The 72,089-nt window shown below is 35.8% G+C and overlaps 2 protein-coding genes across 3 annotated transcripts; one reads left to right on the forward strand and one right to left on the reverse strand.

Moving 5' to 3' along the window:
* The first annotated feature begins 11,958 nt into the window (after window positions 1-11,958).
* NEIL3 (nei like DNA glycosylase 3) lies at window positions 11,959-28,154 on the forward strand. Of its 2 annotated transcripts, none has more exons than XM_052682322.1 (10): window positions 11,959-12,149; window positions 13,213-13,328; window positions 14,430-14,564; window positions 15,677-15,890; window positions 16,777-16,851; window positions 19,044-19,210; window positions 22,314-22,483; window positions 23,414-23,825; window positions 25,961-26,135; window positions 26,979-28,154. In XM_052682322.1, the coding sequence occupies exons 1-10, from the start codon at window positions 12,033-12,035 to the stop codon at window positions 27,153-27,155; spliced, it is 1,758 nt and encodes a 585-aa protein (XP_052538282.1). In that variant the 5' UTR covers window positions 11,959-12,032; the 3' UTR covers window positions 27,156-28,154. The 2 variants fall into 2 exon arrangements, with proteins under 2 accessions (XP_052538282.1, XP_052538284.1); XM_052682324.1 differs by lacking the exon at window positions 11,959-12,149 and adding an exon at window positions 13,039-13,146.
* Window positions 28,155-37,840: 9,686 nt separating this feature from the next.
* AGA (aspartylglucosaminidase) lies at window positions 37,841-49,636 on the reverse strand. The gene is made up of 9 exons (XM_052682330.1): window positions 49,473-49,636; window positions 47,504-47,657; window positions 46,761-46,873; window positions 45,032-45,144; window positions 44,065-44,176; window positions 43,283-43,358; window positions 42,423-42,530; window positions 40,083-40,216; window positions 37,841-39,300 (listed from the first exon to the last, which is right to left on the reverse strand). Exons 1-9 carry the CDS (start codon window positions 49,594-49,596, stop codon window positions 39,200-39,202), a joined length of 1,035 nt encoding a protein of 344 aa, XP_052538290.1. The 5' UTR covers window positions 49,597-49,636; the 3' UTR covers window positions 37,841-39,199.
* Window positions 49,637-72,089: the final 22,453 nt, after the last annotated feature.

A 72,089-nucleotide genomic window follows, 5' to 3' on the forward strand; every position in this document is an offset into this window, starting at 1 on the left:
ATCCCATTTAGTCTGGATCACCACTGACAGCAAATCACTGAAAAACTGGGTAAGTCCAGCAATGCAGATTTCCTTTTTTTTTTTTTTAATTACAGTGTTTATCCTGGACAGCAGTGAAATTGCATATATGAACTCAGCTTAGCAGCTAAATACATACATTTTAAAAAAATATCACCTTGCCTGCCTCTTGCACATAAATCATGAAGTGCCACCTTGCCTTTGCAACCCTTACCTTCTCAACTGCTAAAAATTGCTGGCATCATTAACTCACTTCATATTATGCTATTTCTCTTTCTGTCCAACCTGTCACCTCCTCATTTTCTCCTGCATCCTATGGTTTGACAGATGCACTTGTAGGAATGCTTCTCTATTTCTTGCCTTATTCAGATTCTGCTATGTTGCCAGCTTCCTCCTGAGAGCGCTGCTGTATCATAAGCTGCTTTCTCTGCTTATAAATAGAACTACAGAACACTTTCAAGCACCACAAGAGCTGTAATACTGTGTCCTACAGATACTCAACTTATTTCCACCATAACTTACGCTGTGTGGGTTTATTCCCAATTCACAAAATCAACTGACTTTTCCAAACAAGAAGCATACAGCCCAGATCACTGTGGCCTGGGCAGTTCTGTCTCTCTGACACAAGCAGGGAATACACTCTATGTATACACAGTCCATACAGAATATTATACAAGAAGTACATTCACAAATTCTTAAAAACCAAGCAGATTTGTATTCTACATTGTTTGATTTTAAATGCACAGATTGCTGCTGATAGCTATACTTCTGTGTACCTTAAATGGTTTTACATAAAAACTGGCATATAACAAATAAGTTTCATTTTACTTTTCAAAATAAATGTAAAAGGGAAATTAGACTATATTGGTGATTGGATGGACTGATACGAAACTTTATCAAAATCATGAAACCGGTGATACAACACTAGATCAGAAAGGAATTAAAGTATAATTAATGAGAACAAGAAAAAAAAAAAAAAAATTCCAGCAAATCTTATAGCTAAGCAAGTTTGATGATCAGGTAAGAAACCAAAACACGCAGCTAAAGGCAAGGAAACCCTATCTTGTGAAATTGTTACTTCTCTCAAAATGATGTTTACTGAAAATCAAACAGCTTGAACATGCAGGTGATAAAAAGCTCACGATTCAGATGCCACTCCAAGCAAAAAGAAACTGGTATTTCCCCAAATTATTTTCTTATTAGCAGCCTTTACTTTTAGTCTGCATATCTTCTAGTCCAGGTAGGATCTTAAAACTATTTCTGCGTAATTTCTGACAGTTTAATTAATGGTCTGCTTAGTCCCTCTTCCAGATCATTAGTGAAGATGTTAACTAAGACCAGCTCAAACAGTAATCCCATGGTGCCTTGGCAGACACATCTCCTCACAACATAATTCATCATATATTTTGTTTGGAAATTGTTTGGAAGTTACAGCTGACACAAAAGGACGCTGCCCACCTGCTTAGCTGTGTTAACCACAGGGAGCACATTACATCAATTATAAGAAAACTTCACTGACTTTATTTGCTATTCACCGCAAGTCAGAAAACAGAATATATTGATAAGGTTTTAAAGAAAGGCTCTAAATCTTTTAGTTCTCAGCACTTAAGAGATAGTTCAGCAATCAGACTTTGCTAAATGCTTTGGATTATAATTCACAGAACCAGATCCCCACCTTCTGAAAAGAAGCAGTGCTGAGTTACCTGAGATACAAACTCTAAGTAAAAAAAGACTTAAAAAAACATCAACTACCAGAGGAAAGTAAGCTATGTTTCTTTAAGTGCTCCCAAACAACTACACATTAGACTGGAAGTGACTTATGAGAGGTCAGATTTCTCTGCATTTCTAAGGGCAAAAATCAGCAGTAGCTTAACTACTCTGTACAGTCTTCTACAGATGGAAGATTCTCAAGATAATTTTTTCCCCAAATAAAGACACAGGTAATGTTCTTACCTATATGGTGTATTTGATTCTTTTTTTCTTCCACTGGTTGTTTTCAACTCTTCATATAATCCCCAGTCATCATTTGATGATAGAGGTTTCCTCTATGGTAAATCAACCTCCAGATGGTAAAAGCAAGATCCTTCACACTTTGGGGAGGAAAAAAAAGAAAGCTATAAAATAAGACTCCTTAGGTTTATTTTACAGAGTTCTGTAGCAGAAATGCTAAGTCACAGCTTGAACCAGTGATTGACCACCTGGTAAGAAGGCAGAGCCAAGCCAGCAGAGCTCAGGTACATGCAATGTACCTGAGTGATTGGGAGGTGTGGACCCAGAATCCACCCCTGCCCTCATTGAAGGGCTGGCAGTGGGGGGCAAAGGTGTCTTTCTGGAGATCTTTGCCTTGAGGCCTTCTGAAGGGAAGTAGTTTCTTTTGTTTCTGCACCTATGGCTGTTGCATTTGAGCAAGTCTTCATTTGCTGTGTTCTAGGACCTTGCTGCTCTGCTGTTATTGCTATACTTTTTCCATAGCATTGCAAGTTCTCTTTCTTACTGGATTCTACTTAATAATAGCAAATATTAATATTTTCCTAATACGCTATTCTCCAAAGCCTTTTATAATGCTTATCCTTTTATTCACTCTCTTACGTGGCTTATTTTTTCCTTAGATGTAACTCCTCCTAAACCTGAAATAGGCCATGCTCATTAAATTTGTATTTATTAATACAAAATTCTAACCATTTATGAAGTCAACATGAGGTATCTCAAAACAGAAGCTGCCAAAGCAACACTCTCTCCACTTCACAAATTGTGAGAAATTTCTATTACACAGAAGCCCACCTTTTACTGCCACAGCATTTGAATCAGCAACCTTATGTTGATAGTTATCTGCCAGCGCTTCTTAAAATAAAATGAGCTTCAGCACACCTCAGCTTGCACTATAGAATTTGAAACTAAATAGATACAGTTTCACATCTACCAATGGAGGAGTAATTATTTGCCTTGATAATGGTTATCTTCTCTTTAATGCAACACCAAATGCAGTTGGCAGTCTTTGCCACAAGGGCATGAAGCTGGCTCACTTTCTACGATCAACCACACTCCTCTGGATTCTGTCCTGCAGAGCTGTGGTCCAAAATGACCAAAAATTCAGGTACTGGGCTTGCTTTGAAAAGAAAAAAAAAAGCTTCTTTACAAGCCCAGACTTTCCTGTTTCTGAGTTTTCTCAATGCTACAAAATACATTATAAAAATACTCCACAACCTTTTGCTCTTGAAACCCAGCAAGCCATCTACTCTTTTAACAGTGACATTTGTTTTCTTTCTTTCTGCTTCCTACTACTTCTTAGCCCTAAAGGAAAAAGAAAGTAACTCCTGGCTGATCCTTCTCCTCTTTCCAAGCCAGGAATAATATGAGAACCTGAGCTGTAGCTCTGATACACTGCTTCTTTCAGGCCAGAAGGAGAAGCCTGTTTTTCTCTCCACAAAGAAAGGAAGAAATTAATTTAGAGCTAAAGCTTTTTGTCACATTTCAAATCTGTCTCTAGCCTTTATCAAACTCATTCTTCTCTGCTACCCTTGACTGATGGTTCAAGATTTAAGTAGCAAGCGTAAGGTTTTTGAACAAGGACTTGTACAGCTTCATCGAGGAATCTTACGCCACTTCTGAGCACAATGAAACAAAAAGTATTTCAATAAACAGAAATAGAAATGCAGTTCACAAGAAGGAACATCCACGTCACTTTCATGAGCTAACTTGAATTCTGTTATTCTGTTCTTACCTAGCTTGCTGATGGGGTGAAAGATGATAAGTAAATGCAGGTATGGAAGGCATCTAGTTTGTTTAATTTATAGGCATTGTTTGAGAATCTATGAATCATGTCAGAGATTTAAAGGGATTACTGATACAGAAGAGGTAACCTTTCTTCCAGTGCAAAAGCTGTTATGAAAAATTTCCATAATAACAGTTGTGTTTAATTATATAAAGATCTGCAAAGCCTTTTTAGCTTCATATCAATAATGCAGCTGTGATTCAAAGGTTGCTAAAGAGATAATCCCCTGGTTGTTTTTTTTCCCTCAGTCAAGGCCAGTTTGTGAATGCCCATGTTTTAAATCACTGTTTCTATTTGTTTTTCCCTTAAATTGGAACAGAAAAAAATAATGTTTACCAAGCATTATTTATCCCAAGAGTCCTTTAAGAAATGCTACCAATGCTTCAAAAAATATATATTTATAATAAAAATATTCAAAATACTGCACAGGCATGAGGGAGAAAAAAATCGTAAAATATCTAGTCTGATATTACTGATAAACCCCCAATATCTAAAATTCATGTCTTTTATTAAAGAAGGATTGCTTTAGTAATTTTGAAAACCCAGGAAAGTCAGTGAAAATTGCACTTCTTCACCTTCTGCTCTTCCTTCTTCTCTCTGGATTTGAACACTGGCTTCTGACTACTTAATGCCTACTTATTTCTCATTCTCTCAGCAGATGACTAGTTTGTGAAGATAATGAGAGACCTCTGCTATTCCTTGTAAGTCTCAAATCTTGAGACTAATCAAAATAGAGCATTGCATGTACACAGGCAGCAGATAAAGGCTTGCATCAAAGTAAAAAAATTATAGTACAGAAAAATTGTTCTTTCTGTAAGAAAAGAAGAAGAAGAAAAAACAGAAGCAAAAGAAAAAGTGCATGCCTTTTGGACAGTTTCTGTTAACACCTCACTACATTTTTCACTACAAACCTCTCTTGCTTAGTTCTGTTTTTAGAGCTTCAGGAACCTTGTAATACTGTCTAAGTTTTTAAACAAATATTCTCCCAATGTTTTAAAGATAGTATTAAAGTTCAACCTCTAAACCTGAAGTAAAGATGGCAAGCTCTTCATCCCATGATCGTTTTCTCATATCTCACCTTTCTTGTGGTGTTACTTTTAAAAGTAAACATCCCCTGTATGAGAATACACCTCAGAGCACTGTGTGTATAAATGCAGTGCAAGAAAGCTATAAAGAATGTTTCTGTCTCTCTCCGAGCACCAATTTTCTCTTTTTCCTACTGTCTGTTTTAGTATGTAGATAGCCTACAGGCACTGCTGGGCTTTTCCTTAAATATCTTCAAGGATTTACTCTTTGAATAAAGTACTGCAAATCTTAAATATTTTCTTTTCTCCTCCAGATAAATACAGTAACTTTCACTTTATTTGGCAGGAGCCAGTATTTGTCAACAACAACAAAAGTCCAGCTGGCACCAAACAGTATCTTGAGATGCAGTAGTTACGAGTGCTGTTCTTAAGCTGCTGGGTAAGTTGTCTGTATGTATTCCAAGAATATCCAGCTTCAATGAGATCTACTGTTCATATCCTAAGGCAATTCCACACTGCTGTCAAACTTCTCCAAACGTTTCTCCAAATGAAGTTAAACTATGACAATAAATCAGATTATGCTATTCTGAATGGGCAGAGGTACCTATGCTGATAGACCTGACTACCTGAAAGAAACCAGAGGATTTAATTGGAATGAACTATAGCCTTGGAGGAATTTATAGTTTTCAAAACAAACTTAGAAAACTTTCTGCTTTTTAAGTGAAATTTCTTAGCATTTTATTTCTGAATTTAGGTAGGGTCCCTTCTTCTCCAATATTCCTCTTTTCATGAACTACAAAATATGTTTTGCCCTGTTGGGCAAAATATTTTGGAAAGAAATATTCAGGAAAGAGACTGGATACTGTTTTGTATGGTTACAGAGCTCTGAAATGCTAGAGCTCATACACAACACCAAACACTTTTGAAGGAATACATATATTTTCAGATCGATCTTTTTCTTGAGATCTAGTTTCTCACACCACAGAAAGACAATAGATAGTCTGCTGTCTGATACCTAGGCATAACTGGTCCAGAAACAGGACTTCCCACACTCAACTTTGACGGAACCTAAGCCTAAAGATAACCTATGTTCCCAGGAAGCTAAATTTCTGCTGTGGCCAGATTTTTTTCCTTTAGGTCTTACACAAGCATCAAGACTTGAGAACAAAAGTTTATTTTTACCTCCTGTGTAGATGGAATTTGCCAATTCATTTCTACATGTCTTGCTTGCGGAGTTGCTCCAAAATTAAGTTTATTGCACCATTTACCAGGTAAACTCACCAACAGAAATATAGTGAAAAGAGTATTACAGCAACCTCTGCAACTCTTTATGACTTAAAAACTAGCATAAGAAACAACATATGCAAATTCAAAGCACTCAATCTTTTTTGGAACAGCATATGGACAGCTGGTCTCCTGCCATCAATTTAACTGCTGTTATCACTGGGTTATTAAATTTTTTGGTGGACAGAGAAAATGGGATCTCTCTAGCAGTAAAACATTTTCCTTCAACGCAAAAAGATACTGTATAATCAAAGAATATCAGGATGTTATAATCACAAAATAAATGAGAGTTAGGCAAAGTAGACTACGATAAAAAAAAAGAGAATAAATAGAAGGCTTACGCCTATCCTGGGCTCACCCACAAAATGCCAGCAGAGGCAATCTCCAGAAGAAACCCTTCCCCACTGGTAGCCAGCTCTTAAATAGGTCTAGGAGGGGTGGAGCCAGGCTTCCGGCAGCACAGGTGAATTGCCTTCACTGTGCTCCTCTGGCTGACTCATGGCTCGCCTCAGGTGATCAAACAGAGGTTCAGGCTGTGACTCAGCAGTTCCCATACAGACATATATATGGTTATAGACTGATACTGCATGCTTAATAACATAATAACTACATCATTAGAACTTAGATTTACTCCCTGTGTGCCAGAATTAAATTCGGACTCAAAAGCTCGTATTACAGTTAACAGCAAGATCACAGAGTAAAACAAGAATATCCTTCCAGAGTTATTTATATTGTGAAAGATGAAGTTGGAGGTGGTTATGTATAGCAAAATAGCCGAAAAATAGATTTGATAATTCAGATAATAATCTAAACGGCCTTGATTCCTATCACTTCTCTAGTTAAAAACTAAGTGTGCTATGCAAAACAAAAGCACTTTGACAAGGGAGACTAAGTTAGCCTCAGTTTGGAACACTATACATTCTGTTTCCTGCATGTTTCCTCAGAAGTTTGAAACTCTAGGATCAACTTCTCCCAAGTTCCCAGGAAAGGATGCTCCACTAGTTTACCCAGGTATCAAGAGATTGCTTTAATAGCTTGAATAAAGAGAGAAGCTGACATATTCTCTTTTTTGGTAATTTTGTTTGTTTGAGTATCTAAACAAAGAAATGCTTTACTGCTATGAATGCAGAGTGCTGAGGAGCAACCATGCAATTCTCTGGTGTGTTCAGTTGTTTTGCTCAGTAAACGTGTGAATCGTGCTTGTAGGCACAGCTATCTCCTTAGACTGCATAAGGAAATATCCAACTGCGTAATGTAATGCAGCAGGGTGTACAGCAGCAGGAGCAAGCACCACTTCCTGCATAGCTAAGACCCAACGAGGCCTCTGCCCTAAATCACTGCCTGGTGAGGTGCCCACCTTTGGCCATTGATTACACGGGGAGTTCAGGGTTTGCATTACTTTACAAATATAACAGGCAATGAACTGATTATTGAACTTTCAGCAAAGTGAATAGCTTGTTTCTCTCTCTTTAAGCCCATGTCTACTTGTGGATGTAACTCTTTGATTTACTCAATTATTTTTTTTTTTTTCAAATGAAGGCCGGAAGTTTGATACAGTACTTGCAAGAAATACTTACCAATTTTCGTATTTAAAAATCAATCCACACATAATTTTCTATTTTTGAAAAAAGGCAAAATTACTCTGCTGAAAACTAGCATATAAAACTAGTCAATGCTTTCAAAGATTATTAATATTTGATCATCTGTAGGGAAATCAAGAAGTGATGTGGAGATAAGATATTTTTGCCAAGTGACTTCCTTACAGTCACTCATTTACAGATGACTCTGTTAAATATTAGTCAAGGAAGTCCTTGCACTGTTGTGAACAATATTTTTGTGAACAAATCTACGTATGATTTGCATTCTCTGTCTATCTCATGTTCTGTTTTGGCCACTTAAATTACAATATGTTAAATGTATAAATTAGAAAATGACTTTCTTATGTAGCATATGCATTGGAATTTTAAGAATACATTTCTGTGTGTCCATTTTTCAGCTAGAATAAACTGGAATGTTTCTACAAAGACTCAGCTGTCCCTCTTACTTGTAATCCATTAAACAAAAACATTCTCAGCCCACAGTCCTTGTTTAGGGAGAACAGTACACAAGCTCTAGCATTTTCCTGTGACTGCAGATAAATAATATGTAACAGCATAAATGTAGGAAATTCCCAGACTGAAACAGTCATTGACAGCTTAATAATCTTATTTTTATATTTTAATACAATTTTGAAAGCTCCTCCTAGTATATATCTTAAGTTTACTATACATGGAGCTGTTAAAAGTTACTGTAATATGTTTTCTCTAATGGAGGTACAAAATCCTATCTTACAAAAGGACCTCACCAGTCAAGACATTATTTATTTTTAGGTAACTACCAAAAATCAAATTAACCATGTCTCCATATCAAAACTGCATGACCTTCAGAATACCCTGGCAGACCAGGAAACCATAGCACTCCCTGCACAACACACCAATTCAGATTAATTGTATTAACAAACTTAATTTAGAAGGATTTGGGAATGTTTTTACAGGGTTTAGGAAGGATTTCACTAGGATTACATGATGAGTAACTTTAAACGTGTTTAACCGTTCACAATAACTCTCTAGGCATGAAACAGGTAAACTATCCACTATTCATTGCTTACTAGTTCTCATACCAAATTTTGCTATCATAAATGGAATGTCTTTGCAGTTCACTGTACAATTTAACTAGCCAGGAAAGAAACAAAAACAAACAAACAAACAAAAAAACCTTGTCCTTCTGCTTAGAGAAGAGACTGTTTCTCTTCTGCATATTTCTGTTCTCTTGTGTTTCATTCAGAGAAACTGAATTTTAGTATGGCTTAAAATTACATTCCATTTGAATTAAATTATTTTGCCATACAATAATATTCCTTGCCACCATCTTTTTTTTTTTTTTTTTTTTCCCCCCACCCCATATGTATTTAAACCGTGTACCAGTGCTCTAGAGAGAATACCTTAGTCCTAGGGAGTAAATGCACATAAAACACAAAGTTGGAGCATTTGGATGCTTGGAGCTCTACTCTTGCAAACTCATCACATCAATTTTATATCAAATGTCCTGCAACACAAATTAGTACAGCAAGGCAGTGAATCAGCACTTGCATGCAAGTTCTGGAAAATGGAAACAAACAAATGAAAGGATATATGCTCTTTTCATAATTCTAGGAAATCTGAAATTTTTAAAACAAATGTACCTTTTTATTTTCTAATGGGATCATAACAGCAATAATGTCTCAACTATGGAAGTAACAATAAGAGCGTCCAGTTCTGAGCACATTGTTCTACAGTATGCTAATGTATGAATGTAAATACTGCAAACACATAAATAAATCAAGAAATGGTGCCTGAGAATGCCATTGGGAAATGCAACATGGGCAGCTGTGCAAACAACTATAATATTGGGACAAATTTATGAGCATATGTAGATACACTCATTTTCTGCTTCAAAAGAAAGTTTTACCTTTCACTGCAGGTGATTTGACATTATTTGCCATATCCATCATCACAGTACAGTAGAATGATGGGATTTCATTGTTGGAACAGAAGACGGGAAGTAAAAAATAGCCAAATATTAAACTTATACTCTAGTGGAATTTATTTGCTAGTTTGTTCTTGAAATCTGCACATTTAATTACCTGTGGGAGAGATTATTTCTTGTGGCCATTGGATTTTTCAAAGTCAAAATAACGTGTAAACAACTGCTGATGAAATTACCTGCCACAAAATGTTATATTCTAGCAAAGAACTCTGACATAAATTAAACAAAAAACTTTTATATTGTATACAGTCCTTCAGCCACCTTTTAAAACTTGCCTCTTAGAAAACACCTTCCCCTTGGTCTAAGTAACTTGTAACTAAAGTATCGAAACTGAATGGCAGCAATTGATACTTCCTGACTTGAGAAACTACTGCTGCAATGCAGCTAAAATTACTGTAGTTAGAACTCTGTAAAACATAAGTTGTTATGTATTTCTATCTTGACTGTACTACTACTTTATTTAAAATCTTTATTAGCAGTAATTTTGCTCAAATACTGTTGCTCATTCAGCTGCTATTCTGGAGGTCCTTCACACTGGGACAAAAGCACTGATTGTTGCTCATTGTTGATTGTTTGAAACCATTAAACAGTCAGACTGGTATTTGTTACTGTGCTGCCTCCTTCTGTTTCAAATGCATTCCTAAATTCTTTTCTTAAAGTAAAGAAAGTCCCAAATCTTTATCAACCACCACTGGACACTTTAATACATTTTGTACAAAGCTTGAGCTCAACTTCCAGTGCATGCAATAGTTGAGTTATTGCAGATTCTCTAAAATTCATTTGTATACATGAGCAGGAAAGGGGGTAAAACCTCATTAAATTGTTAGTATTAGAATGTCTAATTGGAAATTAGATGTGAAATTAAAAGCCCAACCTGCAGCAACACATTGCAGAAGACATCCACAGAAAAATATCCTGTTATGAACTCCCAGATCACAAAATACAATATATTTAATAACAAAATAATAGGAGTTGTTGGTATACTTTTAAGGTGTTTACATGTGAATATAGAAAATTATGTTAACCACCAATTTCTAGCTGCCTAGGAAAAACAGTAAGGTAGGAAGAGCGTGGGAACAGCAGAAGAATCAGTTTAAGTTTCTCCACATCTTGGATGTTTGCTCTCTGACTAGTGAGTTTGATTCACTCATAGTTATTGTTCAAAATTATAATGATAACTATAAAATAAAATTAAAAAAAAAAAAAGTGGAAAGGGATTACATTTATTAGTATATCCTAATTTTATAGTAGTGTATACTAAATTCATTCAGTAGCATATCTGAATTCATATTTTTGTTTTGGTAAACTTCTATTAGTTATACCCCCTAAGGGAAATAACAGTCATCCTTTCAGGAATAGCACACATTGTAATCAAGGCCTGAGCCTTGATGGAAGACTGAGTACAAACTGTTTATACAAGAAATAATCATTACAGAGATGCTTGAGTACACCCCATGAGGTGCATGTTAGGAAATAGCATCCAATCCTCTATCTTTGATCCTAAGATCCTTCAGTATTTTGTTAATCTTGTGGAGTTCATTGTATCCATTTTTACCTAAACAGCAGCAGGAAAAAGAACATTTTCCATGTGTACACAGGCTTGAACTGGCTGCAAAAGCCTGTTAAATATTGATTCCTTTAAGGGCTGAAATTAGTTTCCAGTTGTGCATTAAGTTAGTCCTACAAAAAGATGCACTTGCAAGATTGTTTTGGGGAACAAAAGGAAGACTGCAATCACTAATCAGGCATTTTATAAGCGCATGCAGCTCTAGGATGAGGGGAAATGGCTTTAAACTGGAAGAGGGCAAATTTATACTGGATATTAGAAAGAAATTCTTTACTGTGAGGATGGTGAGACACCAGAACAGGTTGCCCAGTGAGGCTGTGGATACCTCCTCCCTGGAAGCATTCAAGGCCAGGCTGCATGGGGCTGTGAGCAACCTGTTCTATGGGAGGTGTCTCTGCCTACAGAAGGGGGTTGGAACGAGATGATCTTAAGGGTCCCTTCCAGCCCAAACTATTCTACGACATGAAGGCATTAGAACTGCATTCCGGAGAACAAAAATAAATAAGATATACCGTGTTTTCTCTGAAGGGTCTCGCAGAACAAAGCTTAACGTTCATACAGCTTTTGTTCCCAGCCGTTAAAACGGTTCCAGATTCAAACCACACCGCGTGCCGAGCGGAGCGGAGCTGCAAGCAACGCGTGACGTGCAAACAACGAGTGCAAACAACGCGGTGACGTGCCCGACCCGCCCATCGGGGCCCTTTAGGGATACGCTGGGATATTCATAGCTAACGCAGTCATATCCTCCCTCGGCAGCTCCACCCCACAGCAAGCGGGAGATTTGAAGGGAAGAGGCGGCGACATGGTGGAGGGCCCGTGCTGCGCGCTGTTTGCGGAGCGGCTGCGGGCGCGAGTGCGTCGGGGTCAGGCGGTGCGCAGCGCGCGGGGCAGCGCTCTGCCGGCTGGGGCTCGCGCTGCGGTGAGGAACTGGGCGTCAGCTCGAATTCTTGGGTGTGCGTGGTGCTGGGTCCCGCCAGGATGTGGAGAGCTTTCAGAGACGCTCTCGTTTGCTGCGGTTCAGACCTTGCTGGGGCTTGTGAACCCTTGCGGTGGGGAAACGGGTTGGGATATAGTCTGGCTCTCATTAGGGGTGTGGTTGGGGTTGTTTGCAACACCTGTTTGCACTTTGCTGCGAGGGGCTGTGTGTACTTTCATAGTAAGTGTGCTGGGTATCCCCGAATAGATGGCTGGGGAGCCCCCCGGCATGTATACATCTCTTTTGGTGTAGATAAGGCAGGGTATGAGAACTTGTGATTAAGGTTCAGAAAGGTAATGCCTAAACAGACTTAAGAAAGAGTGCAGTTCTAGATAAATCTGTTTAAGTTACGCCATCAACAGGTTAGTCTGGAGCTTTGTGTCCCTTAGGACTAAGCCATTTAAAAGTAAGGAGTTACTCTTCTAATTTCATAGAGAAACTTAATTCTATTCAGTGCTCATTATGAACTGCAGCAGAGGTCACCTCCGGTTGCCTTTATTTGTCAGGAAATGGCCATCGTAGGCTGTAAACCATAGCTGAGGCTTTGGTCACTGCTGAAAGAGTACTAAGGGGACCCACGCTGTGCTATTAGTGCTGAAGTTGCAAGGGTTTAACTTGGAATATTTTGCATGTCAAGTTCATTTTTCATGCCTGTCACTTCTTACTCTGGTTTGCTTTAAACAAACCTGAACAGAATAAAGTAAAAAGAAATCTTGCTGTGTAGTATCTTACTCAAATACCTTTATTAGAAGGGATTAACAGTTGATGTAAGGGTGAAATGAGAGTGCTTTCTTATTTCTGTAACAGGTGAAGTAAATGGTGTTCATGTCATGCAAAAAAAAAAAAAAAAAAAAAAAAATTGTTGTTTTTCTACTCAATTAATAACTGCAGAAAGGGACCTTCAGAGCCCCTGAGTTCACACTCAGAGGGACCTTGACAGGTGAGGAAAATAAACTGTCAGAAACTTGTTCACTCTGTTTTAATCTTTTTGTGTGCTCATTTTCAGACTGCTGCAAGTGAGGAGAGAACCTCTAGTCATGATTTCCTTACTGGACAAGTTTTCAAGGGTGTGGAAACACTGGGAAAGGAATTTTTTATGTATTTTGATCAAAAAGCTTTGAGGTAAGAGATAAAAAAATTACTATGCATTTTCAGGGGATCTTTTTGTTCTTGTCCAGAGATCTGGAAAGTTAGTGTTATGGAGAAACTTCTGTACAGCCTCACTTTAAATGCTTGAAACTCTCTGTAACTCTCCATAGCAATTTGTATTGGAGTCATTAATCTATAATGCTACTTTCAGTACAGTAGTTAACACAGTATATCAAAAGGCTCATCACTCAAAGTTCATTCTAGAGTATTATTGATGATTTAAGAAGGTCCTGATGGTTTAAGAACCCATTCATGTTGTGTAGAAGATTTAACTAACTGCAGCTTTAAGATGGTCATATTCTCCAGGCTTTCATAAGATGATGTTTTTGAGGGGGAATGCATTGCTAGTGAACCCTTAGGCAAAAAGTAGATCGAATTAAAGCAGTCTTCCAATGCTGTATGGCACTAATTCCAAAAATTTATCTTTTTACTTTAAAACAACAAAAAAAATCACCATCTTACTACTAGCTATAATTGAATAATAGATCCTAAGTTTAATTAGTGTTTTTTTTTTTTTTGTATTTGTAATTAAAAAAAGAATTCTGTTTTACTTGATTTCAGCACATCAAAGGTAATGAAACACAATGGAGTGAAATCTTATAACCTTAAGGCCTTCTAACATAAACATAGCAATGATCATGAATTATTTTTCTCATCATGGCTGACTGTGACTTTAACGTTTCTTTTAAACAGTGTAGTGAAGCTTGGCTAATGAAATGATCAGCTATTACAGTGAATGTAGTCTTTTAAAAAAGGAACTTTCTGGAAGTTTTAGTGCAATATTTTGGTCTATACTTTTCTTGACTGGTTAATGGCACTTCAGAACTGTAAATAGGTAACAGAAGCAGATGCAGCTGGAATAACTAAACTAACTGAACTGATTTGTAAGAAGAAAGCCTTGGTCGTGGGCCTTTGAAAACTAATGAATAATGTTTCTCTTAATGACTAGAATTTATGTACATGCATACTGTCTTGGTTAGGTGAGAACAGCTTCTAACTATAAAAACTAGACTAGCAAATGCTTGAAAACATTGTTAAGATTAAATACCCATAAGAATTTTCTTTCTTTCCAAGGATTCACTTTGGTATGAACGGTTCCATGCGCATTAATCCTGATGGAAGTAAAGACAGAAATGGAGCATTACCAGTTTTGGAGATACAACTTATAGAAGATACTATTTGTTTCTTTGAGGTGACAGTAGAGTATAGGTAAGGCAGAAACTAACCAACTTTAAATGACAACAGAAAACAACAAAAGAGAAAAAAAACACAGCTTGGTTTATAACATTCTTCTAAGAATGAAATAAAACATAAAAATCAGACAGTGTTAATTGTTTGGCTGAAAGCCATCATAGATAAAAGAAATAAATAAAAACTTACTATAATGTTTATTGATATGGAAATTAATTTTGTCACTTTTGTATCGCAGTTTGCAAGGAGCTAAAGCAGTTCTATACCATAGCCTCATTAGATATTGTCGAGTCTGGGAATGAAACTTGGATTTAATTCAGTCCTTCGATCTGAAAGCTAAAACCCATTACTTCTTTAATTTTAAATGTAACTTTCTTAGCAAGAATAAGTATCTGTAGCAATTACTGTTTTCAAACTTTTGTGGCCCCAAGGTTATGTTTGTTGGAGTTTTGTGACAGCAATTTGGTATGGTTTTACTAATTAATGTTATGCAGCTATATTTGTTCTTTAGCACTGTACTTCCTGCTGGTAATAAAACTAATGTAGCAAGCTTAATTTTAAAGCATTTTAAACTGTTGGGTGAAAAGGAACATGTAAAATCAAGTAATATATCTATACCATATGTAAGTTTAATACGGTGGAACAGATACGTTTCTGCAAGACTGAGATAGCTTCTACTGTATTTTCTTGCAACTATATGTTCTTCAGTTTGATTGTAGTTAGCCTAAAAAATAATCAAGAATTAAGACAAAATATTTTCTTGTCATGTTGAAAACCTGCTGAAGCCATGTACCCGTATCTTATGGTTGATGATCCAAACGCATGATTCTTATATTGCAAATAGATTTAACTAGTTTTCAAGCTAATTTGAGCCAAATTAGGATGATTACTTGTATGTTGGACAGATACTTGTATGTTCTACATATGTATCATCGAACTGTCTTGTAAGGGGGGAGTAGCGGGGGTATATAATTTCTGTGCCTCTTCCCATGAGTGGTATTTTCACGTTTTGTGTTATCTGCAAATAATAACCTGTTACACTTTCATATACTGTTTTGTTTTTTTTTAAAGTTGCTAAATTGCAAGTAAGATTAAAAATATATACATTTTTGTTGGTTTTTCTCTTCCAGAAATGTAGCAGAGTGTGAGCAGAAAGTAAGAATGATGGAAAGCTTGGATGTCTGCTCTCCAAAGTTTAGCTTCTTAAGAGCAGAAAGTGAAGTAAAGCAGCAGAAAACCCAGATGTTATGTGATGTGTTACTGGATCAAACAGTATTACCTGGAGTTGGAAATATCATAAAAAATGAAGCACTATTTGACAGCGGTCTCCATCCAGCTGCTAAAGTAGGTGGATTGCATCAAGATTGTTTTCAATTATCCCAAAGTATTAGGAGAATAAATATATATTTATATAAAAGTTTGTTATCTTCTAATCTTCCTTTGTTTTCTCATCTATCATTACCTAATAGTTTCATCATTCTGATTAGAAGAACTTGATATAGCTTTCCTTGAAACCTGTTACTGTTGTTCCTGTTTCCCACGTTAGACACTTATTGCGCCAAGCCTGTCTTCCAGCTTGGAACTTCTTTTCTAGGGAATTAATTTAAAGTCCTGACTTTGTCCAGCATGGTGTTGTGCTGCCTTTAAATTGTCAGCCTATAAATAAAATTAAGAATGCCTGGGATTTCTTTGCTCTTGTGTTTTTCTGTACCTAATTCTGTAGAATTAGCAAAGGAAACTGAGATTACATAAATTGTAGAGGAAAGCAGGTGAAAATAGTAGGAGTTATTGTTAAACATAATATTTCTGGAAGCTCTTCATAGAATCAGTCTGAATTTTAACCCTAATTAGAGCTGTATGATTATATTCATGGATATAATGACTATCCATTTGAAGCGAGTTCTAGGTTCAAGAGGAGTCCTCTCTATATTCCCAGCAGAGTGAATTCAGAGTTGCTGGCTCATATGATTTCTATGATCAGGAACTCTTAGGTCAATAAAGAGGTAGACCACTGAAGTTTTCAGCTAATATTTTGCATGATTGAAGCAAAGTACATTATTTGTTACTCACATAATGAGTTTGTGTGGTGTATGATGTGAAAGTGTACTATTTTTCCCTTGTTAGGAGAACTCACTGGAAGGTGTTTGGAGTGCCTGTGTCTATACAGATCTCTTTACTGATGTCAATTAATATAGCAATATTGTAAAAATCATACTTGTTTCATTTGCAGGTTTGCCAATTGACAGATGAGCATATACGTCACTTGGTGAAAATGACACGTGACTTTACCCTGCTTTTTTATAAGGTATGGACAGATTTCTAAGAAACCTCCAAAACTTAATTTACAGCATCACAGCTGTATTTGATCAGCCAGGGGAAAGAGGAAAAGAAATGAAACAAAAGTGTTTCAGTGAATAGGAGTCTTGCTTTGCATTTTATTGTGAACTGTCAAGAGATGGAAGAGTAGGGAAATACAGATTGTAAGAATGTGCAGAACTATGGCCCAGTTGCAGCAGGAAGAGTGACACGTGGGCCAATTCAGTACAGTTTTGCTGTACATATAAAGTCACTCTGAATGTGTCAGAATTAATATAGGTTAGGCACATGCATGTAAGGTGACAACTCTTCAAACTAGGAACTAGAGATTGCCCCTGGGAATTTTTATAGGAATTCAATTAATGCAGCTTTATGAAACTTGAAATAAATACATTTATATGAATGCATTGTAAATCCTAACAACAATTTCTTCCTAACTGTGACAATTTCCTTGGTTGATAAAGCAAAATAAACTCAAGCTGTTCCTTACTGCCATTCAATAGGATTTTATTTCTTCTCTTGTCAACCCTGTAATTCCTGGTGGCTCTTCCTCTTTGCAAAACAGAATGAAAGAACTGGACCTAATTCTTGTACGTTGCTGCTTTTTTGTTTGTATGTTTTTCTTTAAGCTGCACGTGGAGGAATGAAATGCTTGTCTGTTTCTCAAAGTTCTTCAAAGACAAGGAGCTAATGTTGCTAGAAGTTGGTAAGATAGGAGAAAAAGATTTAACATTTCTTACCATTCTTACAATGGTAGTGGTTATAAATGTAATTCATTTTAGTCTATTTAAATCTCTGCTTTCTGTTAACCTGTCAAAGAGTAGAGATTTAATCTAGCTAGATTTGGAATCGTTTCATCATCCAAACTTCATAGAGAAGCCTAGTAATAGAGAGCAAGTGGTTCTGCATCAGCATATAATACTAAAGGTAGGCATTGTCACAAGCATTTAGACTAACAATAAACAATTTACATTTTCTGTAGCTAAGTTTACTTATCTTAAATTTTTATAACTAAACCTACCAAGTATTCATCAGCTAAGTACGTTTTAAGGATGAGCTTGCCCCTGAAGCCTCTTGAAGATAAAAACATAACAAAAACAGATTAATATGTGGTAGTGATGATCACTGTTTATAGAATGTTAGTATATACTGTAATTCTTGTAGTAATCATTCTACACTTTCATTTTTAGTTTAATATCTTACAGATACAAATATGTGGGAGCTAGTTCATGTAGTAAGCTGCTGTTTTTTCTGGTTTTAATAACCAATAAAAAATAATAAAAAATCGACTTGTAATGGAGAAATTTACAAAAAAAAAAAAAAAAAAAAAAAAAAAAAGCTTGTGAATATTCATACAAACACTTTATCAGTAATTCCTTCTGACTGAATTACTGGCTGTATCTCTACTGGCCTCTTCCTGATTTTACTTTTTTTCCTTCTATCAGTTTTAGCTGAGGTACGCCTGTGTTGACTTTGCATGAACTGTCTCATGAAATATTCTTGCTTTTCAGCTCTTTGGGGTCTCATTAGGTCACTGTGCCCTTTGAGTTTGTTCTGTTCTTACTTTAACATGACTTTCTGCCAGCTCTTGGGGTTGGGGATCTTGCCATTGTGCCAACTAGCATTTCACAAGCCAGCCTGTCTGGTGTGATGAGCACTAGGATGAAACTGATGATCTTGCAGGTCGTTTCCAACCTTGCGATTTTGCGATTCTGTTGTTGAAATTTACTAAGCTGACTCCTACTCATTTTCTCTGCTGTGTAGACTGGAGCTCATGAGCTCTCCCAGTTTATTTTTGCAGCTGACAGGTCAAAGAAGACTGGTGTTAAATCAAAGCTAGATGGTCCATCTAAACACAAGGGATCCCTAGCATATGTCTGCTGATGCCATGCTAGTATGTCTTTTTGTGTCTTTCTTTCTTTATTCCAATATTCAGGAAAATTTTGATATAATATTGATATACAATGATATACCAGATTTAATGTCAATTTTTGAAATAAAAGAAGATGAAATACAGGATGTAGCCCTCATGGACGTGCCTCTAATTTCTTTGTTTAGTCATTAAGCTTTAGTCTGCACAGCTATTTTTTTTAGTTTAGTTTAGTTTCAGATGAGCTGTGGAAAACCTACCATAATTTATATAGTATCTGTAACTTCGGTTTTAAACATGCTCTGTTTTAGTGCCGCAAAACTGGGTCTCCACTCTACAAACACTACAAAGTATACAGGCGCCAAACCTGCGGTCAGTGCAATGAGAAAATCACTGTGTGTCGTTTAGGAGAGAATAACAGGATGACTTACTTCTGCTCTCGATGTCAAAAGGCTGATCCCCAGCTTGTCAATGTTAGGTATGATGATATCTTTATAACACTGAAGTGCTGGTGTCCTGAAAGTGCTGTTATTGTTAACAATAGAAAGCAAATAGAATGGCTGCATGCAAACCAGTATGTGTTTTGTATCTAAGCTCAGTTGTACTTATTAAAAATGGTTAAAAGCTTTGATTGGAATACTTGTCTTAAAGATCCCTTCTGTTGTAAACTAGCTAATCAAATGTGAAAATCATAAAAACAACAGAAAGTACTCAGAATTATACACTGCTATTAGAAAAGTTGTTCTCTCTTCTCAGTTAGAAACATAATAGGCTTGGATGCTTACATGTCAGTGAGTTGAACGGCATGAGGAAGATAAGAATCTGTGTCTCTCTTTCTTGTAGGAAGGCCCTCAGGAATATCTAAGCAACTACATTCACATAATTTTGTTCTAGATGTAGAGAGATGCTGAGGAATACTAAGGAAAGTAAATTCAGAATGCAGAAAGTACTGTAGAACTCCAGACTTTTTTTTTTTTCTACTTAACAGTTCTGGAAAGCTTTTACTATGAGTGTGCCACAGAGACTTTCAGTTCCATATAATTTATGCTAGCAGCAGCCTTCCTTTTATTTCAAAAAAAGCACAAAATGCGTTTGATATCACAGAAGGGTTTGATATCACAAAAGGTAAAAGTTTCAAAAGTACCTTACGCAGAGATTCTTCCACACCTAAGTTATTCTAGAAAAATTTTCATCTGAGGCCTCAATCTTGCTTTTTTTTTTTTTGTATTGAGCTCTGTCAGTCTGATGAAAGACACAATTTCCATTTTAAAAACTTCGTTTTCATTAATGTATGTTTGTGTGTGTGTATGGATATATATGTACACAGAGAGGTTTTTTTTAATAAGATTTACAGAAAAATATAGAAGTTTTACACCGAATTATTTTACTCTGCCACCCTCACTTCCAACTTTCTTTTAGGAATCAGATGGCAAAAGGGATTTTGCTTAAAGCTTAAAAATCACTTCTCAGTGCAGATCAACATAGAAAATTCCAGTGTAGAAGATAAATATTTCACATGCTGATAAAACCAATCTCCTGTGTTGTTTTTTTTTCCTCTGAAAGTTATGAGAAGTACTTTGAAAAACAGTAGGGAGGTGGAAATGTTCCACTGAGTCACACAACCACAAAATTATGCAAGGGGAAGAAATGACTTTCTCTCCATTCTAGAAAAATCACTGTCTTTCTGAAAACAAACAATTAAGCAGTGATATATTTTAGTTAAAGTTGTGGTAATTGTAGCGATAGAAACATGAAGGCCGCTCTGGAAGTATTTTCTCTTATTTTCAGCACTGGCAACAGTGAAGTGAAAGACAAGCCATGTTCTGACAGCCATGCAAATTTTTGCATGAGTGGTAAGCGGGCTCTCATTCATCAGTGATGAAAACAGGTAGCTACTGGTAGTGACTTTGAAAAATAGTGTTTTGTAGCTGAAAATCTGCTCTATCAAGTAGTGCTACTGTGTTCTTTGAATCTGTGGAAGTTCCTCAGAAATAAATAGGAGGCATGCTTTCAGAGTGACCTCCCTGCAAGGCTGTTTTGGGTACTGTCTTCATCTTTATGGTCAGACTGCTTCATTATACTGCTCTTTCTGCTACACAGTAACTTTTACTACTTTAAAGTGTCCCTATCTCTCAGGTGGCTTTTCTGCAAGTCTAAACTTCTCATGTTTGAAGGTAAACAGGAGCCTGTGTAATCAAACTGACGTACTATAGATCATGAACTGTAGAATTTAACTCAGTGATTCCTGGGTTAAGTCCAGTAGCTTATGTTTTTGCTCAAATGACAAAATAAAGACAGGACCTATTATAAGCAACTTCATAAAATTCAAGAGTACCTTGAATCTTTAAAATACATTTTTAGATAGTGAAATATGGGAAAAATGTTAATGGGGAGGAGTATCACACTTGTAAAGAAGACAGCTGAATAATTTCAGTCTGACAATGTTCATGTGATGGCTGAGTAGTAGAAATTATTAGACAGTATTAAAAATGGATATTTTTAAATTACTAGTTAGGCTATTTTGTTATCTACCCCAGTAAATTGGGAATGATACTGTAATATCTACTATAACTCCTCTTTATCATTTTGTGAAAGAGCTGTGGTAGATTTCTCAACTATTGGTGGCGGAAAATAAGAAAACCTTTTTAGATACCTAGTCTGTTAAGAAGAATGATAATTATAGAGTAAGTATAAGTCTAAGGAGTGTCACAACAGTTCACCAACTACAGAGACAAATGTTTGATGACTTAGCAAGCGCAGTACCTAAAACTTTGCATGTCACTGAACTGATAGTTTCATTTTGCATGCAAATAATTTTTGAATAGTACGACAAAACTAGTCCTTCATAGCATGCAGTAACTAAAACAGTAACTATGGTTCTACATAAATGTACCAACATATGAATACAGTAATTTAAAGGAAAAATAACTACAGAAAAACTCTATAGAAACATTTCCAGTACAGCTTTGTCTTACCAGTTATAACTGAACAAGCACCTAAAAGTTTAAAAATAAAAATAAAAAAAATCAGGAAATGGAGAGACAAAAGAAAGATTTTATAACTTGAACGTTTTCAATTATGTTGGCTTTTATGACAACAAAGTGGTCTAATGGATGCCATTTACAAGAGAGAACAAACATTGTTGAAATTTTTTAGGTTGTGTGACTGTAGCAACTTCCAATTAGTTCTTCATTCAGTAATCATCTGTTTGTAAATATTCAAATATTCTGTACAATGGATGGGAGGAAATGTACAGAAGTGGTTGTCCTTTATTGCCAAGTTTCTTGCTACTCTATTCAAGAACAGTAGGGAATGTGAGAGATGCTGGAGCACTGTGTTGCAGAGTGTCTCTGTTGATTGTTAACTTTTTGTCAGTGTTAGTTTGAATATTTGTATTGCTTGGGAAAGATCTGCCCTTTAGGTAAAGAAGAAAATCAAACTCTTATAGTGACATGTTGTTAGGCAGGTATAGCATGCTGTTCTGCTTTTTCTCTAGGTTCTTGCCTTCCTGAACATAGTGATGTAGGGTAATTTGTGGAGGAAACGTCACAAAAGACTAACATCATTCTTCTGTTTCACAGCAAACTGCCAACTAGAAATAGCCTAATTGGCTGGGCATGTGGCAGGGGGTCATGTTCTAATGAACATGTAGCTCAGAAATGTGAAGAAGAGTGGACGTGTATGCGCTGTACCCTAATAAACAAGCCTTCTGCTGAAACTTGTGATGCCTGTTTGACTTCAAGGCCTGAAGGTATTGAAAGGTTGCCTGGAGCCCATACTGGGGAAAGGAGGGTTGTGGTTTTGGTGCAGTTTTTAGAATTATAGAACTGTAGAAATGACTTACTGTGAATTGTATTTATGTAACTTTAGCAGACTTAAAGTCAGGTTTGGAGGAAATCTTACACAGATGATCATAGAAACTGTCTCGTCTTAAACCCTAGATGTGTCTTGCCTTCCAGCTTTACTTGCAGATGGGGATTCTATAGACAAGTCTCTGTGGTGATCGCTTATTTTTGCTGGAGCAAGGAGTGAAACAAAATACCATACTTCAAACTCTGATTAAAATTGTTAGATGTTTGCAGCAAAAGCCTGGAAGAGAAATCATCAGTGGTACAGAAAAGTAACTCACATTCCTTCACATGAACAAAACCAGAAGGGGAGTAGATATTTTGGTACCCTTTCCAAAGCACTGCTAGATTTCTCAGGAGCTAGTGTTTTGTTTTGTTTTCCTCCGAGTTCAGATTAAGGAGGATTTTGGACTAAATTTGTTGATATCTCCTACTGGAGTTTTAATGCTCCTATCTAGACCTCTGCGGGCAGAAAGCAGATGTGAATGAGACTTATAAAGGGACACAAAGATTGCTACCTTCTGTGCAGATTCCTGTATTTAGATATTAAGAAGAGATAAAAGAGGTAGTGGACAGACCCCACTGAGACCTGTTTTCTCTCTGAAGAGCAACTTTGTATTCTCCTTCACCTTTTATAGAAAAGTGATTAAAATGTTCAGTGAAGGGATTTACAGCAAGTTATTTGAGTCAATAGTCTTGTAGGAACAAAAAAGGAACAAAGTTTAGAGTTATGCGTGTGTGATGTTAGGGGTAAAGCTAATCCTATAATCATTCCATACTTAAACTTTTCTACCTCAAGAACTAATGCTGTACTTATTTCACATTTTGTATAGTGAGTTCTTCATTGAAGACAGAGGATGTTGAAGATTCCACAGACTTTAACATAAATCTCATTAAATACCCTTGTAATGACTTCAGAAAACCAAGCAGAGAAATAAAAATCAACAGGAAGGCTGCATTTGGAACTACCACTCTTGTCTTAACAGATCTTGGTAATAAAGCAGAATTGAAAGGTGATATCCAATTACCTGATGGATGCTCTGAGTATGTTACTCCAAAAGGCAATCTCAGCCAGAATCAAAATAATGTCTACCACTCAGGAATAAGCATAGACAAGTATTGCTCAACAAATGTAACTTCTCTGGCTTCATCTTCTGGTCAGGAGCCTCCCTCTTTCAAGCCCACAAAGAAGAAGCAGAAAACTCATCACGTATCTTCTGTTCACCAATATAATGTAACAATTGGGTATGTATTCTAAAATACAAACAAGTTTTGTTATTTTGTAATTACATAAACCATCTTTATCCTTGAAGATTAATGGAATGTTGTGTTGCAGAGTTCATGCAGTGTTGTCTTTGCATTTCTGCTGAAGGTAATTTCCTCTCGAGTAACTGAAACTACACTGAGACCTCAAAAGCACTGAAGGACCTAGGCTATTGCTGGAAAAGTCTTGAGTTTGGCATCTGGCCAGTACTGCTGTTAATTGAACAGCTGTTCATAGTGCAGGTATTCCCTTGAATAGGAAAGATTTGCTCAAATAGGTAAACAGTTCTACCAAAGGAGTTGTCTGATTGCTGCTTGCCTTCACTGTTTGTTTGGAGAAACCTTGAAATCATCGTGGAAGATAACAAGCATATAAACTGAAGTGCTTATTAGGCAGGTGATTTTTTTTTCTCTACTGTCTTGATTATTAACTTGTTTTCCTTGTGTAAACACAGGATCTTTAGTCTTTTGCTTTCTTTCATTATTTGCAAAAGAATGTATTCTCAACATGTTTCTTAATTATAACCTAAAGAGAAACAGGTAGATAATGGAACACTCTTAAAATGTGGTAAGTATCTAAAAATAAGTTAGAGGTGCTAGAGATGGATTTACTATTTCACTTAATGTGTAAATTCTCATACCAAAAGGAAAGTAACTGAATTGCTTGTGTATTTTAGTTGAAAGTATTTGTCAGCTAGCAATTTTCAACTTTTCTCCATGATACAAACTTCTGTTCAAGTTAACTTAATGAACCTACTGTCACTATTTTCTCTTAACTTCCCTCCCTATCCTATATGCAATTACTTCAATGCTCCAATGCTCCACCCATCCTGAATTTTAAGTTACACAGCCTCTACAGACATACCCACTCCCAGTGAAATGTGAGAACATGATAGGATTGTTAAGGAAAACTTGGGCAGACATATACAGCAGTAATGGGAGTGCACAGTAGATTTCACTGATGGTGGTAAATTACACAGGGGGAATGTGAAAGAAGTTTGTGATACACTGCAGAATTCTTGGTCCTGTCTGTTCTGAAATACAGAAGTTATTTAATGCACTGTTGAAGCATCAATTTTGAAACTGGCCCTCACTAGCAAGTTGGTGCTCTGTGAAAAAGCATTCTACTTGCTTTCTCAGTAGAAGACTACAGAGGAAAGATGTAGATGTGATGAGAATAAGAGAACACAAAGAATAAATTGGATATCAATAACAATATCAGGTAGTTATCTAAGGCCACCAACTTAGATATTACAGAAAATAAACTTTGAACCACAAAGTACATGAAGTGTGGAAGTTTTGTGGGATTTTGGTTTTGTTTTTTCCTGATGAGGCATAGGGAGAATGTTTTAATGAGGTATTGGAATAAAACTTTACCTACAAGACTATAGTCTTCCAGACAAATTTCCTAAGCTGAAAACTTCACAAGAAAGGAAATAGCTAATTGATCTTTTCAGCTTTCCCCGTGGCTTCATCACTGCTATTCTGCTCTGTAAATTGGATTTATAAATATATTAGAAATATTTCAAAGAGCATAAGTATTCTTCTTCGTGTTACCATTTCTAAATAAAACCTCATGTATTGCATTCACATAATCCATACCTCAATCAAGAGAGAGAAACCAGACAGCACTGTTCCCTTCCCTTAGCCAGATTACTTGTCAGAATACAAGCATTACAGTAATTTTTTTAGTAAAGAGAATAGGAGAATTCTGGAATGCATACAACTACCTTCAACTTCGACTAATTACTTAGTATTGATCTTTCTCCTACCAAAAGCAGAATATTCTTTTAATATTGGGTGGGATTTAGGGTGGGCAGTATAACAGGTAGTATGATTTTTGTGTTGTAGCTGAAGTTAGGAATACATTGAAATAGCTTAAAACCAATGCTGGGCAAAGCTGATATGATACCTTCTAGATTAGTTTATTCACTCCCCATTATCATTCAGCTTTAAAGGAGCAATAAGCTGTATTAGAGAATCAAGTTCTTTGTCTGTCATTACATGCAAATGTGCACTGAGCATGTTATAACAACAATAGGAGAGACTTCCTTGGCTGTGGTGTTGGTAATCCCTTTAACAATATGCACAAGTCATTTTGTTACCTGTCATTACAGCAAACCTCAAGTTAATTCAACAGATGATATTCATACACTGCACACAGGCCCTCCTCATTGCAGTAAACACGGTCACCTCTGCAAACTCAGAATTGTGAGGAAGGATGGGGAAAACAAGGGCAGGATGTTTTATAGCTGTCCTCTACCCACAGAAACTCGGTGCAACTATTTTCAAGTAAGTATACGACTTCACAGCCTGTAATGTTTCCCATTTTTTCCTTAATTCAATCACTTTTTCATGCAGCCACCTTACCCCAACCATCTATAACTGTGCACAAGTGTTTAAAATTATCTCTTGCTTTTAATGAATCATATCTGTTCACACTGAGTTGATGCATAATCATGACTGTAAGCTTATTGTTTCAGTTACTTCTCTTACATCTGAGAACATACCTTTAGTGCAAATGCTCTTGATCTGCTTCAGCATAATGTAAGGCAGATGCATAATAGAATTATCGATTTGGAGAGACTTGTACAGCTCAGTTATCTTCAGCCTCTGGGTTGAAGGAGTGCTGCAAAACTTAGATCTGGACATCAGCTATGTCTCTGTCAAGACAAAATCTTGAAAACCTCTGAGGGCACACATTAGACAGACTACACACACTGTAGTCTGTCTGGACTGTTCCTTTCACAGCTGCACTGCTGTGCAACCCAGCCTTCATGGCTGCAACCTGTGGTCTCAGCGTCTCGCTGCATGAATGTACATGAAAGGGAAGAGCTTAGGTCACCTACCAACAGAAAGAATATATGAATTTAAGTCAATAATGACTATGATGCCTTAATTTGTAGAAAACTGTGCATTAACATCAATTAAACTTACAAAGCCTAGTTATAATATTTAACACCAATTAAAATGTATACAGTGCACTGATCACTGGAGAGATCAGACTATACTTAGTAGCAAGAATTTCTGTTAAGGCCTCTCTTGTAGATCCATCTCCATTTTCAATTTTAAAATAATGAGCTCAGAGCCAACATATATGATAAAACCATATCTAAAAATTGTTTCTTTTGACAGTGGGCTGATTTGAATTTTCCATTTTGTCACCATGGCAAGCGATGCGTTATGAGGATGGTGCTGAAGCTTGGTCCCAATAATGGAAAGAATTTCTTTGTGTGCCCATTAGGAAAGGAAAAACAGTGTGGCTTTTTTCAGTGGGCAGAAAATAAGCCAATTACACAGTCTACTCCTTGATGATATCGTTATCTAAGACATCCTAAGAAATAGATAAGTACAGCTCTCATTGGTCATTTCTGTTTTGTTGTCACCTGTTTTTCCTGTTCACTGATTGATTAGTCAAATTGCTCCCATAACTAAGTAAAAACTACAGATTACTCTATCCCAATTTTAAAAAGTCCTATAACATTAAACACTGCTTGTATGCTGCATACTAACTTGCAGTATATTGTGACACACAATATTTCATATTCATATAACAATAGTTATATTTCCAGTCAAATAATTGAACTGCTTTCTATTTTTCATGTAAATATCACTGCACTGTCAGCACTGCACATTTTCAAGCTGATATGCATTATGGAATGGATCTTAATCTGAATTTGTACTTCAAATTGGTAGTCTTATAAACAGGTATTTAATGAATAAAATTTACTGCCCTCTTCAATATAGCTTCGTGCTTTATTTCTTCAGAGCTTGAAAAGAAACAACAGACTGTACATTTTAAATTTTACTACAGCTGGATGTTTGACCTTCCTAGATTTGGAAAACAGACACACGCTGCCCCACAGTTAATAATATGACTCTGCATTTTTCTTAATTATATGTTTTAAATCTGGATCTTAACATTTGATTCTGGTTGCTATTCAATTTCTTCCCTAATCTGTGTTAAATGTGTAATAAAACCATTCCAGACCATTCCACTTGGGTGGTTAAAACACAACTGAAAACTTGTAAATGGTTTACAATTGCTCAATATTGCTTTTTTTGAGTATTTTTGGTTGGAAGGACTTGCAGGGAAGATGGTACTTGGAATTAAAGAAAACTCAATTTTCCTGAGAAATCTGTGGAACTAGAGTCCAGTTTAAAGCCTCAATGCCATGCTGTGAGTGAAACCAATTAATTTTTGTCCTTGCCATCAACTTCAGAGGAGACTTTCTTCTTTCTCTTTTCAGTAGCCTATGCCATATTTCAAGACCTTTAAATGTTTCCTTATGTGATGGTAATCTTCCTTTTTTTTAAAAAAAAAAAAAAAAAAAAAAAAAAAATCAGGCTGTAGAAAGTATAATTTTATGTTGCTTGGTGGATTCTTTCCAACTTATATGTATCTTTCATGAAGCCTGTTTAAAGTGGGGTACTGAACCCTATCTGAGAACAAAACAAGCTACTTCACATGGTGAAGACTTTTATATAAAAGACACCAATGATACTTATTGCTATGATGGTACATCACTGTTCTAAGCTAATTTGGGTTATATATCTAAATCTTTAGAACTGTCTTATTTTTACAATTCATTATTATGAGAAGGTGATTATTTTTTACATGTGGTTGGGTGTCTTGCACAGGGATAAATCTTCAATGGTTCAGCTAAACATGAAAAATACAACTACTTTTGATCATTTGCCTTTAACAAATGCAAAGCTAGAACTTGAATGACTTTTTCAGACTTTGACACTTCAAAGATAACAGGCTGTCTCTTTTTAAATCTTACCCGTGAGACAAGAAGTAAATGAATATTTGTTTACATATAACACATACTAGCTTTAAAGGATTAACTGCTTTTATTAACTACTGCAGTTACTTTCTTTATTTCCTTATTTCCAGAACATGCTGTGTGTAAAAATAAGTAAATGCATAAGCAATATGGAAATTTAACCTGGACAACACAGCAGCAATATATAAAGTGCATTTACCATTCTTCAATGAAATGTGTATTCTGTCCAGCTTAAACTAAGGAAATGTAATATTTTGTCCCGATCAGTGGTTCATCCATTTAAAAAGTAATTTCTCCTGAAGTCTGAATACTTCAAATGCATGAGAAATCATCTAGATGTTATTATTCAAAGATAAACCATTGTTTTAATAAAAATTGTTTAAAAAAAAAAAAAAAAAAAAAAAACAACTTCTGAAACATTTAATTGCTGCTGTTTTCTGTTTGCCAATTATTATCTCAAATATAACATAATAGGCTAGCACAGGCTATCCAGTTGAAGTAATCAGAGCTGGTTGCATATATGAAGCTTTAACAACTATATGTCACATGTCAGTGAAAATGTAAATGGCAAACAGCAAGGACAGCTAAAGCTAATCAAACCAGCACATAGAGGAATCTAAGATGTTTGTACTCCAGTGAAACAAGAGACTAAATAAAAGACAGTTAATTCTAGATCACTGTCTGTCTCTGCATAACTTACTGCTTCTGCCAATGCATTTTTCCCCTCCAGCCTGCTATTTTTCCTCCTCCTTAGAGAAAGAGAGCATTACACTACTTGTTTAACAAGCTGTAGCTGACATTTGATATTAAAAAAAGCTTTTGATAAATAAAGTTGCAATAAAACTTAAAATACATCCTCCTCAAAAGAAAAGCAACCAAGGGTTCAAATCAGTAGGTGGTTCTTGAAACGATCTCTTGTTTGTTCAGAAGTCCTGATTTTGCCTTTTGTCTTAGTATTTTACAAATGAGGCTGTTGTGGCTTTGTTTTCACATCATTTTGTCTAATACAGTGCAAATGATGAAATAAATACACATACTTCAGATTCTTATATTGCTTACCATTTTGGATGTTGTGTTGTATACGAACGGGAGCTAAAAAGAGTGATAAAGTGATAGTCAAAAGAAGGAACTGTCTATCCCAAAAGTTTCCTGATTTCTGTTCTTCATGAAATCTATTGTAAGCGGTTTAAAAATGTAGTCATTTTCAAAGGCTTTGGGATTCTGACATAGTTATTACTTTAACTTCCTACATCTGTACATACCAAAGAAACAAGCTGTGTTACAAGTTTCTCCAGGAAGCTGTCAGAACTGACAGGCTCACATAAGCTTCTTTGGCTTGATACGTTTCAAATAAGAAGATAATTGCAGCTCTATAGCTAGCTTTACTGGAAGATTTTGTTCATAAATACTCTTACAATTTTTGGAGATTTTTTTAGACATCAGCATTATAACATGTGACAGCATGACTCACAATGGAAGTTTGTATTGAACAACTTTCTAGCTTTGTTTATGACAAAGCAATCTTCACAGAGGATCAAACCGAGATCACAAGATGTGAAGTAAAGACTAAACCTAGAAAACTCTAATGCCATACCTTTTTTTTTTTGCTTTACAGCAGGCAATTTAGTTACTATCACAGTTTAAATTTAAGCAGAATACATCTTTCACTTTCAAAGTAATATTTATTTTCCAGTTGACATGGGTTAGAATCACACACTTTTCCTACTTTCAGCCCTTTGTGTCCTTATTTCAACTACTTTTATTATCAGCTATTTGTTAAAGGTATATGTTTTTCTTAACCTATATATGCACAACTACCATTTGATATCAATATGAATTCAGCAAATAGACTGAGACCTGGAGAAATGGTCTTACATTACTAATTCACTGAATAATAAAGTTGCACCTAAAATACATACTCAAGTTTTGTGTCATGACTATGTCACAGCTGTAAATACAGACCTTTTCTATTATATACAACTTTATATCTGCATCCACCCATCTGTGTAAAATGTAGCCCTGGTTCTCACTTATTTTTCTGAAATGGAAAACAACGAAGAGTGTTTTAGTTTGATGGGAGAACGGGATGTTCAAAGAAGTGGACGATGCCATCCTTTCATCTGCTAAATATGTGCATGAAATGTTCATTACTTTCACATAAAATCAAAAGGCATTGCAGTCTTTCACAGACTTCATAGCAACTGCAGGCCTTCTTTTTCTCTAAACAAAATCTCTTTGCTGGAAGATTTAAGACTCTATTCAACTCATCCCTGTGTCCTGCACTATGCAATTTCACTTGTTGTCAGCTACACTTGCACTGACATTTGGTGATGAAAGCTCAAGTTAAACATCTAGCATATTAATATCCTGAAAGTATTTATTTTTATTCCTTCAATATTTGAAAGGTTGTTTACTATGTCCAATTTTCACTTAAATATTCAGAACATATGTTCAAGATCCATTTAGAAAAGGCTGGAAATACTCTCTATTTTGTACTGAGCTCAGACTAAACAGTGTTTAAAACTGGCCTATGCATACATTTTGCTGACAGATCTGTACTCGAGGCTGATTCCGGCTATCTGCAAAAATACTCAAAGTGGGCCTTAGCATAGCAGCTTGAACATCACATCTTCACGTACAAACTCATTTGTACTCCATTAGTTTGTAGTTTATGCAAAGCAAATAAAGATTTTCAAAGAAAATTGCATATACATACTACACAACTCAAGTAGGAGCTGATCCCACTGCAGTCAGGCTACAGAGCTTCACACCTTGTTTGCTCCTACACAGCAGCGCAAAAAGGATAAAAAATTCTATGCTCCTAAACTATTCAGGTATGCAGATACTACAGCAACCACAGAATATAAATAGTTGAAGCTTTTGTAAATTATTACTTGTTTCATATGTAGTATAGTATGGTAGGACAGGAATTATTATAATATTGAAACACAGAATTGGAATTCTATGCGAGCAGCCAGTATCTACAGAACTTTAAGTACTTATGGGGTAAAATAGACAAGGTGGAATTCAGGCAGGTTTAAAAAAAAAAAAAACAGAAAAACAAACAAACAAACAAAAAAAAAACCACAAAACCCTGAAATGGTAATGTGCTTACACAAAAGGAGGCAAAAAAAAACAAAAAACAAAAAACCAACAGAGCAGTTAGATCACTAATTGTACACTCAAAACATTATTTAGAAAGTCCCAGCTCCCAGCAAGTGTGATGCTCGTTCACATGTAATAAATTAGGTACTGCTGCAAATCAAAACAAATAATATTTTTTCTTTACTCACTGCTCCAGCTTTAGCTAGTGCCCATTAATTTCAAATTCAAAGTCTCTTGAATCCACAGATGAATTAACTTTATTTTTGATTTAATACTATATCAATAAATGAAGCACATGAAGAAATTCAAGCACTTGAACTTTGTTACTTAAATCTCCAAGGGCCAGCTAAAGCCTATTTTACATACAACCACTCACCTATATCTATCACAAAGTCTCTTCAACAAAACACAGTATGCAGGATTGACAGTTCTGATGGTAATAAATACTGAAAAAGGCCATTCTCAAGACAGCACTATTAATCAAGCCACATTCAGCTATTTGGTCAAAAACACCAGTCATTTTGTTAATTGCAAGGCTTCAAGTGACAATCAGCTAGCAGGCTCTGCTGATTGAGATGAACCTTTTAATGATAGCTTAGGTGATTACCTTCAATTTCTATTTAAAGATCACTTAGGCTTCTTGATCAAAATTACTGATGAAAAATTTGTCACTGAGGTTGGCATTGTTTCCTGGAAACAGGAATGATACTGGGCAGCAAATAAACTCCATACCTCAGTATGCTGCTTTCAAGCTTCCACTTCTGGGGCAGCTCTACAGGCTGAGCCACCAACCCACAGTAGAACTCAAGTCCACTCATCGCTAGAGAGTGGTGTACAGAGCTCATAACAGCTCTAGTTTACAAAAGAGCACGTTGGGAACCATCTCTGAGATTCCTATACATTCTCCATCCCATTTGTGATTGTACTAAGGGAAAGGTTCCACCCACATGGCTAGTCAATAGCAATTTGAAATGATGTAATATTTATCTGGCATTAGCACTTACGTTATCACACCGACATACTACATCCCTGTTATAAAACTTTATGCAAGATGAATTTCTATTCTCAACTCTGAAAGATACTTGATTTTTCAAATTAAGTTAGAGTTGTAGATCTATTTTTGAATGCAATTGGACCTAGCACAGCTGAGCAAACAGGCACTTATCTCAGGTCTAAATGTCTTCATGATTCAGTAACCAAACAACCCTGTGATAAACCCCTTGCTCCCACCCTCCCCCCGCTCCCACCCCCAAAGAGTTCAAATACAGCAGTCAGCCAAAAACAAGGTAGTATTTACACAGAGTATAAAGCACAGTGATTTTCAATTACATAGTCAAGAATTCACAGTGGTCACATTTTCACAAGAGCATTGTGAAACCCCAGTTGCTTTGAAATATGACATTTTGAGTGATACAACCTCCTTATGGGGAAATCAAATTCATATTTTAATCAAGAGAAAGGCATTAAAAAAATCTGTTGCACGGAGGTTCTGCACTTACCCATTTTGAAGGTGGAAAATGTATATTAAAGAATTAACAACTTAAAAAGACTGAAGAGGAAGATATGACAAGACAGAAGAGAAATATGACAACAGCTTGTTGATGAGAACTCTACCTGAAGTGGGAATTCTTGATAGAAATCCTTATTTCTCACTTCTCTGAATTTTACTGGGGAGAAATAGCTAGGGTGGGATTGAGGGCTGAATCATGAAGCCTGTTGAAAGACAGACACCTTAATTCAGTGTGCAGAAAAGCTGTGAGGAAGTTACTTTTGCCAATCTGAAAATGTACTGTCACCAGCTGAAAAACTTACTGCATTCCTCAGTTTCCTACTGCCTATGCTTTTTCTCTTCCTGCATTATGCTTTGTGTAGGTATTAGCAGCTGCGTGACAAATGAACAAAACAGCCTGTTTACCCCCACTCCAAGAAAGGGCTAAAAAATATATATATTTAAAAAAAAAAAAAAAAAAGTTTTCTGCCAGACAAGCAAGCTGATGCTTATTTTTTTGGACTGCAAAATCACCAGAACCAATTACATAAATGCATACTGGGAGGGTGGAATTATCATCACTCCTTCACAGGCACCAAAACCTTGACCTAACTGAAATCAAGCATCAAAGTTGGACAAAGCTCGAAACTTAGCCTTATCTTCAGCACCTTACCAGCTAATCACTCTCTGTGCAGTATAATGGCTTTTGTTGGATTTCATTACCACCACTGTAGCTATGCACGTAGAAGCATAAGATGATATTCTACACGTACCTGAGGGGATGTGACAGATACTCCTCCAAAAAGATGTAACCAAACTGCTGCAGAGCTATTTGTTACTGCTCTTCGGTCAACAATTATGAACCCCACAGCAGAACCATTGGACAGGGATGCAGGCATCTGCTATTCTGTGCAAACTGCAGATGGAGGCCAGAGAAGTTAAGACTGCTGGATCTAGCATGAGGATGCTCAGGTGCACATCCTGAATCATTCTGCACCTCCTGAATCAGGACTGGCAGAAAAGTAACAACCAGAAAAGAGAGCAGACAAGAAGGAAAAACACATCACATAAAGCTGTTAGCACCCTTAAGCCTGTGCAATAGTGATGTCACCTGCCCAAAGTCTCATTTCATGAAGCTACCACTTCGACCAAGCAGTAACTGAAATTGTTAAAATTATGGCCAAGCAGCAAGATCATGTGTCATTTCACATTGACAGGTTCATGAGAATAGCAAGAAATTGGATTTCAACATTTACTGTTTTTTGGCATTGCAGCTACTCTAATATAATTCCTTTTCTACTCCACAACATGGAAATTAGTCTTCAGTAACAACCAAATTAACAACAACAACAAAAAAACATTACTGTACATGAATTAAACATGTTTACAATAAATTTTACAATCACCCTTTTAATCTACAGTGCTGTATTTCATCTATTACTGTAAAATCTTAAGAAAAAATCGTAACTTGAGAATTGATTAGGCAACAAAAACAGGCAAATTAATTCCATGTCACTTCTTAATTCTCAGAAAGAGCGTCGCTGATACAAATATTAATTTATGGAAAGTTTTAGTTGCTTTGTACTTTCCTATGCATCACCTTGCCAATCAAAACTTCACTCTCAGAGATTATTATAATTTGCCATGGAATTTTTCTCATAACAGTGAATATCCAGGAGTAGTGTTAAGCAAGACTCACAAGAACACATTTTTATTGTCAAATAGCCTGTCACATGGTACTCTGTAAATAACATATACCATAAATTGACTATTCATGAACAAGCATTTACGACCTAGCTTAGAATAATCCTAAGTGCCATCATGCAATCTAACGTGATACTGTCTCTCAATTTGCTCAAAAACGCAGCTTATATAGTCATCATTTAAATCACTAAGTCACTAATTAGTTCAATAGGTAACCCTAAATATGTTTTTCAGTCTTTTCACTGGGCAGGAAAGCACACAGAACAGTTTTGGTGACAAAAGAAAACAACTTGACTAAAAACCTAATTTACTGCACACAGCTGAGCAGAATCTATTTTACTAAGGTCCTGTGCAATAGCAGAGAACCTATTAAACAATCTAAGTGAAGGTCATGAATAAAACGAATTCAGTAACATAGCCTGTGGAAATTAACAGGAAGGCAAACATACCTGACACTTCCAAATAATAAAACATCCAGATTATAAAGCTCCACATGAGAGAAACTACTTAGCTTTATTTCCCATTTCTGTTTTACAATTACAAGCTGATTTAATATTATGGTTATTTAACACTATGAAATATTACTTTAACCTGTAAATGTGTATATGTAAACATATAATTTCATTTCTTTTAAATACTTCCCAATAAAGAAGTATTTTAAACATTTAATCTCATAACAACAAGAAGAGCCAAAGTCAGAGCACCATGCTGTTCTTTCCATGATCAGTTACCCCCACATACTGTAAAGGTTAATACAGTTTGCAAATATAATCATGAAGTCTCACTTAAGCTGTTACTTTCACAAAAGCCTTCCTCCCATTTGGAGAGTTAGGTTTTATAACAATCTCCGTCTGCCTAAATCTTCTAAAAGTAGGCAAGTCAAGGTTCTTTCTATCTGTACCTAAGAATATTCAAATACACCAACTTTACCATTAGTACTGCTAAAATAGAGTTCTTCCTTAAGATCTTCAAATGACAAACGCTAAGAAGGTATAAATTTAAAACACAACTCAACTTTGCAACTATGTTCAAGTGCCGGAACTCACAGTTTTTTTTATGTTTTAAACAATAGAAGCAATCAAAACAAGTAAGATCTGGCAGCAAATGAGATTCCAGCTGAAACATAATTTGGATTCTGCCTGGAAAATATGCAGCAGTGTTACAAGAGCTCATCATTTCTAAACAGTAAAAAGCCTTCATATTTACAATGCATTTGTTTTTGTAAAACTCTACCTGAGAAAAAGAATAATTAAAAACAAAATGAACATCTTTCAAATGCTTATTCCCCCATCCTACTAAGAAAGAAGAAACAAAAAAAAAAAAAAAAAACCCACCAGTAAGAGGAAATCTCACAGCAACTGGCACACTCTGAAGCTGCTAATTGCTTTTATTTCACATATCAGCACCTGTCACTGTAAATACCAGCTAATCACATCGAGAGTATTGTACCAGCAGGTGAATTCACCTACATTGCTTCCAGCTGGCTGGGAAAAGAAAAAAAAAAAAAAAAAAAAAAAAAAAAAAAAAAAAAAGGAAAGAAAAAAAAAGAAAAGAACACAGCAAATATTGCTAAATACACAAACATAAAAGTGTTCGCCACTTGACTCAGCAGCTCAAACAATATCAATGAAACTGGTCATAAAATCCTGAGATTCTGTCACATCTGCTCTGTAGTTATTTAGCAATGCTGTTTTGCTGTAAACTTAATGGAACTTATGTACAAGAATGAATAGACCCCCTAGCAAGAACATTTGTAGTTCAATGCTTAATATATATCACTTCCATATCAGAGCTAGAGTAAATGTAACAGTATCACCAAGGTGTTTCCTTCCCCCATTACATCAGAAATGAAATGATAATTTGGTGGGAAGCATTAGAAAGAAGCAGGTTAGCTTGAAGCTAATGAACTTTAAACAAAGACTTAAAAAAAAAAAAAAAAAAGAAAGAAAAAGAAAAAAAAGAAAAAACACAGACATGAGGCATTCAACCCTGTAACCCTGTCACTAACTTGCAAGTGCCAATCCAGTCATTTATAACTAAATCAGCATGACAAAGCAATTTATATCATTAAACTGCATGTATTAAATATGTATCTCCCACGGAGATGAGTAATTTTTTCTCAGGTATGGATGAGCAGACTATGCAGAAAGTTAGGACTCTAACTCAGTGACTTTAAATACACTTCTACAGAGTACTTTCAGCATGTAGTCATAACTTCTGTTTATGCTAGCTAACACAGTGACATAAACACACTAGAAAACATGTCATCAATGTTCTCAAGCTCTCAGAAAAATGAATCCTGGATTCACTCGCTGCAGAACTGAACTGCTATGTTCACCATTTGCAACATTATCTTTGAAGAAATAATCATTGGGATTTTACTTATCTATTTGTACTTGACTGCCTGAAGTTACAGGTACAGATACTGTTTCATTCACTACATCTTAAAATACAGCAGCTATTGCAGAATGGCTGTAGGTAGGAGAGATAGAAAACACCACATGCAGCTGCAGATACGTACAACAAGAGCTCCTTTGACAAAAGCTTGATGTGGCCTATTATGAATTCTGTATTATTAAATTCTGTATTATGCTTTAAAGTTGCAGTGACAGAAGTGAATCTTCCAAATAAATAAGTTTTCTGACCTAGTTCAACAGCAGACCATTAAAGATGACTACTGTAGTTTAAATATTTTCTACAGCCTTTTAACATACATCTTGGAACATAAGGTAAGAATCATTCTAAGGCACAGTACATAAGCAACAAATAACCTGACTTAAAAAAAGATACATTGAAGTGTGCTTTTATTACCAAAACATTGTATTAAAGTATTTTATTAAAGACAAAGAAGCGTTCAATTGTTTTTGAAAAGATGTACTCATTTTGCTTGCTTGACTTCCACCCCCCCCTTTTATTTTTTTAAATTTTTTCCTGTTAAACTCATGGTTGCACACACATCACATGTACCCCTAAAACAATCCCCAAGATGCTAAAGAAAGTGATTAAACCAGTTTTTTGTGGGTTTTCTTTTTTTTTTTCTTTAACTACCATGCTTTAGGTAAGTAACTCCATGTTTGCAGTGGTAAGATGCTGTAGGAAAACGTAAGCACACAACACATTTGTGACAAATCATTGTGATTAAGATTCATAATTTAATTTACAATGTGGAAAAATCAGTCTCACATCCCATTTACTATCAAAATATTTCAACATTCATTGAAAATGTGTACTAACAGGATTTCCTCTCCATACAAAGACATTTTCAGCTATTTTCAAAAAAAGTTCTCTCATTTCTCAATCTTTTAATTGAGACTTCAAAATCTTCACTATTCTTCAGTTCTCTTTCCTTGCTTGCTAACATTTGCATGTAATTTTCTTTTCAAGGGAAAGGAAAACCGGGACTAAATCTCAGGATAACAACTATACATTCTTAAAATAAATCTCCTGTATAGATACAGAGCCCTTTCTCCTTCCTGCCCTTTATTCCATATTTCTGCCAAATACTTGTTTTTAAATGGAAAAATGAATGTCTAGACAGTGGTTATTATACACTACTTTTGTTTATTTAGCTGTTAAGAAAGAAGACACAGAAGAGCTGTTAGACACTTCATCTCTGTACATGCCGTATGATTACCTGTCTACTTTATGAGCCTTTTTTCAAAGTCTTTTTTCCAATGACCAAATCTCTACTTCCCAAAAAATGGATGAAACATGGCACTACTTGGAAGTGAATATACAACAGATAACTTCGTGCAGTATTGAGAACAACAGTTTGACTGTTAGATTTGCAAAAAGTAGTTGAGACGTAAGGTAACATCTATTAAATTCCCGACTTAAGTGACTTCAGTAGTGAGACACATTAATTTCAGCCATTTCACTTAAATGTTGATTTTTAAATAAAGCAGAATCCTTCCATGCTAACTGTGAATATGCCAGTAGTAACTATAATTTTGCAGTTTTATCCACTTTCCTGAAAGTGCACGGAGTCTATTTTTTTTTTAAATCTTGCTCTAAAATACCTCCCTGAAATCATTTAGAAATAATTTGGCAAATAAAGGAGATGACAAAACTACAGCTTAAGTTTAACAACACTACACAATGTGAAAACAGAACATATTAAGAACTGCGAAGCATCCACATCAACATATATTTATACTTGTTCACATGATTTCAAAACAACAAAATCAAATAAATATTTTAAAAAGTGATAACTTGGGAATCTTAGCACTTTCCCCCTCTAAGTTTAGACAATAATAGGGTAAAAGAAATTAAATGCAATCTACTACTTGTTCAGCAGGCTGACTTTGCAAAGGGCTAAAAACCATGAAGTGAAACTGAGTGAATCCTGGAATTTTATTACATGCAGCACCTAGGGAAGAAAAAATACATAACTTGATAAATTTAGGATTAGAGTACTTTGTCATCTAAATACACTAGCCAACACCCAATTTCTAATTCTTTTACAGTGGTATAATTATTTTTTTAGAATCTGTTTAACCCAAGATATCTTGAAAGTATTTAAAGTAAAAATACTGTGCTACTGTATAATACAACTCAAAACTGTACCATAAGTTAGGAAAAAAATATATCTATCTTTCAATCCTGATTAATTTAATGAGTTCCTCCAACTCTAATCTCTTAAACACAGAACTATGCGAAATAAAAGATCAAAGAATGGCAATAAGAAGACCAACTAAATAAGCCGTGTTGATTAGCAAATTATATTTGCTACTGATCTGAGAGTTTGCTAATGAGATGCCTGGCACAATACTGATCTTGGATTGCTTTGAAGCTATGCTTAAGAAACACAATCTCCCTGCCTTATGCCATATTTTTTTTAAAAAAGCCTTTAAATTAATCTTACACAATCTAGGAGAACACATAAAGGTTGTAAATATTATTGATTTTTATGAAGTCTCACATAAATATTGTAAACATCTAAAATATAAAAATGCAGAGGAGAAATTAAAATATCTCAATTTCACATGAGGACAGTTGTCCTGATGACCAGCCTTTGATATTATGAATGGCCACATCACTGCAGTATTTAAAGAGCAATAAGTGACTTCTGTTTTAAAGTCTACCATAAAGTTTGCTTATCTGTGACTTATTCAGTGTCAACAGTATTTTTCTGTTGAGCAAGATACATACCATAACTTCCAGTTGTATTGGCACATATAACAGCACCAAAGAACTTTGGAACATACTTCTGAATCCTGGAAATAACCTTCTGACAGGCTACTGTCGGGTCTGTTCCCATCCTCATATATTCCACTGCTTGATAGCTAAAGTAATTAAAATAAAATAAAATAAAAACACCTCCCATCCAGACAATTAACCAAACTCAGGTTAGATATCACCTTGAGAGATTTACAGTGCTCTGAGTTATGGAAACAAACTACAAATCAGCAATTATTATTCAATAAAGTGTTATTAAAAACAGTATTAAAAGGGATTTTAAGATGTCATTTATACCATCCGCTATTCTAAGGCAAGACCAAACCTGTGGTAACCTAATCATTTGCAGCAGAAGAGGCTAAGCCACAGATCAGTTTAATAACTGTGCAAAAGTAGCTGAAGAGTTTCTCGCTTTTATTTTTTAATGTATAACTAAGTTTCACATGAGGAATTATTACTAGTTTTCAAAATGACCTATCTGTAGGCAATCTCCTTTGTTAAAAAATAAATGAATAAATAAATAACAACACCACCAAAACAACCTATGAAATTACACACAACTCACCCCTATTTGTTTATTCCAGAAAACACTAAAAATATTTTCCCGGAGACGCAAGTTTCAGAAAAAACTCAGAATTGAAAAAAAAAACTTGTATAAATATGAAGGTATCATCTTCAGAAAAAGACTCCAAGCTACCTTCAAAATTTTTGTAAGAAAATATTTTAAAAATAATAATAAATCTAAAAATAATAATAAATCTTATTCTAAATGCAAAATAATCAAGATGAATTTCCTTTGCATCGGTCTACAAATGACAACAGAGGCAAAGATCTTTGAGATAGATCACTTGCATTTCCAAGATGTCATCAGTGGTAAAACCTACCGACAATCCAACCTTTTATTGCTGTTTACTTTCAGAAGCAGAAGATTAAATGACAATGCATAATTTACTCAAAAGCAAACAGCACTAAATTTTGTCTTGATGGAAGATACATAAATAAATACCTCAACTTGTTACACTAACAAACACTCATCCACAGATAGCATTAACTATAGATGCCATCAAAGTGCCTCAGAAGAGACCTTTCCTTGCATTCTCTGACTCCCTATTAGCTTTGTTTTTTAATAATAATTGGAATGGTTCAAGTTATTGAACTGTATCTATCTAAACATACAGCTAGATTTCACAGAGGTATCCTCAATAGTCAAAACAAAGTAAGATGTCACTTTCTCAAAAAAAAAAAAAAAAAAAAAAAAAAAAAAAAAAAAAAAAAGCAGTCAGAAACTATTAGAAATTTTGCCCTTGATTTGACACTTCCTGGTTTTCTGATAGATCAATTCTATTCTTGTGAGAATGTGTCTTCATTTTTATTTCGGAACACTTAAATATCGTGAAATTAAGTAAGATCTGATCTACAATGAACCTGTGACTGTCTAAACAGAGCTCTCTAAAACTAACTGAAGCAAACATTAAATGTTTTAAGCATTACAAACAAATTTTTCAGGCCGCTAAGGAACAATGTACATTTTTACTGATTAACCTCATAGTGAAATCCAACTCATAACTATTGTGAGTACCTGATTCCTTAAAATAATATAAATAAATAAACTCCATTAATTATTTTGCCTTTTATTTCAAGACTGTCTTGGAACAGTTTCACACTCATTCAGGACTGCAACTTTTAAAAATATACATCTGTCAGAAGGCATCCATAACTGCCAGTTTCAGAAGGAGTACTTGAGTAATGTGAAGGCTACTGCTTTAGATTCCATAAGGCATCAGTGCTCGTTATGCTCAGCTTAGCTACTATAAAGCTTTCCTTTTGAGACTGGCCCACTAGAACGACTGTCAACATTCAGTGATGTAAACAGACATATTTTACAGTTTATGCAGCCACAATGACAGCACTAAGCCATCTCTTCCAGTTTCAAATTAGATATTACATAGTCTTTTTACAGTGACACTTCCCTATGTGCCTTGGTAATCCAAGAGTCACTCATCATATTTTCTACAGTTTATAAGACTTATTTCTCCCATAGCAAAACACTTCAGAGAAAAAGCTAATCTGTTCTGTTAAAGAACATGCAGGTTGGTAATACACACGTTACTGCTGCCTGTCTGCTCTCAGCTAGGCAGAATTTCAGTGTTAAGTTGTAAGGATGACTTGATCTTGCTACTATTCTTCCCCCTTACATTCCTTTCCCTCCCACTTCAAGAACCAACAAGTCAAACAATCTTTCAGTCAACTACACAATTAGCTGAGCTTCCATTTTGCTTCTGAAAGCTAGCAAAGTCTGCCCTAAGGACAAACCTGGGTAAGAAACGCATCATGGTGTCACCATCTCCAGTGGCTGCAGCTCCTCCAGCTGTGCTATCAGCATAGGATCCTGCTCCAGCTACTGGCGAATCTCCAACACGACTGCAGTGAACAATGAAGAAAAGTATTTTACTAAAGAGAACTGAAATTTACTAATACCATTGAGATTATACTAATGCAATAGCTCTTGATCTGATATCAGAAAGTTGTTATGGCTTGAGTACACCTTTAATTTTGTCAACTTAATCACCTCCAGCTGGGTTAGGATTAAACAGAACAGGAGAACAGAACAGTCTTGTCATAAAAACCACTGAGATCCGTGATAACTTCACTGATCTGAGGCTTAGTCCACCTTCAGTGTATGCCTCTTTGTTATCATCCTGAATATAGTTGGGGTGGTAAGGTTTAGCCAGTGGGCAACTACTATGTTCAATAACTCTTGCTATATCCAGAAGTTGTTTGAATTGGTGGAAAAACACAATTCCTAATTGGGGCAAAAAATCTCAAAGACAAAATACAGGCCTGAGTCTCTGATTCTATACACATTTACTCAGAGAATGTGCACCTTTCAAAAAGGCTCACTCATTTCTAGTGACTTGGCTTAAATTTATATCACAAATACATCAGTTTTTTGTATGCCTGCGTGGGCAATTAAAACAACCAGAAAAACAAATAGTTCTTTACACGTGTTGTATCTGTTTCTGAGCATTTTGATTTATGGTAATGCCTTGCAATAACTAAGATGATTTCATGAATGTCACTCTCTAAAATATATGCTGTTTCATCTTAACATAAGCTTAACACAGGAAATGAAACAAAAAACAAGCTTTCTTAGCAAAATTAGAGATACTAACCCCGGAATTTTGTGGACGCCACCATTAGTAGATGTCCCAGAAACAACGGTTCCACTCTTACCAATTACAACCATACCTAAAATTTTCAACATGTATGAAACATACTCAGACACACTGCAGAGCAATTTGTTAAATTGTCACTTTACATCTTACCATCAAATAGAACCACGATATACAGACTTTTAAAAGTTATCAATATGCTGAAGTACAGAAGTACAGAAAAATTGTATTCTTGAAGTTATTTGTAAAGTTTTCCTATTCTGTAAACAGATTAGAAGAAAAATGTAAGTATGCTTTATTTTATACGTTTAAGAACAATTTGACAAACTCTGCCTTCGGCAACAAGTCTAAGTTTTTACTCATTTCTCTCACTTCTGCAAAGCCTTTTAAGTTAGTCTGACAGCTGCATGGGACACGTGACCTAAGTCAACTACAGTCAAGATAAAAATAACTATTTTTAGCCTTGATCAGTTTTCCAAGCATATATACTTGTCCAGCCTGGTGTGCTAAAGTGTCTGAGGGAGAAGCATAAGATTATAACAAGTAAGAGAGAACAAAAGAGGAAGGAAGGGGCTGTGCAGCCAGTGCACTGGAAAAATATATCTTATGTTTAGGAACTTGATCCTAACAAATAAATAACGCAGTCTTGAAATCACTATAAACAGGAATGACAGATTATGAATTCAGTTTTTACATGAAATACTTTGCTTTAAACTCAACATGAGTTGATCAATCGAGGAATGAGGAAAAAAATAGGATCAGAGTTACCAAAAAGCTGTTACCAATAGTATCATGATTATGAATGTTTCTTTGTGAAATGGTCTCTTCTTCAAATGAAACTTTTTCAAGCCGCTTATATGGTCCACAGGATTTTGAAGAATCTGGTACCACATTCTGTAATTATATGCATGAATAATAAATTTTACTTTATAGCAGATTAACGTGAAAATGTTGCATTCAATATCTATAAACTAGTACACAATTCTGCAGCTGTACTGATGCTCTACACTTGGTTTGCTTAAAGAATGAAGACTGACTTCTCGTATTATCAGGTGAAAAGATTTTTCAAGTAAACTGTTAATGAAACTAGATATTCTCTTTTGCTTAACAGAGTGGTCAAAAAAGTTCATTCTTCAGCAAAATGAAGATTTTTTTTCCACAATTAAAAATGAGAATATATATTGGTTTAAAATGGCTCAGCAATGCAGCATTTTAGGTACAAGAAACAAAAAAGACACTGCAAAACACAAACCTGCAATAGCTACACCAAAATAAAGCAAGCCCATCACAAAAGGCAAGTTTAACACACACAGCTGCACTGATCTGACACAGTTCTGCATAAAGCCACTGTATTCATGGCAGCTAACTTCTACTGTAAGATTCCATTCCAGATACTTATCCATGCATTAGAAAGTACTCTCACTGTTTTGTTTAGCACAAAAAGTTCTGCCCAAATTTAGAGATTTAAATAAATACGTATATATATGGGATATATATATATATATCCCATACCAAAACTCTTTGCAAGCAAGGTCAAAACTGCATGATTTAAGAAGTAGGATCTATTCATATACTCCTCCTGAGTCCAAGCATTTGATAAATCCAGGTTTGTTCTGTGTATTACATGGAACAGTTATGCTCCAAATGTGCAAAAGCAAAACTTCAACGTAAGCTGAAAGGAAGAGGTAATGTTGCAGTAATATTACTGTGGCTACCAAATACCACCCCTTTACTGTGACTGCATTGTACCTTCCAGTAGTTTGGCTGACAGCTTTGATTAAGCCACCTTGAATACACTGAAAGAGATCTTTGGGTAGTTAGATCTTCATATGGAAACCCCATGCGTACGGCAAACAGGGAGGCTTTAAAAACAAAACCAAAACAAAATCTTAGATACAGATGCTATCAAAGCCTCTTTACACATAGAATAATGGAAAATGGCATCTTCTTATGAAACACATTGATATTTACAATTCTAAAAAAAATACTTTTTTTTAATAAAATCGTGCACATGTATGTTTGTCCATCATCCTTTAATGACTTCTGAAGCTTTGTTTCTATTCCAAGAAGCAGAGTTGTTATTTTTTCTTGTCTGAACTTTCTCACTTGGATATTGGTCTAAGTATTGCAAGAACAAAAGAAGAAAAGGTCAGCCTCACAGTGATTATGAAACTCTCCAATCTATTTGAGACAAAACTGAAAATTTGCCAGCAGACGATAACCAAAATTATGTTTTTTTCTCACTTGTAATTATTCTGCACTGAATCTACATCACCAGACTCAGTTCTGTGTTGGTATAACTGAAAATAACAGCCTTGCCCACATGACTTCATCATGCAAATAATTATTTTCCTAAACTGGAAAATATAATTTAAATCAGTATTTAATTCTTCCGTTTCTTTAAAGTACTCTGATATTTGCTTGCAATTGGCAATGGAACTTTCTGAACATTTATTCCTTCTCTTTACCACCTAATTTTTTTTCTCAGCACTATCTATTAAATCTCTTGCCAAAGCCACTTGCAACCTAACTGGCCAAGTGCTTGAATTAAATAGCATCTGCAAATCCATCTCCCTTTTTTCATGTCTTCTATCAAAACAGTCATCACCTGCTCTATTGCCATACTTTACTCCTCTGCAGAGTAATAGAAAAAGCTGGGTTGCATTAATTTCTCTATCATTCTGTACACATTAAAATCTTCAAGAATCTTGTATTTTATCAGTTTCAAAGCAGTAATTTTTAAAGTTCAAACATCTCTTTTTAAGTCCCAACTTCAACAGTGGCATAGACATTTCTTTTGGAGCAGCCCCATACATTTTAAAAATCTTCAGTGATGAGCTAAGTAACCTTTCATTAACTATTCAATACTTTTCTGCAACATATATTCTTCTGAAGCTATTATTATTCTAAAAGCAGCACCTTGTTCTTTAAAACCTAAACTATTCCTCAAGCTTGCAATTTTGCTCCTTTACAATGCCCAAGAACACACCTCCTAAAGTGATTTTCTATATTCAGATCTTCACAACTGCTCTTAAACTATAAAAACCTATATATAAAAATATAGTATTTGTGCTCAATATACACTAAAATAGTAATATGGCACTGTAGCATCTTATTTCTGTCATTCTTTAGACAGTTACTTTCTGATTTTAAATGAAATATTTGCAGCTAGCAGCTTCAGTTTCTACAGTATGTTGAATGAAATCATTTTTCTATCTGCTCAGTATTATTAGCTAAGCCTTGGGATTACAAGTTAATAATTGGAGTTAAATTGGTAAAATATCATAAAGCTATATTTTTCTTTTCATGTGGAAATGATGGATTAAAATCAAATTCATACACATGTAACAATAAACATTTCAGCACTATTTAACAAGATTTACTTGTTTGTCAGGGAATACATCCACTCAAGATTAACAAATGACAATTTTACAACATAAAGAGGTTAAGACTCAGAAAATGTAAAAGGAATAATTACCTGACTCTCCCACTAATAATGTATGCTTAGTGTGCTCAATGACCTTTCGTGCTACACCAATTGCATTTTTCACATGTTTGAGATCTGCAACTGCCCCAACTTCCATAGTGTTGCTGGAAGCAAGACATATTTAGAACTCATTAATAAAAAACAAATAGTTGCATAATTTGTATTTTGTATTTGGCAAAATCTTTCTTCGCGTAAACTGAAAAATCTGTTACTTTAACGTACTGCTTTAATTGTCCTGGACCGCGAATAGGTGGGCACCACATTAGCAGAGAAGAAATTCACATGTACATTGATACATTGGAACCTTGCATAGGTTGAGGGATGTTGCTCAAGTAACAGTTACTCTACCTAGAATAATATTTTCGATAGGGTAACTTTGTTACACAAATTCATAGCCAAACCAAACACCAGCAATTACTTTCTAAGCAGGACAGCCTAAAATGGTAAATAAAGTACAGAAGACAATGGTTGTGGAAGTGAAACACTTACAGAATTAATCTAAAGGGAAAGCTTAGTGTGCTACAAACTCTTCCCTTCACAACTATTTATCAAGAGCTGGATTGCTAAGTGCAAAAATTCCCTAATAGACACACTTGGCTGTTCTTCCACTAAGCGAAAGAAGAACTTGCCCATAGTTAAACCAGTAAGACCACTGTGACAAATTTTACATTAAAATGTTTTACATTAAAATGTGCTAAAAATTACCGAGATTTTTTTTTCCCCTTCTATCTTACCCATCCATAATCATTGCATCCAGTGTTGTTTCCCCACTTTCATCTGGGCTTCCTCCATATCCCACACTCCCGTCACACTGGTCAATCTCACACTGACCACAGCCTTTCTCAACAGCATCCAGCTCTGAACCACCCAACTGTAATGTTCTCCATGCTGTAATCAACAAAATAATTCAAGGTCACCAATGAAAATAGTTTCCAGTATTGCTCTAAGACTGTTTTCCAGATGGACACTATGAAAATGCTCTATATATGTGGATTTAAAACAAACAAACAAAAATGACCTCATATCACTATTACTTGTAAATTAAATATAGGGAAAATATAAACACATATTCAGGATAAATTATTAATTTTCTAAACACTGTTGTGTTTTTGTTTTTTTTTGTTTTTTTTTTTTTAATATCTAATCAGTGTTTCTGACTGAGAAACAAAGCTTTTTTTTTTTTCCTGACTGAGAATGTATTTTTATTAATGTATTGTTTAATTACTATTTATTGTTTATTACTTTTATTTAATAATTACATTTATGTGTTATTTATATATTATTTATATTATTATTTATATATTAATATTATTTATATATTATTTATATATTATTATATTATAATATTATAATATTATTTATATATTAATATTTATATATTATTATATTATTTATAATAATGATAAAAACTCCTGTATATTAAATAGCCTCTATTCAGAACCAACAAACTCTGTACTGGTGTCTATTTTACAGGGTTTTTTTATGGGGAGTTGGAGGGTGAAGCAGGCTAAGCAAAACTTTCACCAAAACAAAACTACAGAATAGAAAGATCTGAAGATTTAAAAACGATCTAAAAGCTCATCAGTAACCATGTAAGAACAAACAAATAGCAGTCTACACCTTGCCTTGTTCAACTCTCAGTCTTCTATTCTTCACCATCTAGCTGATTGCACTGTTTTTTAAGACATCACAGATATGCCAGCTGTACACAACTTCAATAAACTGGGCCTGTAGGCTCTGTACACGTGCAGCATTTCACAAGGTTGGACCTCAGGCAACATTTCCAGGATGCCTGAGCTTGCTGCTACTGGTGGTTGCAATCCTATTTCCTCCTCCTGCTGCTGCTGGCTCTGGTGCTCCACATCTGCCATACACAGTACAGGCAGAAGAAACACATTATTCAGTCACAGCCACCTCCAGATGTTCCATCTCACACATTCACAGAATTATAGGGGCTGGAAGGGACCTCTAGAGATCACTAGTCTAACCCCCTGCCAAAGCAGGCTCCCTAGACCAGGCTGCACAGGTAGACATCCAGGCAGATCTTGAATATCGCCAGAGAGGAGACTCTACAACCCCTTTGGGTGGCCTGTTCCAGTGCTCTGTCACCCTTACCATAAGTTCTTATACCCATTTGCACAGAACTTCCTACCTTCATCAACACTGAATGCAATTACATGAAAACTGGCCAAGGGCAAAACAAACAGCAAGGAAAAAGTAACAAAGCCTAGCACCCAGCTCTGCATATAAGTGTGTTTAACGAACGTGGGGAGTACTGCTCCAATTCCTACTCCATCCATTGCTGGGAGCAGTCTTCCCAAGTTTTTAAAAGCTGCAAAACAAAGGCCTTGCAGTTCTCCAGTCAGTATTTCACTGGTGACTGACACAAAGCTTCATAGGTAACTCATTTCACGACTTCCCTAAAGAGTTACTTACAACCCAACTATGCTAAAACAACCTATAAGCCTCTTTAAATCACTATGCACATTTATGCCGGCAGACTTGGACTAGGCAAACCATTATTAGTAGTGATTAACAGGAGTGATCCCAGTATCACACCGCAGCCCTTTAATGAGACGTCTGCCGACCCGACCCACGCCCCCACCAGCTCCCCGAGCATCCCCCAAACACGCCAGCGGCGATTCCGCAAGACGAGCACCCAGCAGCCGACACTGCCCCAGCCCCCTTCCCCCGCCAGAACACCTGTCTCTGTGGCCTTCCTAAACGCCCAAGTGTTGATGACTAGGGGCAGAGCGGCGCCGGCCACCCCACACGGGCCCACCAGCTGCAGAGCAATCAGTACAAGGCAGACTACCGCCGTCGCCATCACTGCGCTCCGCCCGGCGGCGCTTTCACGACATGGCGTGGAGGGGGGGGGGGGGGTGGGAAGCCACGCATGCGCGAGGCCCGGCCGTGGTAGCAGGCAGCCGCTGCAGGCAGACCGGGTGTTGGGCGGACTGCTGCGGGCGGCGGTCACCGACATGTCCCCTTGCATTGCAAAGCCATAAAGCTTTGGACTTGTGCGTGGACTAAGGGACTTTAGCTGACTGCGGGGTGCATTCGGGGCTGGCTGTGTTCAGGCAGTTGCTCTGCAGCAGCGTTAAAAACCGTGGCTTCTGCTTCTACCAGAGGGAGTAGAGATAAAATACACTACTTGATGAAACAAACAAACAAAACAAACAAAAAAGAAAAAATAGGAAAAAAAAAAAAGAAAAATTCAGCTTAGTGTCCCCAGTTCTTTGTGATAAACAAAACAAAAATTAATTGCAGCTTTCCAGTGCTGAAGGGAGCTTGCAGGCAGAAGGGGGACTGACTTTTTACATGGTCTGAAAGCAGTGGGACAAAGAGGAAAGGCCTTAAATTAAAAGGGAGGAGGTTTTAATCAGATGTTAGCAAGACATTTTTTATTCAGAGAGTGGCAAGGTGCTGGATAGGCTGCCCAAAGAGGTTGTGGATGCCTCATTCTTGGAGACGCCCATGGCCAAGCCAGATGTGCCTTGGGCAGCCTGCTGGTGGGAGCACACAGTCCACGGTTGGAGGTGGAACTGGGTGGTCATTAGGGACCACCCACCCAAAGCCATTCTATGATGATTCTATGACACTGAGCCAACCACAGTTACACTTTACCATCACTGTAGCAGATCTTGTATTTACAGTAACTCCTGACTGTAAATCTCACCTGCATGACAAGATGAAAAATTGTAGGTATGCATAAATTGTAAGTGTGCCCAAGCTGGCTGAGTAAGCCTAAAGCCATATGATTTTTATTGCACCAAATGATTCACACTCTTTGGAATTAAATGGTGGTCACAAAACAAATGTACTATCCTTTACAACAGAAGTCAGAAAGTAATAAAATATAGTTACACTATTGAGTCTGAGTTTAGTAATAATGACTTTGGTTTCTGCCAGTTCCCTACAGTAAAACTGCAGGTAACCCAGAGAAAACTCTACTCAAGTAAGCACTGTTGGCTGATTTGTTTCTGATATTACTATTCTGATATTACTATTTCTGTCATGTATTTCTCCATAAAGCTTTTAGGCAAGAAATAAGGGCCAAAATAAAAAATCTGATTTAATGTGAGCTGAAGGAAAACAGAGAACAAGATTTTTGGCAAAGTAATTCAAGTAATAAGTGAAGAGGAAAATATAATCACACTTGCTCTTAAAGTTGATATATTCATGATGTTTTTCAAATATTGTTTTCTTTTAACCAGATAAAATTAACCATTATGAACTAATAAAACTCTGCCACTAGGCTGACCATAATCCCTTCTGGCTGACATCTTGATTATCAGCTGGGTTGATAGTATTATTCTGGTTTTATATGCTAAATTGTGAGAATGATTTTCCCAGTATGTGTCAAACTCCATGAGTCAGTTCTGCCATATCTACCTGGATGCTTGATTTACCCTCTGTCTCTGATACAAAGTACTTAAAAATGTTCTTTGAATTTAATATTTGTTTGTATAGTCATGAAAATTAGGTGGTCTTTCCAGTCAGTTCTTCCTACCCAAAAGAAAAAATGTCCTCCGTGTCCTGATACTAATACCTGACAGCCTGTAAATAAATAAATGGTGAGACTTTTAAGTGTTTCTGCAGCTGGAAAGCAAATCAGTGGTTCACTTATCAGAATCTTTCCTCAAATGTGTAATATTGAAATAATATTCTAGAGAAAGGCTTCTATGCACAAGGGATTACTGAGAGGATCTACAACAGAAAGCACTGAGATCAAACGGTACTGAGTAATTAATGAAAAAATACCAGAAGAAATTCAACTCTTTCATGGAGTGTGTCTATGCCTACAGTGACCATAATCTGACCTCAATTACATCTGTGTGACCTAACTTAGCACCACCTGTTCAAAAGTGCATGCCTAGCTCCTTTTTGCTGTCTCAATTTTTCCTAAGTGTGCTTTGAAATCTAATTAAGTATTTTAATATATTTTTTATTTGTTTACAGTTTTATCTTGATTTTATTTACACATTTGAATATTAACATGTACAACCATGTAGAAACCAAACTTGAGAGTAATTTTCTTAATAAAAATTATTAACTGTTTGATAAACATTTGCTATGAAGCTTAGAATTTTGAATCAGTCTTGCTTGCAATTAAAATGCATTTTTGAATTACCCCTAAGCTGCAGTTTTATGCTTTGGGTAAATGTGTGCTCTCCGTTTTTGAAATCTTTTCTTTTTCCTTCTGATGCCTTTCATGGCTTTGTCTCTTGCTACATATTTACTCTCATTGACCAAATGATACTGGAAGAGTTGGAGAGATTTATTTATCATGGATATCCCCTTCATCTGCCTATTAAATCTTCTAGGAAATACTTTCATGCTCTCTCTTAGGAATAGTGTGAGAGGAGCCCTTTGTACATATTTTCAAAGCTACTTAGTTATCCTCCTCTGAATCGTTCTTAAAACTCAACATCAGCTTGAGATCTGTCAAAATGTGCAATGTTGAAGTCAGAGGATTATCAAGACCTTTTGCTTCCCGTGCTTTTTTTGTGTTTTCTTATCTTCTTCTTTTTCCTTGTGTTATGTGTGTTTTACTTGCACTTTTAAGCTGTAAGTTCTTTTGGATAAATGTTGATAAAATTTTATTTTAAGTTTGTACAGCATGCAGCACTGATGTGTCCTAGTTTTGCACTCCTTGATGATACATCAATGCGCGTTAATATATGTAATAAGAAAAAATACAGATGCTGATTAAAATAACCACACAACTATTAATGGTATCTAAACAACAATTAAGATTTGTATATCCATTGCTAAAGCTGTTTTTTGTTGCCTATGTTTGTAATCGTGTTGCTCAATTGCCATAGATTACATTCTTACTTTTTAACCTCAAAATAATTATTATATATTACAGAATATCATGTTCACACAGTATTGTTTTGGCCTGTTGCAGTGTTCTGTCTCAAAACAAGCTAGGTGAAATATATTTATTTCCCACAGTTTTTGCACTTGTCCACTGCAATAATAAATTTGTCATACGGAACATGTAATGGGCCACTTCACACAGTTGAAACTGCTTTTTTATTACAACTGTTTGTAACTTTATGATGTCTTCATAAGTGTGATCCATGGCAATAATAAAGTTGTTGGACAAATACAGCAAGTTAATGTTTGCTTCCTTGAACTCTGAAAGTTGTCTCAACTTTGTTAATGATCATGTTTAAAGCTCTCAATGTTAAGAGGAAGTTAACCAGAAACTTCTATTATAAATACATGTAGCAGCTTAGAACATCCATGTCTATTTCAGGTGATTTGACTATGTCTACCAAGACTTTTAAATAGGATTGCCTTTCAGTTACCATTGTCTAAGACTAGAGAGCATATCAATATGTAAAACACTGTGGTGTTTTCAGGGTTAGAACGCTATAAAGTAACAGGTAATTTCTCTGGTAGGTAATTTACAATTTTTGAACCCTGATTTCAAAAAGAAAACTGTGTGATGTCTACAGAGTTCTCTGTCCAAAGTGTTTTCTCTGCAGTAAATAACTGTTGCTTAGGACACACTAGTACCTTCTGTACCTTTTCATATGTTCCGTTGTTAGTCTGTGTATACTGCTGTATTGCTCTTGTTTTATTCTGGCTTCTTTTCTTTACAAGGAGAGTAGTTAGGCCCTGGAACGGGCTGCCCAGGGAGGTTGTGGATGCCCCGTCCTTGGACATGTTTAAGGTCAGGTTGGACGGGGTCCTGGGCAACCTGATCTGAATGTGTATGTTTGGTGGCCCTGCTAGGCAGGGGGGTTGGAACTACATGATCCTTGATGTCCCTTCCAACCTGGGTGATTCTGTGATTCTGTGATTCTGTGTCTCATACTGAAGTTCATCTACATACAGCTGCTGTGTTGTCACAGCCATGCAATATTCCATGTAAACATGGTTGAAAAATGTTAAAGACATTTTAAGAATGGGGATATGTAATTGTAAAGTGCTAGTTTTTACTTGGTGATGTATGAATTAAATCTGTCTTCAGCTCTGCAGCTCTTCCAAGCTACTGCAGAAGTGTACAAATCAGGTCAAAGTCATTTTGAGAAACTATTTCAGCCATTCAACCATTTCATACCATCCATTCGATTATTGTCTTTTGGAAACTTCTCTGGACTCAGATCCTAATGACAGGGGTTATTAAGTGGAAATTGCATTTTTTTTTCCTTCAGACAGACAAGCTTGAATGTCTGACAAAAACTCTCTAGATAGCATTTTACCAAGTATATTTTAAGATGAATTGACTGAGGTACAAAGCACAGAAATACAAAGTTATGAGCTAGCACTACATTTTGAGTTCACTTTTGTGCCAGAAATTGACCTTTATATTGATTAAATCATAGGATATGATGCCTGGAGACAACAGGGCAAGCCAACAGCAGCAGCTATGAGTTTGGGTTTACTTATTTTGTGAAGAGTTAACCTGATTGTTTGAGTATAATAATCTCAACCTTTCATGGTCACATCATTGCAGAACCAAAGAATATAAAGGAGATTGCATAGAATGAAATGAAAGAGCAGCAGTTTTTCTTCTAATTTTGTGTGTTTTCATCCAGTGTAACTGTTTCTCAAATTCAGAAGCTTTTTCTTCAGGAAAAGGAATTGTTTCTTACATTTGCTGTCTTTGATATCCACTTTTGGAATAAATTCATGTGTTAAATTCACCACATTGCCTAGATAAATCTCAATATACTATGTCTCTTCCTCTCTCCAGGGTTGTGGTTTTATATTGCGTTCTGGATTTAGATTTTAGAGATGCACTGAAATTTTAGGCTACATTGCTTTTGTATTATAAATATGAATTCAGATTGTGAATAAATAATAGTTGAATTGACTGTCAGACTCTCACTGGTGTAGATGGTCCCACTGGCTTTTTTGGAAAAGTATCTGGTAAATGACTACTCTCTCAGAGTAGTCAGTAGTCATCAGCAGAATTAATTCAACTAAGAGATACATAGGTTATTGCCTGGAGCTCTATGCAATGTGGGATGTATAAGGTCATTTAAAAAAAGGGACGCATATCTTTCCTTCTGACCTGGGACTCAATTAGTTAGGAAGCAATACATGTAATGGCATACAGGGTAGCTATTACTAAATCAGCTTAGGATTGTCAATAGTTACCTTTTCATTGTCTTGACTTTCATGAACCCTTTCATATGTACCTTTTCAGATAAAAATGATCTTCTAAAATGTTAATCAAAAGCATCACTAAGCTAAAAATTCCTGTTGGAAAAGTCCAGTGTCCTTACTGTCTGTTCATTCTCCCAGTAGCCTTTGAGTTCTTCTTTATTTAGAAGCAAATCTAGTTCAGCTCAAAAATTTGAAATTTTACAACCTTGCCAGTCGCCATAACAATAACACCTGTAGATCTATTCAGAAAGGTAGCCTCATCATGTAGGCATTACTTAAAAGAGCTGAATTTCATAGATTTATATTTCCATACTGTTACGGATCACTTGTCATTACTTTTTTATTTCTAGGATATACATTTTAATGCATGTCTGTTTCCTAGATTATTATTCATATGTTTAGAAATGGTGGTTGCACCCTCCTTTCTGCTTAGTTTTTAATTTATGCACCAGTTATTTTATTTTATTAAACCAGTCTTACGCAAGTTAAGCACCATTAATTTGAGTGATAAACAGAGGCATAATAATAATAAGAGACTGGAATAATAAAAGACTTGAATTAGAATGTATATTATCTGACTTTCTTGGGTTTATCTATTAAATATATTTTTTGAATGAAGTAATGGGGATTAATTCTGGAATTTTGATTAAAAAGCTTCAAAACCTTCATAAAAATAGTGAATAGAAAATGCAATACATTTGTTACATTTTACCACTGGTAGCACTGAACACAATACGGCCTTTTGCTGCTTTTCCCACAGAAATTTCCTGTACATAAGTGTACATACACTTATTTAAATAACCTGCTCAAATTGGCAGATTAAGTTATAGAAAAGCGGAAAGTTATTAGGACTTTGTTTCACTTAGCATATTTGGAATATCCTAAAACTTAATATAAAGTCATATAAAGAATAATGCCATACTTAAACTATGGAGTTGCTGTATAGACCTCCATCCAAACAGGTCTTAATTTTGAGCTGCTATGGTATAAAATGCCTTATTACGACTCAATAAAATAAAATGATCAAGTTTCAAAATAGAAATAATGCTTTTTGTGTTTGTTTGTAAAAATAGTCTGCCAGAATTTTCACTTAAAACATGTATTTGCTGTATAACATTTCTTGTCAAGAGGAGCGACCTTACCTGTTTTCCCCCGTTTATCGCAACACATTTCTTGTATTATATATTCTACCATGTATTATTTGTATTTATATATGAAAGGAACTCTGTAACTTTAAGATTGAAATTCATAATAACAAGCAATAAAAATACGTGGGTGTCTTTTATTCTACAGGCATTACTCCATTAATTTGTTTTAGTGAAATCCATTTCAAGAATAATAGATGGTGCACTGTGGGTTGGATTAACCCTTGTACTGGTAAATCAGTACTCTCCAGAAAGTGCTCAGAATTTGCATAAATATGTTACTTCACATAATGGGACTAATTTATCACATCTGGCTCCCTTGTAGTCAGAATAACAAGACATAATGAGAAAACACATCATTTATATTTACAAGATTATCCTTAGAAAGAGTACCGTGTGACATTTCAAAGAAATTATAGTTTGCAGTAGTCAGGTTTAAAATGTGCATATCCTACATTATGCAAGGTATTGACTCACTCTTAGTTTCTAAACGCCCAACTATGTGAAAGTAGTAAACAGGAATCCAAATCCCTTTTAAGTGTGACAGATAGCTGGTTTCTAAAAATGGAGAGCAATAAGGAAGGTAAGCATTTGAGTTCAAAACAGTGAACCCCCAAACAACTGCTCAGCCTAGACTTAAATCTGCCATCTGGGCATGCTGGCTCCAGTTCTACATCTTCTAGTTCAGGGATGTGCAAAACAGCCTGCAGCTTCTTTCACATCTGTAAGATCAATATGTAAGCATTTTCAGGGAACTCTCCTGGCATCCACCAGAGCCTGCCTAGCTGCACAGAGTCTCTGAGTGAAGACCTGTGGTTTAGTGTGGTTTTGTAAGTGACTGAAGAGGAGCAGCACATTAAACGAGACAAAGATATTGGCAGACGTATATAGAATAGCAAAGTGGATGATGGAAATACTCCCACCCTATATTTTCTTCTCTACAGGAAACATCTTAATTGAACTTCACTTATTTTTTTTTCTTTTATATTAGGTGCATCATCTTTCTTTATTGTACTCCTTTGAGGAATTGCATGCATTACTTGGCAGCTAGAAAAGGTTGTGGAAACATGCCAATTTAATGATCTTTCATCAAACAAGTTATTGGGACTATGTCAACAAAGGAGAGAAGCAGGTGATTGTGAGAAATTGTCCTTGCCTTATGTCATAACAACTCAAACAAAATTTCACTGATTTTTCCATATCATTTATTATGTTGTTGTTGTTTTTTTGTTGAGTTGTAAGAAATTCCCATAAATACTGAAGTATTGACTTAATCCATAGATGTCACAGTATTTAATGGAATTTTGTCCAAAAGGCTTATCCCAGTAAACGCTGTTTAAAATTAAACTACTTGCAGACTTTGAGAGAAAATGTATCATTTTATTTGTATAGAAATCTTTCCTAACAGTTTTTAAATTTCAGTAATCCTTGAATTGCAAGTATGATCATGCCTAAATAACGTATCTCCTGGGAGATACTTTAATCAGTAAAATCATTATTGGAACAAAGGTGGTTGCTGTCTTTTTAGCTTTGACTGAAAAAGTGCCATCACTTTTCTCTAAGTGATTGCTAAAGTTGTGTTCTATGCTATATTCGTAGTTGTTATGAGAGTTTGCTCCAATCAAGCATGCATTGTAATATACCTTAGTGTGTAATTCATATCAGGCATACAAATTGTTCCATTTTACACACAGAAAAAAAGTACATAGAATCAGGGATTTTGCTACCTTCTAGTACCAGTAATAAATCATAGTATCCAGTGCTTTGTTAAAAACAGTTTCATCAATGTAAGATAGTGATGGCACATTCTTTTCGACATGCTTACTCTGGCAAATGATTCACATTCTTTGTGTGAATGTCTGGTGTCAATTTGGTTTGTGATGTTTATTACCTCAGCAGTTTCAATTTTCTTTCCTGTAACATTTGCTTTCAAATTTAAATAATCTTTCTGTCCTTATGTTTTTTTTTTTTTTCTTTTTTTGATTTGTTTGTTTGGTTGTTGGTTTGTTTTTCTGTGATTTCCCCATAGCAGTTTGTGTACTACTAAACTGTCGTATAGACTGTGACACTTCCAGTTGCTACATGGGTATGTGAAAATAAATGAGACTGAGTCTGTTCAGCCCTTTGAAATAAAATCTGTTGTGCTAGAATATTAATCAGGTATTAAATAGATCAGATAATGTGAAAGGAGTACATTTGTAGTTTTAAAAATTTAGCATGTCCTTTTCCTGCAATTTGTTTTTTGATCTTTGAAAGATATTCCACCAAAAGCGTCATCTTTGAATAGTGTTTACTCCTAAAGCTATAGAAGCATTAGTTATAAATAAAGCTTCTGCTTGTTTTTAAGATCTTACATTCATTAGCTTTGCACATATCTGGCTTTGAAGTAGCAAATACAGACTCCTGCTAGTCTACAGAAAGTATGAAATTATGATTCTATCTACAGCGTATCAGAAGTAGCAGAAGAAAGAGAATATCATTCCAGTGTCTCGCTCATGAAAACAGGTTTCAGTCAAGGAGAAAAACAGATTAAAAATCAATTTGTGTAATAAACATAATACTCAGAAGCTGAAAAATACATCTAGGAGATGTAATAAAATTCCCTTGAAAACCAGATGGGACATAGAACTTCCCCCACGTTTGACATAGTCTGATATGTGCATGGACTTTCAATCAGTATTTTTCAGTGTTTGTCTTGTGAAACAGAAGCAGCATTAGAGTCCATGAGCTGTATGTATTTAAGTGAATTCTAATGATTTTAAACTAATGGAAACGAACCCAACAGAGTAAGGATATCACTGAGAGTGACTCTTGATTAACAAATGGCATTGTAATTATGTACACAGCTAGATCATCTGCATTTGGTCGTACAGACCACTACTGTCCTATAGAGCAGTAAAGATTAATAAATGTTTCTGTATATATGCACACAAACAAACAGACTTTGAAATTAAAACTTATGAATTATAGGTTATCACTTAATGTCACTGTGATGTTCATATGTATCCAGTTAAAATTAAGGACATCATTTGCAAGAAATGCCTTTCATTTCCAGATGATAGTTAAGCATATTTCTCTTTTTACTAATCCAGAATTGTAAAATCCTAATTACCAAATCTAAAAATTTGACAATATTAGAAAAAAAAAATCTCGGTTGAAATAAATTACGTGAGTAATTTACATTATTTCTTCGTGTTAGCAGTTGTGATTTTGCATGGTTACATCCTCCTATATGAATGCACTAGTACACAGAGAATGAAAGCATTACATTAGTCTTTCTATGCATTGATCTAGAATATGCCAAGCAGACAATTCATGTCATGTAATTCTTTTTGTCATCTTTTCCTCAAGAACTGGATGTTTCCTCCAGGAAAGAGTAATGATAAACAGGTCCTTACACTTTCTGTATCTTGACATTGAATTCTTGGCAGAGAGTGGCAGTGAAGAAGATGTCATCTGAAACAACTCTTTGGCTATCATAGTGATAGGAGTACATTCAAAAGTTTTTGCTGTACAGCACAGCCTTGTGCCTTCAAAATCTCTGATCAGCACATTTTCATTGTGTCTACTCTTGTCTGGCATTGCCATGTCCCATGTCAGTCCCTAAACTGCCTTGAGCATGACACAAAAGCTCATATGAAGGTTGTCAAGATATCACTTGCAATTTGTCAAGAACTTCACCACAGAACTTTTATCCATACAGTCTTTGTTGGAAGCCATGTCAAATCTTCTGGTAGACCAGCTTGTTGGTAGCAGAGTCCAAGTAAACTAGCATAGTCTAATTGGTGTTACATTTTTATCTAAGCAGATTTTGAGCTGTCTTGGTGCTCTGAACAAATTCAATGTAATGTCACCTAGGCATAGGTGGTGTGATGGCAAGCATGGCAAGACAGCACTACATAAGGTTTCTGTTTTTCCTTAGCACCGATGGCAGCAAATGCATATTTTTAAGGTAAAACTTACATTCATTAAAAGGGACAGTCTGCAAATGCAGTCATAATTATGCATATGAACATTGTGATTAGGCAGGACAATGTACAAATGCACATGCATGCAGACCCAACAGATACGATGTCCAGTAAACGCCAGCTCACACCATATAGTTATCACGATGGAGCCACACATCTGTGAATTTACAGGATACTATATCATAAACTTACAGCTGCATGCTTTTTTTATTTTAGTTGAATTTCCACATTTATTCACTAGGTGGCAATGTAGTATGCAATTTGCAGCAAATTTGCAGCAGAACTGTTCTGATCTGAGATAATTGCACCAGGTAATTGTTTCACTCCAGATTGCAATTGAGAAATGTTAGTTAACTCAGTCTTTTTTTTTTTTTTCCTTTTTTTTTTTTTTTTTTTTTTCCTGATAAGAGTTAAAACCTTCAGTAGAAAAGGCATGAGACCAGGGTGGATTGCAAATTTTGTAAGAGCTACATGAGCTGTCTTAAAGTAGTTCAAAAGGGCCAGTAGGCCCTCCCTTACCACATGCCTGAACTGCCTAAAATGGAGTATAGGATCAATGGGAGAACATGCAGGTAAGTCAACTCAGTGGGAAAAATTAATTTCCTGGCTATGTCAGAAACCAGATTACAGTCAGGAATTAGCAATACTTGCTGAATGGAAGGAGTTTCTGAAGCATACCTACTCTGAATGTGTTAGTGTTATAAGCATGGATGAACGGAACATTGTGGACAGTGTCATCTCTGAATTCCTTTTTTTTGTTCTGTTTGCGCCCAGAGAAATCTTGGAGAGATGGGCAGGAGCCATTAGGGTCACCAGCTAGAGAGAGCTGGCAGCTCTCTCTTCTGGAAACCTGCAGCAGAACCAGGTCTGGCAGAGCCAGAAGGACTGCAGTGGTGGAGATAGCCAGTGGGACCAGTTGCAATTCTGCTTTTAAGATTCACTGTGCATACAATGGATAGGCTGCCTGCAGGATTTGATCATCTCAATATTTGATCATCTCAATATTCAATCTTATTTTTATGGACATAAAATATGAAGCGTTAAGATACAGATATTATCTTTTATAGACCCACTATGTTCTTTTTCTCATTTGCCCTGTGAATTAATGAAACACCTTATGTCAGACGAATTTGAGATTTGCTGGTTTTAAGCATGGCCTTGTGTAAAGCCAAATGCCTGTTTAGGTCTCTGTAGGCAGCCTTTTGTTTTCTTAAATTTCATTACATGACGTGAATGGTTAATTTTTTTATCTTTTAAGTAGTCCTTTTTTTTTTTTTTTTCCTCCAGGATAATAGACAATGCTTATGTTTAGGAGCGTTTTCTTCCATGGTGCTTTATTACCCTCACAGATTATTCTGCGTGACCCAGCATTGTTTTGGCCTGGGAAATTTCTGTTAAACTGTCACAGTTATCCCTGCATTACTTTGATAGACCGTGTCCCTGCTGTAATTGTCAAGTGGACAATAATTTGGGACACTTCATTATTTTTGGATTAGGCCTCCTATATATCTCTGAGTTTCCGCTGTTTTTCATTTGTTTTCTTAGGGGAAGAAAAGAAGTGGCCGTTGGCTATTGTTAAAATACATGTTGTAATTCAGCATGACTCATACTATATTTCATATTTCCTTTTACAAGTCTATATTAAAAGCAGACCATCCCCCCAAACTTCAGAAGTCTTCTGCAATCAGAGGGCACTTTCAGCCTGGGGAGATTAGGATCTACCCCCACCAGAACTTTATGAACCCTGCTACCACACTTCTTCATTATTTTGTCTCAGTGGCATCAGAGCTTTAAAAACAGTATAGGCTGTTTATCATCAGGGTAGAACTAGTAAAGCATGAGTATCAACTCTTTAAGTATTTTATAAACACAAAAATGGACAGATACCTGCAAAAGTTCTGCAATTCCATTACAACTTTTTTTTTTTTTTTTTGTGAAATCTTCCAATGTTCAGCTTGAGCTGTGCAGGTTCTGCAGGTGTTGAGATCAGCAGCATAATACCTCATGCGTAATGATTTGTATGTAATAGATTTCCATACTGATGTACATATAAGTGTAAATGCACAGTTTTAGGGCACTGCTGAGACTTCCCAGTAGCCGTGAGTGGGGTCTCCTTTGATTTATATGTGTGTAAATGCAGACACACATGCAGGTACACACAAGCCTGCTACGAGTTTTCTTTTGAGATTCCCACCAGCATCCTTAAAATGTTTTTGTTCTGAATTTACTTCTACTTTACATAGAATCTCAGAATCAAGAATGGCCCGGATTGGAAGGGACCTCAAGGACCATCAAGCTCCAATCCCCCTGCCACAGGCAGGGCCACTAACCTCCCCATTTAATACTAGACCTGGCTGCCCAGGGCCCCATCCAATCTAGCCTTGAACACCTCCAGGGACAGGGCATTCACAACCTCTCTGGGCAGCCTGTTCCAGCACCTCACCACTCTCGTAGTAAAGAACTTCCCCCTGACATCCAACATAAGTCTTCCCTCCCTCAATTTAAAACCATTTCCTCTTGTCCTGATGTTATCTACTCTTTCAAAGAGTTGAACTTTAACTTCAAAATATGTAATTAGAAGTAACTTAATTACACAGGAATCTTTTATCACTGAGCAGTTGGATATAAATATCTGTCTTTTGCACTGAAAAACAGGAAAGCCGTTCCCTACTTGGCTTCATCAAGGTTTATTTTTCTAGCCAGGCACTTCTCGCAGCTTTTAGATATGTATGTAGGTTAGTTTTCTCTAGATTAAATTTACAACACGATGTTTGGAGAGGAGGTTTTGTTGTATTATCTTCATACTCACCAATGCAGAGGCAAAAAAAAATTTAACAGTAGGAACACCTATGGTTGTTTTTTTTTAATAGGAAGAACAAAAATTTTCAAATCTTCTGCCCATTTCACATAAGAGATTTTTTTTTTTTCTTGTAGAATTAGAAGGGAGAGTGTAAATAATCAACTTAGTGTCTGCTATTAGCTTTCTTCTATACATGGCTGAAGTGGAGACACCCAGCTATTGTGACTGTGGCCCTAGTTCTACAGAAAACTGTATATACTTAATATAAAGCATGACACCATCCTTCATTGTGAGTCTTGTAAAATCTGATGTTCTTGCTCTTAAAACTCTCTTTGTGAATCATGTGTTCAAGAAAGAATCTCAGCTTTCAGCTAAGAAAATATTCACACTTTTATCTTCCCATTAACAGAAGGACATTTGAAAATATGACTTGAATATACTAAAAGGCTTTTAAAGTCAACAGATGAAAGAATAAAAAATATTTTCAAATTATTATGATATTTAAAGAAAATCTTATATTTTTGGAAGGCGGTGATTACTGAATCCTGGACATTCAGGAGACAGACAGAAGAAGAGCTTTTAAGTGGAGGTGAGACTTTCAAAAATACCAGCAGGCACAAATATCCTGTGCTTTGCTGATTTCAATGAAGCTGACTTTCCAAGCAGCTGATAAGAAAACAGCTGCTTTCTGATAATGGTAGAATTAGTACCCTATACAATAAGTATGAATATAACACCTGCCCTTAAGAGAGACTAGCGCTCCTGGCATATAATAGCAATGGTATTTACATTATGTTTACTGGGTAATGAAACTGGGCAGAGGCTACAGGATTCTCAGGGCTTTTGAGCACTGATAACAGAAACTCCTGATGGAGTATGTAGCTGGTAATAACAAACAATAACTGTTCTCTGTTTTATATATTTGAATCCATATCTATGGAGCTGAGTGGAGCTGTTGATGCATTTTCCAAGTATTATGATTTCTTGAAAAATGGGGAAGAAAAGGTGATGTTGAATCTAAGATATCAAAGATAAAAGGAAATTACAAAATACACAGTTCTGAATTTACCTTCCCTGGTTCTGTTAGAGAAAAATACATCATGATGGATCTGCCGTCCCAAGAGAGTTACAGCTCTGTGCCCCTAGTATCAATGTGTACTGTTTCACACCTGTAAGCTGGAGCTGAGGTTCTGCTGGGGCAGTCCTGAGTTAGACTTGGACAGATGTTTATTGCTTGGAAGTGAGTAATTTGTGTTCCCACCTGTTTTTGTGCCTCCATAGTCCTCTGGGTTTGTGGTGGGTCTAGGAGTAGCCCAGCAAGACATTAATAGGGATACTTCTGGCTGTTGTTTCCTTAGATTCCTTAGTGGATGTGCACAGGGGGTTTTATCACATGTGCTAATATGCTGCAGTGGCATTTGCTTAAAAAGATCCAGGATATCTCAGTTCCTGTATCTTAAAATTATTTGTAGATAAAATAAATTTCTGAAATTTAAATCTAGCAGTAACATAACATAACAGTTATGCCTGATGTAGGGCTTAGTTTCTTAAAGCTCACTGTAGACTTGTTTCCTCAAATGCTTGATGAAGAGAAATAATAACTAAAAAAACAGTGCTCATTTCTAGTTATGTCAGTGAAACCTGTTCACTAGTGACTGTAGTTCAGAATGTATGTTGTTGTTTTTTTTGATGCTGTAAGTGCTATGATCTCATTTGAAAGCCATAGTCTTTATAAAATAGTTTAGAAATACTGAATATATATATTCAGTATATTCAGAAATAGTTTAGACTTATTTTAGTTTACTTTAGAAATAGTGTGATGTTAATGCTGTCTTTTTTTGGCTCAAGAGATTTGTGAAGCAGAAGTTCTAGAACTTCTTACCAAGAAAACTGAAGTGCTGTTAGGTTGCATAGTGCGTTTGTTTGAGAAAAGCTTGGAAAATACCCCAATGGTGTTGGTATGAAATGATAGTGTTTTGTAAAATAACACAGAGATTACTTTCACTCTCCTGGATGCTTTTTAAAACCTAACCTTGCAAGAAATTATCAGCAGGTCAACAAGGGCCAAATCTTGAGGTCTCTCATCAGGCGTGTCTCTAATAAAGCTCTTACTCACTCCTGTGCAGGTTTTGCTAGATCCAAGTACTATGTAAAGGTTACAGTGCCAGGATTTAGCCCATAAAAAATTATTAGCTCAGGTTGCTGTCTAGGCTTTCTGCTGTAATTTATCTATCACTTACTTATTTATAAAAGTGCAGAGGTGATAAAGAAGTCATCTCTCAGGTCATACAGCAGTTTAAACTACAATGTCTCTGATTAAGCATCATAGACAAAAAAGGATAAGAAGATTCAAGGGAAGATAAGAAGAGTAGAAGTAAAAAGCTTGCACAGCTATTGGAAATAAGACATTATTTTGCTCCAGACTCAGTAGGAGCATCTGATCCCCGTTTCCTATGAAGTCTAGTTCTGAGTGCCCCAAAATTGCTTTAAACATGAAAAAGATGAGACCACTGTGCTTAATAATGCTGTTAACACTGCGTCTGAAGATTTATCACTTCACTGTACCACACATAAATACTGCTTGGTCTTCATCTGTGCAGAATGTAGAGGTAAACTTTAATTGAGGGTTTCTCTTTGGGGATCATGTGCGTTCAAGGGGAACAAAACTCTTATTATCAACCTGGAAATATAACAAGTTTGAGAGCATTGTCACATAGAGATACTGAAACGTTAATTCATGCTTCTGTGACATCTTGTCTGGATTACTATAATTCCCTGCTTGCAGGTTTCACTCAGCCCTCCTTTCACAAAATAAGAACTTGTATAATAATGTAACCACTGAGATTTTAAGCATGCCAATATCTGGTCATTATACATCTCTGTGCTGACATCTCAGTGTTGCCTGCCATCAGGTACTGGATCGATTTGAAGATCCTGGTGATGTGTTTTAAAAACACTGCATGTATCCAAATGAGTTTTTGGTTCCCTATTGCCCAGGCCTAGTTTTACCGAAGTGTAAAAATGTTGCTCTTTCGTTTGCTCAGAGCGAGAATTATACATTGCTGTGTCCCATAGCTTTTTTTCATGCAACTACAGAGTGCACTTTGCCAGAAGAGGTTTGGCATGTCAGCCTTGTAATTGACTTGAGGTCAAGATGATAGTGGGTTTCTTAACTTTTCTTTCTCTCACCAGTGTTGCTGCTGATGTCAGAACATATTTAATGGAGCACCGTAAGGCTTCTTTTTCAAAAGATGTTTCAGATTTGCAGCATCCTGTACTTTACAAAAAGACTTATCAAATTTGTTTTTGACTTTCTTTCTTCTTTTTAAATTTTGGAGTACAATACAAACTGTTCTATTTACATTGACTGCATGCATCACTCCAATGCATAGAAAATTTCCAGGACAGCCAAAATAGAATATGAAAGCATTTTTCCTTTGAAAACTGTCATTACACAGGCTTTGGATACTGTAGTTAAGTCTTTTTTCTGTTCCACTTTTGACTGTTTTATACTGTTCATCCTGTGTATTGTACTTCATCTGAAATACTGAACCTACATTTGAAATGTAATGTTTCTGCCACCAAGATTGATTAGCATAAGGCATCATATGCATGTTTAAGCTCTGCTAATAAAGTTGTGATCAGAAGCAAAATTAAAAATAATTTTAAAAAAGACTGTAGCCCAGTGAGCTGCTAGTTAAGTTTTTTAATTTTCCATTGAAATGAATGATTGTAGGCAGCCTGACACCTAAATAACCCTATGAAACAATTCCTTAAGTGTTTTGCCTTTATCCTTGCTCAGGGCGAACATCTAGTACTTTCCTGTTTTTTTTTTTTGTTTTGTTTTGTTTTGTTTTTTTTTTGTTGTTGTTGTTTTTTGTTTTGTTTTTGTTTTTTTGTTTTTTTTGTTTTTCCTAGCATTTAACTTTCAGTCTGTGTATCTCTTACATGCATATGTAAGATTCCTTTCTTGTTTTTTTTTTTTTTTTTTTTTTTTTAAACCTGCTCTCTAGTTCTTTTCTTGCCAGTTGATGTTTTTATTACTGTGGCAAAGTAAGAAAAAAAAAGTTATCATCCAGCATAACATATCACTGCAGTGAGCAAAGAAAGGACAGAGTATTTAACTTAACACAAGCTCAGTATACTGTTCCAAGAAGACATGCTGAAGTTTGCAGTTTTAAGTCTAAAGCCCACTGTTGGTAGCACTTGGTTTCTCATTTAAGAAACAAAAGGATAAGATATACAGTATGTCCTCAAAGAGTAACAAATCCTTATCACCTTTACAGACTTGCAGGCTTCCTGTGGCATCTCATATCACGGTTTCTGGTGCTTTGGACCTTTCTACAGAGGTTCAAAGCAGGATTGTATTTCATAGGGTGTTGGGGGGGGGTTTGATGTCTCTCAGAGACATTTTGCTGCCATCAATTCTGTTGGACTTTAAGAGATTTGGTGAAACTTTCTTTTCCATGGAAACCGTAAGGTCTGTCTTTTGCTATTATTCTCATTTGACCCTGAATGAAAGGGAGGAGATATCCTCCTCCTTGCTGCGCCCATTCATTTCTGCACTGTCTACACAAAGTTTCTCTACCAGAAGTTGATTTTTCCTTTCTGTGTTTGCCTCTGTATCTGTATTCAAGGCCAAATTCAGAAGTGGTGCACGTTTCTAGGAACAATTCAAAAGGTCCCCTCAGACTCTGCTGGATCTATTTATACCATCTCTATCAGTGTATAACATAGTCTGTAATTTACATACCAAGGAATTGCAAGAGGATTTCAATTTAAATAAGAGACTCTTCTTTCATTTACACCTACTCACAAGCCCTTATTATGAAAGCTGAAGCAAGTCAGATTGACATTTGATGAACAAAGGGCAATTGTCTTCAGCACAAAAGAACAATAGTGTTCCAGTATTTTTTTGAAGCATGTTTTCGCTCTTATCACTGTCATTTTCATCTTCCAAATTTTGGTGATTCTAATGTTTCAACCAGTGAATTGATATTGATCTTTGCTGGTTAGTATTTTGCAGTTATGTGGAGGGAAAAACAACTTATTTCTTTTACTTTTGTACAATACCTGAACATATTTGTTTGGTTGGTACACAGATTTTTGAATGTCCCTAGTTCAGTACATTCTATCTTTCTCTCCTGCTAGTCTGCTTTTGCTCAGTGTAGTGTTATGGTGAATATAGTAATACTTCTGGTCAGCAAGACACTGGGAATCCAGGAATGAATGTATGTGGACCTGGATTTTTACATTCTTTTCTAAGGTATGAAAGAATCTAGGTAAATTCCAAGTACTTGTGTGCTTGAAGTCTTTCATGCTTTTTTTCCCCTGTGGTAAAGACATAATTACCTCACTGAAAATTCTGGAGATTGCTAGAAACCTCTCTGATATTGATCCTTTGTGTGTGTTTGAGTATCTGACCTAGGTACTGTCAGTTGGGAGGAAAACCATTTCCTCTGTCTTTGTGGACATCTGTCTTTGGTGTGTATCAGACCATATGGCCTCCATAGATGAGGTGTGTTAGGAAAGCATTAGAGACTGCAAATGATGTCTTACTCAAATTATGCATTAACTGGAAGTGTTCTTCTGATGTTTAACTTAACAATTTTTGGCTCTGCTCTCCTGACTCTGCTAGTGACCTGAAAAGAGATTTATATTCTGGCCACTGAGAGTATCAAGGATTCTCAGGAAGCAAATAGGCTCAGTGTAACCAAAACATTTCCTTTGTACTTACCAACTTTAGAGATCCAATACAAAAATTGAATCTCAATCTTCTTCCTTTTTTTTTTTTTTTCCCTCTAGAATCCTTTGTGCAGCTTCAAACTTTCAGAAAACTTAGAGGGAAAACAGTTAATTTTTAGTAGTTTATAATTTTTTTAATGAATACCTTTTAACTTTATTATTATTTCTGCAAGGCAACCAGTGCCTTTTTAGTGCCTTTTTGATGATTTGCAACAAAAAGTTTCACCCTGGGTTTGAATTATATATTTTAGCTTCTTTGATAGCTGTCTTAGTGAATAGTTTGCTGTTTATGCACACTTAATAAAGCCAAACTAATCATTAAGGATTCCAATGAAATTCTGTATGAGAAGACCTGGTCAGAATAACAAATCTTCAGAGAAGGTAAATGCTGTCTCTGAACTTAGCTGAAGTGAATCTCAAAACATCTGTACTTCAGAATGTTAGAAATTATCACATTTCTTCCAAATTCTTCTAAGTTCAGCAGTAACACTGATGATGTTACCTTTATTTTTCTGTGGGTTTATCCCCCAGATCTCAACTTACTATTGTTGTGTTTCATTCTTTTTATTAAGTAGACTGAATAAGGTCCTGTTGCAGTGGCTGTCTTGCTGCAGTAAGCAGTGTATATTCTGAATTCCTCACTTGGTGCAGTCTTACAGGGAAGAAGATGAATGTCTGATTTGTCTGTCAGTCATGTCAAAACACATTTCTTTGCAGTTCTATGATTTGAGTGGGACTTGAAATGCACACTGTTTTGTAAGTCACTCAGATTTGCATCCTGCTGGGTATCTTTTTCAGTTTATTCCATGCTTGCTGCCTATTGGCTTCAACAGTAGCTCAAAGCACTCATTACTATGCAAGATCAGGTCCTTTTTGTTTGGAGAGTGTATGTATACATACATATCTCACCACTAAAGAACGCCTTACAAAATGAAAGAAACTTGCTATAAAGGTACTTTTGTTCTCCTAATTACTTAAAAAAGAAAAAAAATCTGCAGGGATAAGAACAAAATCAAGGCATACACCATGACCTTACAAATCGTCCATAAAATTGTGTGAAAACAAATGTCCAACTAAATCACAAATGAAATAGCTCAGATTAGCTTAAAAAAAAAAGAATAGAGGTGTTCTTCTTTGGATGATAAGCATTATATTCCATAATTAAGGGTTTGGGGTGTTGATGTGCACTTGGAATGAAGCCTTTCAAGTAACTTTCCAGTTTCCAGACCACTGAATCTTTGTAAAGTTAATTTTTATCTGCAAATATAGGAAGCTTAACAAACAATAGCAGTTCAAAGCCACACAGGTAAAGAGCCTTCAAAGAGTAATTCGCAATACAAATTCATAAAAGTCAACAGTTTAGACTGCTCAATTGCTTTTAAGATTTTCATCAAATACAACTCAGCAGTGGGAACTTACCACTGATGCCTCCCAACTGAGTTAAAATCAGAAAACACTGACGTTATCTTTATTTTTCTGTGGGCTTTAGACAGCGAAAAATAGTAATTGAACTTTGCCACAATTTACTTCCTATCTTTACGACTGACCAATGGTACCTGCACAAGTTGCATGTTCTATTTAGTACAATAAATATAGGCATTTCATACTGCAATCAAGTATTTAAATTACTAATTACTAGCATGAGAATTGCTCAAAAAATGAATTGCTCATACAAACATTATCTACTTTGTGTTACTAAACTTATTTTAAACATGGGTAAGTGCTCCCACAGTTCTTTCTGATATCTTAAAAGATCCATATTATAACATCAAAGTAATTTTAGAAGAGATTCAGCATTTTGGGAGCATTCTGATTTTCATAAGATGAATAACCCTATTATCAGTGGGACAATAGTGATTTTTTTTTTTCCTTTTGACAGCAGTAGAAATTTTCTTTTGAAACGTTACCAAGTTGTTGCCCAGTTTTACTGATTCATTGTGCATTATCTTGGCAGAATCAGAAGTTAGCTGTGTTACCAGAGAAGTCTGGGATCCTTTCTGTTGGGCAAGATTTCCAGACCAGAGTTTAGTGAGTTAAGTCATGCTTTTAAAGTATTTTTTGTTTGTTTGCTTGTTTTTTAGTTCAAAATATTGTTATTTAACTGTAACACAGTTCCTTATGCCTCATTAGCCATCCGGTTGTCTCTTCTTGTGTGAGATTTGCAGTAGTTTAAAAGCTGCTGTATCTGATGTTTGTTTTCAGCTTTACGTACACACACATAGGAACTTCATCCAGTCAAGGGCCACAAAGATGAAAAAGGTCCTGGAGCTTCTCCTGTGTGAGGAAAGGCTGAACGACCTGCATCTATTCAGCCTGGGGAAGAGAAGACTGAGAGGGGATCTGTAAAATGTTTGTAAATATCTAAAGAGAGTTGGGAGGCAAATGGATGAGGCCAGGCTCTTCTCATCAGTGTTTAGTGATAGGACAAGGAGCAATGACATAAAACTTGAACATAGGAAGTTCTGTACAAAAATGTAGAATAACTTTATGGTGAGGGTGACGAAGCACTGGGGCAAGTTTTCCAGAGTGGTTGAGTTTCCTTCTGGGGAGATATTCAAGACCTGTCTGGATGCTTACCAGTGTAGGGAATTTGCTTTGGCAGGGGCTTGGAGTAAAGCTCTTGAGATCCCTTCCAACCTCTGCAATTCTGTGGTCCTGTGAAAGTTGTAATCTTATTGAATAATGGGTTCTGTATTGACATGAGGTCTTCATTAGTTTTGTTTCAGCACTGCTGTGTCAAGCAGATGTCAGTAAGTTAAGTCATGACAGTACTATCTGTTCCTACAAGATACTTATATTTATCATAAGATGGTTTGGTTGAACCTTTATTTGCTTAATAAGTAGAAAAACTGTGCTTTGGAACATCAATATAATAATATGTACTGATTATAAAAGCAGCAGGATGGTAAAAAAAAAAAGAAAAAAAGAAAAAAAAGAAAATATGTTGGTTATTCTTAGTTTTTGATTACTAAAGGGTAAAATATCAGTTTTTATCCAAACCTTTGAACCCCATGATTGCAGAAGACTGCAGAAAGAGAAGAGGCTTTCTCATGAGAACTTCTTTTTTTTTCTATCATTCTATTAGGAAAAAGAAAACAAAACAACCAATAAACCTCTAAAGCATTGCACTTTTTTTTTTTTTTTTTTTTTTTTTTTTTCCTCCTCCTGGGCAAGACAGAAGCGTAACAGTAGAATAAAAGGATACTTTTTCCCCTTTGCTTGGCAATCAATCTTGAGGTTCAGTGGAGTTCAGCTCCTCTTCTGTTTAGCCTTGAGGAAGCAGAGGATTTTTCTGTGCAACTCCACAATCCATAAAGAAAATATCCCAGACACTCTCTGTATGATAGATGCAAGGGGAATCGTTTACATTTGGAGCTTTTTTCCACTTGCAGAATTGGCAGTACAGGTGTGTTTTTTTTCAGGTGTTGTTCTTCCTAACATATTTCTAAAAGGCTGGCACTCTAGGGGATGTCTTGGTGCATTGGCTGGAAAAAGACGATTTCCCCATTTGGTAGAAATAGGGAGTGTGATT

This window comes from Tympanuchus pallidicinctus, unplaced genomic scaffold, assembly GCF_026119805.1.
Source record: "Tympanuchus pallidicinctus isolate F22 unplaced genomic scaffold, pur_lepc_1.0 scaffold2, whole genome shotgun sequence".
Classification (NCBI taxonomy): Eukaryota; Metazoa; Chordata; class Aves; order Galliformes; family Phasianidae; genus Tympanuchus; species Tympanuchus pallidicinctus.

Excerpts from the sequence above, each read along its gene's own strand:
- NEIL3 (XM_052682322.1), top strand. The coding sequence starts at position 12,033 with ATGGTGGAGGGCCCGTGCTGCGCGCTGTTTGCGGAGCGGCTGCGGGCG. Across the intron at positions 15,891-16,776 it reads GTCTCCATCCAGCTGCTAAA|GTTTGCCAATTGACAGATGA; the intron begins GTAGGTGGATTG and ends TTTCATTTGCAG. Across the intron at positions 26,136-26,978 it reads CTCGGTGCAACTATTTTCAA|TGGGCTGATTTGAATTTTCC; the intron begins GTAAGTATACGA and ends TTCTTTTGACAG.
- AGA (XM_052682330.1), bottom strand. The coding sequence starts at position 49,596 with ATGGCGACGGCGGTAGTCTGCCTTGTACTGATTGCTCTGCAGCTGGTG. Across the intron at positions 47,658-49,472 it reads TAGGAAGGCCACAGAGACAG|CATGGAGAACATTACAGTTG; the intron begins GTGTTCTGGCGG and ends TGTTGATTACAG. Across the intron at positions 45,145-46,760 it reads ATTATTAGTGGGAGAGTCAG|CCTCCCTGTTTGCCGTACGC; the intron begins GTAATTATTCCT and ends TTGTTTTTAAAG.